Source organism: Simochromis diagramma, unplaced genomic scaffold (genome assembly GCF_900408965.1).
Source record: "Simochromis diagramma unplaced genomic scaffold, fSimDia1.1 OVJJ01000085.1, whole genome shotgun sequence".
NCBI lineage: Eukaryota > Metazoa > Chordata > Actinopteri > Cichliformes > Cichlidae > Simochromis > Simochromis diagramma.
In genome coordinates, this window is record NW_024387315.1 from 409716 (window position 1) to 480271 (window position 70556).

At 42.5% G+C, this 70556-nt stretch overlaps 5 protein-coding genes across 7 annotated transcripts in view; 3 read left to right on the forward strand and 2 right to left on the reverse strand.

Moving 5' to 3' along the window:
- Positions 1–1263: 1263 nt before the first annotated feature.
- spg21 (SPG21 abhydrolase domain containing, maspardin) lies at positions 1264–10693 on the reverse strand. Its single transcript, XM_040005134.1, has 9 exons — positions 10543–10693; positions 10340–10402; positions 7667–7828; positions 5374–5454; positions 2945–3090; positions 2759–2867; positions 2212–2319; positions 1981–2121; positions 1264–1774 (listed from the first exon to the last, which is right to left on the reverse strand). The coding sequence occupies exons 2-9, from the start codon at positions 10400–10402 to the stop codon at positions 1664–1666; spliced, it is 921 nt and encodes a 306-aa protein (XP_039861068.1). The 5' UTR covers positions 10543–10693; the 3' UTR covers positions 1264–1663.
- Positions 10694–10849: 156 nt separating this feature from the next.
- pdcd7 (programmed cell death 7) lies at positions 10850–20821 on the forward strand. 2 transcript variants are annotated; one of them, XM_040005132.1, is made up of 5 exons: positions 10850–13285; positions 13662–13800; positions 17717–17947; positions 18055–18142; positions 20391–20821. In XM_040005132.1, exons 1-5 carry the CDS (start codon positions 12422–12424, stop codon positions 20533–20535), a joined length of 1467 nt encoding a protein of 488 aa, XP_039861066.1. In that variant the 5' UTR covers positions 10850–12421; the 3' UTR covers positions 20536–20821. The 2 variants fall into 2 exon arrangements, with proteins under 2 accessions (XP_039861066.1, XP_039861067.1); XM_040005133.1 differs by lacking the exon at positions 20391–20821 and having other exon boundaries at positions 17717–17960; positions 17991–18099.
- Positions 20822–23638: 2817 nt separating this feature from the next.
- Positions 23639–29630, forward strand: ubap1lb (ubiquitin associated protein 1-like b). The gene is made up of 5 exons (XM_040005143.1): positions 23639–23746; positions 25058–25612; positions 26311–26517; positions 29016–29117; positions 29222–29630. Exons 1-5 carry the CDS (start codon positions 23639–23641, stop codon positions 29354–29356), a joined length of 1107 nt encoding a protein of 368 aa, XP_039861077.1. The 3' UTR covers positions 29357–29630.
- An 11-nt stretch (positions 29631–29641) lies between these two features.
- Positions 29642–31659, reverse strand: kbtbd13 (kelch repeat and BTB (POZ) domain containing 13). The gene has a single exon (XM_040005131.1). The coding sequence runs from the start codon at positions 31450–31452 to the stop codon at positions 29956–29958; it is 1497 nt and encodes a 498-aa protein (XP_039861065.1). The 5' UTR covers positions 31453–31659; the 3' UTR covers positions 29642–29955.
- A 32841-nt stretch (positions 31660–64500) lies between these two features.
- rasl12 (RAS-like, family 12) overlaps positions 64501–70556 on the forward strand; it is a 7031-nt gene continuing 975 nt past the window's right edge. Inside the window, exons 1-4 of one of the 2 annotated variants that reach the window (XM_040005121.1) lie at positions 64503–65128; positions 65550–65606; positions 67507–67580; positions 69667–69857. In XM_040005121.1, the coding sequence (XP_039861055.1) occupies positions 64954–65128; positions 65550–65606; positions 67507–67580; positions 69667–69857 (497 nt within the window). In that variant the 5' untranslated portion in view covers positions 64503–64953. Of the gene's footprint in view, positions 65129–65549; positions 65607–67506; positions 67581–69666; positions 69858–70556 lie in introns of both variants that reach the window. The other variant, XM_040005122.1, reaches the window with a different exon arrangement.

Sequence of the window (70556 nt, forward strand, 5' to 3'; positions counted from 1 at the left end):
TGGCAGATGAAGACAAGATCAATCTACCCGAGTGATGGCGTGGAAAACCTCATGATCCAGAACATGCCACAGCCCCTTTAAACACAGTTCAGGCAGTGTGATGGCTTGGGCATGCATGGTAGTGAGTGGCACTGGCACACTGGTGTTTATTGATAATGTGACAGAATTCTGAGGCGTCGATTGCCTGATCTTCACTTGTTGAAAGGAAACTTCAGACAGAAAGGCCCACAAAAGAAGAGCAACTGGAACTGCAGTAAAGGCCTGGCAGAGCACAAAAGAGGACACCCAGCATCTGCTGATGTCCATGAATCAAAAACTTCAAGGGTTTTCTACCAAGTATTAGAAATTTCAATTTTCTGTCATATAATTTGTCCGATTACTTTTGAGCGCCTAAAACGAAGCGATTGGGTTACAAAGAAATGTTTTAGCTCCACATTTTAAAATTCATCATGTACAGAACCCAAATTAGAAAAATGTCCGTCTAAATATTTCTGGACCCAACTGTATTTACAGCATCTAGACAGCTGACACTTTGACTTCACAGCCTCACCTTAAGTGGCTGTAGCTGCCATTGTCACTGAAACGTGCTTATTTCAAAGTGTAATCGTCTACAGGGATGCGTCTCCTGCTACAGTGACTGTAGCACCACTACTCCCAGCACTTACTGTGTTGCAGGCCTTTTAGAAGCAAATCCCGCCACGTCGCTTCATGACATTTTTCAGGCAGTTACTTTGAAAAAAAGATCGAAGTAGAGGTGGGGGGCAGGATAAACTTCAACCCTGACCAGTGGGACATGAAACTGGTCAGCCACCTGTCAGATCTGATAAAAACCAACTAAATGTGCTTTTCCCTGCAGGTCTACTTACAGCACCATGAGTGTTTGCACAGATTTCAGTGTAGAAGTATGTCTGGTTTATAAAAATGCTATAAGGCACTGTTAGGCAGAGGGCAGGCCTCAGGTTGCTCCACATCAGATGCTGCTGGACTTCACCACAGAGGACTGTTCAGACCTGCACGGGGATGGATTCCTGACTCGGCATGTGCCCAGGCTGAGAAGCACTGCGTCATCCTCGGGTGATTTCAGAGTCCACATGATAACGTTTTCATGGCTTGGGATGAGCTAGAAAAGCTCTGTGCATTAGTGACGCCTGAAGTTGTCCACAACATTTGTGTCACTTAAGAGTCCAACTGCTCACATTGTACAGAAACCATGTAAAGTGTATTTTCACGTCCATGAGACAAACAAACAAACAGCTGCACATGTGACAAAGACACTGGACAAAAACGTCATTTTATCTTAAGGAGTTAAACAAACATTTTCAGATATACACCATGAATCCTTCTGTTCATCTTCCTATTAACATGACACCAGTTTACTGCTGGTGGTGTTAACTTTATCCTCCGTCCCAAACAGGCGTGAACACAGTCCAGGCAGTACAAGTGACAGAATCATTCCACATAAGGCAGAGTGTTAGATGTTTTTTAAGCAAAGCGCAGTGCAAAAGTCCCATTTGTGTCCAGGTCTTCTTTAATCAAAATATTGCTTCATGTGTTCAATAAAAAATAATCTCAGGTTACGTGCTGGTTAGCTGTTGAACTCCACAGAAAATCTGCCAGCGTCCTGTGAAATCTGCTCAGAAAGACCCGAGCTGTGGATGCCAGCTCACTGGTAGTCTTCAGAGTCCTGGTTACTGCTCATCTCCAGCTCCTCAGCGCTCACCATGGCAGGGTTTATAGCAGCGTACCTTGTCCCGTGAAACTGGCGCATATGAATCTGTAGACAAGTTAAAACAATGTCAGCTGACAGCGTACGACACACAACGACATGATCAGTGAGCGAGCACAGCTCATCCAACATGAAAATCATCCTCCGTCATCTAAAGCTGCAACAGACTATCCTGCCTGCAGAAGACGAGTTCGGCTAGAATGTGTTTGTGGAGAAGTGCTACACAGGAAACAGACCTGGAAGAAACAGCCTACCTGTATGTAGAGGTTGACCTCAGCGCTCCTGCACAGGTACGGGAAGTTTCCTCCCGTTTTCAGGTGCGCTCTTCTGGCGTTAGGATACAGCTTATACATCTCCTCTTTGGCTTCCAGTGACAGAGCGCTCTGATCAAACACCTCAACATCCAGAAGAAACACCACATCAGGTGACAGGAGCAGCTGAATGGGTTCTGCTATACTTCATGACAACTCTGCTTTAACACTTACATCTATGATGGTCACAGCAACGTCCTTTATCTTGTGTGGCTCCACATACGAGTTCTGACAGTTGAGCGTTAGTCGCGATGCTAACTCACTTTGGTTCAAACTCTCCAGCTGCGGGACCAGGAGGGGAGACAGGAGAGAGGTGCACAAGATTACACTGCTGTGTTCACAGTGGGCAGTCGGAGGGTCACCCACCCACCTCTGGCTCTATTCAGACACGGCTGATGGAGCACAAGGATGTCACTGCACTGGTTTAAAGAAAGCTGTCGGCAGCAGTTCAGGCTGTGTCGATAAATAAAAGGTGCTCAAATCAAATATTGAGGTTTAAGAATTGTATACACTGCGTTTCAGCCTCATATACTGGGTTTCTGTATATATTTGTATAATTGTTGCACCTATTTTCCAATTTCTTAATAAAATGGTCCTGTTCTTCAGCCTGAAAGAACACTGTTTAGCAAAGTGAAATATCTCTGCCTTGGAAAAGCTGATCGAGCAGTAAGGTATTCTGTGGTAACAACACTGTACAAGTAACAGACATGCACACACTTACCCTGTCTACCATGAAATCAATTGCATCTGCCATTTTAGGGTCCACAGGTCCTTTTGCAAAGTTTCCCAGAACAATCTTCTTCAGCAGGAACGCTGGCATCAACCAGAAACTGAGGGACAACACAACACACATGAAATTGACCAAACACTTTGATCCATCCACCATCCATCCATCCATCAAAAGCACCTGTTTGCAGTCCATGTCTGGTTAAAGATGGAGGTGTCGCTGAATGAGTTGCAGAGGATGAGCGAGTGCACTCGGGGAGACTTGTGTGTATACTCAGCAAACTTCTGAGCCAAGAATCCTCCCAGAGATGCTCCAAACAGATGTACCTGAAGAGTCACAGCAACACCGTCACACACTCGAGGCACACCTCGAACCGGCCGTGAGCTCTGCACCTTAATACACGTTCAGTTAAAAACAACATGTGAACGGTAACCAGCAGGAATGAGTGAAAGCTGTCCTAGTTTTGGGTTAACATCTGTTCATACTGTGGCCATGATGGCGAGTGCCAGCGGTGTCCAACAGCAGGTTTCACGAGGTCGCAGTTCCAGCCATTCAGATGTAGCTCTGCATCCATATTCATGTCATGATTACATCCACACGCCTGCCACTGTCAGCAGTTCTGCTCTGGTGTGAATGGATTCCATTACACACACTTTCTATCACAGTATCTGCAGAGTGCTGGAACTGCTTTCCCCACAAGGGGGCACTGTGGTGGTTCCTGAAGCACACTGCTCATTAGCCTAACCTGTGTTTTAGACCCTGGCAGAGTTCTGCATGACCTCCGTTTCTGCTCTCAGCTCACGGTCAGGGTGGTCGCACTCATAAGCTGCGGTTCTAGTGCTTTGGCCAAATCCACTGAGCGGGATCAAAGCCGACTGAAGCCTGACTGACACCAGCATGTAGGGATTTCAAAACCCGACAGCCTTCCATAATATTGTTTGTGTGTAGGCATTTATGAGTTCTTACTGAGATAAGGTGACAGTGCAGTTTAAAAACAATGATTATTACAGAGCCCAGTGCAGTCAGAGCCCTCTCTTTCTTGACCACGGTTGAGGTAAAGTTGTCAGCAGGAGGTGGGAGGACTGTTTGATCACAACTAGGGCTGCCACGATTAGTCGACCAGTCACGATCACGTTGACTATCAAAATCGTCGACGACTAATTTAATAGTCGCTAAATTGAAGCTTTGTAAGATCCTGAAAGACGCAGGAATAAGTAGCAGGATTTAAGAGTGTAATAACGGACTGAAACAGGAGATGGCAGCACTGCATGTACAAGGATGCCAGCTGCCGTCTAATGCCAAAGAAGAAGAAGCAGTCTCCAGAAGCAGAAGAAGCAGTATTGTAGCTGTGTCCAAATTTAAGGGCCGCATCTTTTGGAGGCCGTTACGTTACAGCAGGGGTCTCCAATCCCAGTCCACGAGGGCCGATGTCCCTGCAGGTTTTAGATGTGTCCTTGATCCACCACAGCTGATTTAAATGGATAAATTACCTTCTCAACATGTCTTGAAGTTCTCCAGAGGCCTGGTAATGAACTAATCATGTGATTCAGGTGTGCTGACCCAGGGTGAGATCCAAAACCTGCAGGGACACCGGCCCTCGCGGACTGGGATTGGGGACCCCTGCGTTACAGTGACGTGACAAAGGCCATCCAAGTTCAAAGACTCATCCAAATGCGTCCTCCTTTCCCCCAGATTTGAAGGATGGCTCAGGTGTGTCCTTCGTGGCCCAACCTATCCCACAATTCATAGCACGGCCCAGCCAATTCCAGTTTCCCACAATGGTGGCAGCTACTTAGTTTTAATATTACTCTTTCTGGGTCATGAAATAAACTTTTAAGATATTTTGCAATATCTTAAATATCTTTCTAATATCTTAAATATGTAGCAGTGTAAAATTAAAATATCTGCCCGGTTTATCAAGACATCACATGTTTGCAAAAGCGCTCCGATGTTTTCGGAGACGTCTGTTACCCACCAGCTCGATAGCTAGCCGGGGTTCAAGGCTCCTTAGAGCCGGCAAGAACAGTGAACTCCCAGCACATCGTTTTCAGACTCTGCGCAGTCTTTAGCTACTCAGATTAAACTTGATACAGAAGTCATTTAGATAACTTAAAATGTTATTGTTTGGCTTTTTCAGTGTTTTATTTGTTCCTGAATAAATCGGTTTGGCTGAGATTAAAGTTTAAACACAGCTGAATAAACGTCTAACAGAAAACTGATTAAACTGAAGTGTGAGATGGTCGAGAGTTTACTTCAGTGTCCTGTTATATTTTAGATAGCAAGGAGCAGACGGCTGAGTTTATTAACCTCCAGAGAGACAATCTGCAAATTTCATTAAATAAAGACAAGATGATAATAAACTATCATCTTGTCTTTATTGTTAGTTAGCACAGACCTTACACACTTAAAGCTGTAAGCTAATGATAGTTATATAAGAGCAGATGCTGCTGGTGCAATAAGCTGTACGTCCAATGGATGATGATCTGATTAGTCGACTCATCGCAAAAATAATCAGTGACTAGTTGACTGTCAAAATAACCGTTTGTAGCATAATCACAACTCTGGTCTACATACAGATCAGTCACCGTCAACACAAAGTACGGCCTTACTTTATCCAGTTGCAGATGATCCAGAAGCTTCCTGAAGCCATCGCAGAACTCCATGAGATCCCAGTAGACCGGATACTGCAGCTGCAAATCACAGCACCAAAACAACGCCATCACATTCAGTTAGTGGTGTCAGGCATATTCCATTATCTGGTTATTAAGTTTGTACTTGGAACAAACTGTGTGGGGTTAGCAATGAACATTTCAAGCAGGTCCATCATGTCCCTGACTCAGCGGCAGACACTCCCACAGTTTCACAACTTCCTGACTCGGGCTGGGTATCGTCACTGATTTCTAGAATTGATTTGATCCCGATTCACAAGGTCCCGATTCGATCCACGACTCAATTAGATCCAATTTTAACTCAGACATTCAGAAATATGATTCTGATCATTTATCAGTACTGACACTTGTGAGACTTCATCAGAGGTGTGAGCATCACAGCAGAGGCCTTGTGTCAAAGTAACTGAGGATAAAACAGAAAAACATGAAGGAGATTTTCCTGGCCTGGCTTTTTATAACAGATAACCTTAAAAACATTCTGCTGTAGAACAAAAATGAAAGAAAACCATGAATCAACATCTGAATATTACCTGATGCTGCTGAAGTGAAGCAGAGCAAAGTTACAGAGGTTTGATTAGAAACACAGCTGAGCGTTTTGCAATTTGGCATAATTTTAAAAAGTTTGTATTTCTTCAGTATGACACAGCAGAAATGAGGCTTTGTTGTTGGAAGTCATTAAAAAAAATAACAAACAAAAACAAAAAAACAGCGGTGGACAGCGATGTTTGACTGGTGGGTAATTAGCAAGTAAATAATGCAGAAAACAGGAAACTGAGCTGTTCAGGGACTTTACCGTGGTGGCAGCAAAGCAGCAGAAGTCAGAGGGAATTCATGACGATGTTATCAAACATGAAGTGTAGTTTGAATCTTTTGGTTTAGTGAATGTTGGTCGGAAAGTGACAAAACCTGCAGCATCAGAATCTGTGAGCTGTCGGCTCACAGATGCACCTGATGCGTCAGGTCCACGCTTTGTGTTTGTGCTGAATCCGCTCACCTGCTCTCATTTACTGTTTTAGCTGTTTGCCGGTTGATGAAATGGTTTTGTGAGGTTTAACCTAGGGCTGGGCGATAGGACCTAAAATCCATTTCGAGGTATAATTTGAAGCATGTGCGGTAACGACTTACATCGTGATATATTCTGTTCTTCTGTATAACGTGTTTTCCACACTACAAGGGGCAAAAGCCTTTAATTTTCTCAAAGATCGACAGTGCGCCTCATGTATGAATTCTGGTTGTGCTCACTGACCTCGAACCGATTTTATGCGGTACCCGCTAGCTTCCACCTAAACATGACATAGCATGTTCTGACTGAGAGATTTCTGAAGCATTCAAACGTACAGCTCTGCTGTCACTTCCAACATAAATGAAGACAGGAAACTAAACAGCAGTGGCGTTTGTAGGGTTACTGAAGTTGGGCTACCTGGTATATAATGATGTGCTACGTGATCGCTAGCTACACAGCTATGTTAGCATAATATAAACAGTGAAGCTGGAGGATGAACGCTAACTTTTTTTTCCACTCGATAAAATTTAACGTGGGGGTCTGGTGGTCAGGGACAAATGCAATCGCATAGCAGGATGCTGTAAACGGACCAAACTTCAGCCAGGAGAACAACTGAGATGATCCATCCACAATACGAGGTTAGTCATTAATATACTGCAACAACATGGGAATAGAGAGGAGAATTCAGCATTAATGAATCGATGGTACGGAACTGGAGGAAGCGCAGTTTTTGGCTTTCCCCATATTTCAAAAGTGCTTCATCTCTTTGCTGTGACTGTCGCCCGCCATAATTTGCAGATGATACTGCTTGCAGCCGCTCCCATGCTTTCGTCCAAAACAGGCGCAGCTTAATGACACCATCAACATGCGTTATCGCGGTAGAGCTGTATAGTCAAAATCCGTGGGCCAGATTTATATAGTTTCTGCCGCCCACCCGTAGTTTAACCTGAGATTCTGGTGTTTCTGGCAAAATACATTTATATTTAAAAATCGATTCAGGATTGAATGAATCGATATTGCTTTATCCAAGGTAAAATTGATTTTAATCGGAAAATCAATTATCGAAACCCACTCCTAATCCCGACTGAGGCTTTGTGCTACTGTGGCAGAGCGTCTCATCTTCCAGTAGCAACTGGACTTAATATGTTATTCAAAGAACTGCCAAAGAAATTTGAGGCAGACTATCCTGTGCAGAGTTACTGCACACAATAGTCCACTGGGATCGCTCACCGAGATGACTCTGTAGCCCCAGCCCGTCAGAGCCAGCACCTGCTGAAAGAACACCTCTGCTGTGCCGCTGACTGGAGGGAGGAAGATGATGGGACAGCGGACACTCTTTGGCCCAGCGTCGTACAGTGACCACACCTTACTGTCATCGTCATCAACAATAATCTGAGGAGAGAAACACATGACAGAGACCAGCTGCCTATTTAAAACAACATGCCAACAGAAAGACTGCAGCTCTTAAAGGTTGTGATGGAGACCAAACATTTTACAGTTGCCGTTTCCTGAGCCCATTCAGTCACATCTCTGTTTTTCAAAAACATTCATTATATGTTCTGATTTTTGTACATTTTATATTCATTTCATCATTCACCGTGAATGTGATGCCAGGTTCTTTGTTGGCCATTCTACGTGCCGCCCATCTGTGACTAAATGCTCACTACATGTATCCATGTTGGAGTTTTATTACAGCGTTCACTAAATACAGAATGATGAGTGCTGCAGGCCTGGCTCATGTTACATATATGCTGCGGTAAACGGACTGCTTCTACTCTACCCAAGCATTTTTCTATGCATGTACTTTCTATCCAGCAGGATGCCTCAGTATATGCTGTTATTTTTGTGCCTCTATTCTGAGTGCGCCTACATAATTTTTGCAAATACAAATGTTGCATTTTGAGGAGAAAATTATTTTGAGTGAAGAAAATTCATTGCTGCTTGCAAGAAATGTATTTCAGTGTTTGCTATTATCCACACACATACACACACACACACAAATTCTGATTGGCTGTTTTGGTGTCCAATCAGCTCGCTAGCTACTGCATTCCAGAAACACTGTCCAAAGTGTAGCTGAATCCAGTGGAGTGCTTTGGTTTAAACTAGATTAAAACCCATTTTTGGGTAGTGTCTTTAATTATTTTATTTTAAAATATATAATTTTTAAGACCATCTTTTATCCTGTCTTTCTCTTCTCACCCCAACCAATCACAGCAGATGGCCCCGCCCCTCCCTGAGCCTGGTTCTACAGGAGGTTTCTTCCTGTTAAGAGGGAGTTTTTCCTTCCCACTGTCACCAAAGTGATTGCTTATGGGGGGGGGGGGTCATATGATTTTTGGAGTTTTCTCTGCATGTACTATTGTAGGGTCTACCTTATAATATAAAGCACCTTGAGGCAACTGTTGCTGTGATTTGGCACTGTGCAAATAAAATTGAATTGAAATTGAACACTTTTTACTCTCTACTGCACAAATATGGGCACTGCACAGCTGTGGATTAAATGAAGCTTGGAAACAAAAGATTTTTTATCGTCCATGCCGCCCTAGTTTAGCTGTCAGAGCACGTGATGCTGAAAGCAGCGGCCCTGTGACTACTGCACACAACATCAGTATAAATGTGACCATGTGACAGATGGCTGACTGACCAACATGTGTTAAGGACAGAAGCCTTCAGTGCTCACATGACAACAAAGCAGGAAGTCTGCAGTGGCAGAAAGCCTCATGCACACCAGATCTGAGGACAGCCAGGCATTCAGTAGCTCACAGACTAACCACTTGGAGCCTAACTATTTCCTGGCACGGCGACAGAGTGAACCCATGTTCAGACAGCACCACCAACAGCAGTGTGTTAGTGTGAGCAGAACTAAGCTGCTGTGACTCTCCCTGGAGGAGTGTCACTGGAACTAAAGAGAAGATGTCGTGATGAAGAGCAGCTCTAACACATGGACGGGGGAAACGTGGTACATACTAGTACATAGTAGTACTAATGTACTAAATGTACTAATGTAGTAAAACTAGTTTGTGGTGCAACTCAAATGCGGCTGCACCAAAATCCTGTGGATCATATGAGATGTTGTCATGTTCAGTGCCAAAGGTCACACCGAGCACACGACTGGTGATCTGACCACAAGAATGCTTGTGCATCCACGTGTAACCCTCCATGTATTCATGTGCACTGTCACAATCACTATGACATTTCAAAATGAAATACACTGCCATGTCAGAAACACACGTATAACAACATAAACAACTCCAGCTCCAAACAACGTTTTTAGAGCGTTTCCTGCTCAGTCATCTCTGAAAACTCAGACATGGATGATGATGATTCTGAAATTATACCTTCATATATCACATACATTTACTTTTAAAGTCCTATCCACCCACCTTTCCCCACTTTAAAGTCCGTGGTCAATTTGAACATGAGCATTTAAAAACTATTAAAGAAAAAAGTCTAAATTGTCTTACATCAAAAGCAGGGTCTGTAATTTAGGACAGACGTTAAAAAAACCTCAAAGTTGTGTTTCTAATGCCACTTCCTGTAAACTCTCCCCGACTCCTCCAGGGTATGCTCGCAAAAATATTTAACAATCATTTTGTAATTAGTCGAACTACATGTGCAAACTCTAGACTGCCTACTGACATTTTTGTTTTCATGCTGCTCAATCCAGCACGAAAGTTAAATAAAAATGGCTTTTTCTTCATGTTGTGGTTCAGTGGAGCAGAAGGCCTCGGTGAGCTCGGATCATAGTTTCGGTTCCAGCCCGCCTCCGCCATGCACCTGTACTAAACAGTAACCTGGCTTCTAACTGCATGAGAGTTTGTTTTTCCTCGCAGGCACAGAGAGGACATAACAAGTGTGTACTTCCTTAATGACGCAGTGGGCCGAGCAGCTCTGTGTACTCACTCTCTTCAGTGGCACCGTGCTTCTGAACCAGTTGTAGTCCGGAGACACTTTAATCTCGTCCATCTGTGGACACACAAAGTAGCAGTCACAGGATGGCGGCGTGCTTCGGCCGGGGGAGGTTCGGGGAGAAAACACCACCCGCCGCGGCTACCTGCTTTTAGCTCCGCGGCTAACTGCACGAGAGCACCGGCTAAATGACTTACCACAGATGTTCACCGCGGCCCGAGACGCCGTGACGCTGCTGTTCCCGTGCTACCCGTGGACGTCAGTCACCGTATTCGAGACTCCAGGTCCATGTCGGGGTACTGTTTCTTAAGCGGCCGCCTACTCATGTGACTCTGCTTTCACACACTTCCGTAAAAGCTCCTGGCTGCCGCGTTCACCTCCGCGCCACTTCTTCTATTGGTTTAATGAAGAATGAATCGAAAGCTTCCAGCGCAGCGCCCCCTGCTGTTTCCTTTTAAGCTAATAATCTAATTTATCTAACGCAAACATGGCGTAACTGCTCCAGGTTTGTATTATCTGCAGTGATGAGGATAAAACACAGAAAAACATGAAGGAGATTGTCTTGGCCTGTTTTTTATAGCAGCCAACCGCCTTAAAAGTATTCTGCAGTAGACCGATAAATAAGCAAATCATGCAGAAAACAGATTTTTGATGGTAAACTGTTCTTGGAGCACAACGAGAGAGAGAGAGAGAGAGAGAGAGAGAAAGCTGTGCAGGAAGCGTGATATTATTGCGGTGGAAGCAAAACAGCAAGAGTGAATCTGTGACGATGTTTTTCAAACATGAAGTGTAGTGTCGTCTCCCAATTCAGGGGGCGAATCTTTCGGACCGATTTGAAAGCTGATTATGTCACAGCGAGGCAACGAAGGCTGCTGCAGAAGCAGATGAAGAATATCGAAAAACTAAATGTTAACCCTTTGCACATTTCATGTAATTTTGCTCGGCAGTTTACTTATTTTTACTGTTTGTCCTTTTCTGTACTTCTTTATTTCATCTGCACTTGTCTGTTTGTGACGTCTGCACTGCGCCGTGTTTTTGTTATTCAATAAATGCATTGCAAAAAAACAACAACAAAAACAAATGTGTCCTCCTATTCCCCGGATTTGAAGATGGGTCGGGTGTATCCTTCGTTGTCCACGCTATCCCAGGATTCATAGCACGGCAGAAAAGTAAGCTTTTAATAGTAAGTACTCAGTTTTATGTCACTCATTTATGCGGCGAAACAAATGTTTTAAGAAGAACATTAAACCATTACTATTGGCCACATGTAGGCAAAGTTATCTGACATTAGTGATGTTAGTAACTTAACGCGGTTCAGGTTCTACTTGATTTTAAAGCCTTTCAAAAGTTGACTTTAATCTTACAGAGATTGTAAAGATTTTATGGATATTTAAAGTCAGTAATATATCAAACAGAACAAGCTGACATATAGGTTTTCAGCCCTGAATATCACGGCACAAGCAGGATTTATTGCACTGTTAATGTAAGCTTGATTATTTTCCTGCCTCTGTTTGGTGGAGTCGCGCCAAACGGACTTTAGCATTTGTCTTAATGAGCTGACAGTTCACTTGTTAACAGACCAAACTTCAGTCAGGAGAACAACTGTGATAATCCATCAACAATACGAGGTTAGTCATTAATATACTACTGCATGGGCTGTTACATATTTGAGGTTTTAAAAGGATAAGGTTTTAAAAACTGAGCCACTAAAACCGAGAGAGGCCGACAGTGATCACTGGCTTTTTATGGACTAGTTCAGATTAAATACAACAAGATACAAACATGTTAAAAACACAACAGCCTTAATAAACTCAGAGTAGTTTGGACCGGGATGCAGGGTTCAAACGCCATCATTTAACAACCTCGCACTTCCGGCCTGCGAAGGCCATGTACGTCGAAGGATGCGGCCCCTGAGTGGCTGAGTCCCACATTTCCGCCTGTAGGTGGCGATGATGCAGCCGCAAGTTGGTTACCACACAAACATCAAGAACTAAAGAAGAAAATCGCCGCGCACTGTTCTGTTTCAGCGGTGTGGTTCCGAGTTTTCTTCAAGGATACGGTGACTGTTACCGGGCCATGGATAGCTCGTACCGCTCAGACACTTCGGGCTATAACAGCCGCTATGTGCACTCGCAGTACAGTCACCCCGGGCTTCACGAAGCGCGGGAGCCGGACCTCACGGCTCCACCGTGGACGCCTCCGCCGGCTTACGACGCTCGTCCCTTCGGTGTGGGTTTCACGGGACCACCTTTTGCCCAGCCTTATGGATTTGACCCCTCTGTGCCCCCGCCTGGTTTCGGCTGCCCACCCCCCGGACACCTCCTGAACGTGCCACTCCCAAGCATCCGCGGAGCCCCACAGGAACTCCAAACACGGCCTCACGCTCCTCGCTGTGACCGTGAGCTAGCGTCAAATCGCAGCCACACGGAGCACCGCGGCCCGGTAGCGACACGGGATCCGGACGATGATGTGACCCGGCAGAGGAAGCAGGACACGAAATGGGTCAGACAGTTCTTACAGGCCACAGGGAAGAAGAGCTGCGGGAGGCTACAGAGCCAGCACTCGCCGCAACTGAGCTCCATCTCCTCCCTCAGACAGGCTCTGTACGGGGCAGCTCAGCTCATTTCACGGCTGGAAGACCTTTGTCACACTCTGACTCACTCTCTGCACGGTGACGGTCAGTGGACGCACTCATACTTAAGGGCTTTAGACATCAAGGCAGAGCTGGCGGACAAAGCCAGACTTCTCGCCGACACCTCACGGTTAGGTGAGCTGAAGGCTCAAGTGTCCCGGGCTGCTTGCAGGAGGCTCCGCAGACTCAGAGCCAGGAGAGAAGCAAAGACGGAGGAGAAAGACGCGGAAGAGCGCAGGTCTCTCAAAGAGACCGCTGTAGACAAATGGAGGATGAAACTGATGCAGGAAGTGGAGGAGAAGAAAAAGGTATGAACGATTTTGTCAGCCACGTGTTTAAAGAGTTAACTGTTACACTTCCCGTGGCTGTAATCATGGCCAGGGTTTCATATTATGACGCCAACTGCATGTTTGGGACAGTTTGTTCCACTTTTGGCTCAGATCATAGTGCTGCAAAGACTGTGTTTATGAGCGGCAGCCAATCAGACTGCAGCAAGCTTAAAGAGCGGTTGGTACTGAAACAAGAGGTGCTCCAAAGCGCTTGTGTCAGGGCTGCATCAAGTATGGAGGCCCAGAATGAAACGCTCTGAAGAGGGCTCATTATGGCCACAGCTTGTTCCTGTCATAGCGCCTGTCGTCCTGTGTGGTGTTGTTCCAAATGCTAACATCAGTGTTTGTGTTGCAGGAGAAGGAACTGAAGATGGCTGCAGACTCTGTCCTTTGTGAAGTTAGGAAGAAGCAGGCGGATGTGAAGAGGATGCAGGACATCCTGAGATCCCTGGAGAAGCTGCGTAGGCTACGGAGAGAAGCGGTATCCAAGAAAGGTGGGAGTAGGTGTTGTTTCGAGCTGGATGCACTCTCAGAGTGGACTCTCCCCCTGTCTATCAGGTTGCAGCAAACCTGAATCTTTCTTATTAATTTATGCTGGAGTCTTTAATGCTTTAGTATTGAATGGGCTTTGCAGACTTCACCATGGTTACAGTTGGACAATTTTTCCATGCCTTAAAAACATTTGACAGACCCCCAAAAGTCGTTGGTGGCGTTTGAATGTGTTCTTACTTAAAGACATGTTATTTGCTATAATGATTAGGGGTGACATACATTTTTTTTCCTGAGATGACACAAAAATGGGTGTCTGGTGGGATGCTACGAAAGAATATTTGAGGACGAGGATTATTTCCTTAGCTTCCTTTTATGAAGAAGACAGCTAATGAAAATATCACCACACAGGAATCTCAGCTAAAAGGAGGCTTTACATTCTTATACTAAGAACAGGGCTATGAAAGATAGCCTTTGATTGTGTTGAATGGGATTATTTGTTTAAGACATTAGAAAAAATTGGCTTTGGCCTTCGTTTTGACACATGGGTTTATATTGGACGCATTTTATTCACAAAGATCCATGAGACAAGGTTGCCCCCTCAGCCCTGGGTTGTTCACAACTGCCATAGAACCTTTGGCACAAAAGTTGAGAAACAACATGAAAGTTGCTGTGGACAGTAATCATCATAAACTTATTTTATATGCAAATTCATAACATGACATGGGCAGAATAATGCCCATGTTAGGACAGTCCCCTTATACTTTATTCAAACAGTGGCAATTTTGGTGGTCCTCAAATGGTCTCAGATACTCCTGTATACAAATTGCCTCCGACTATACTGATATGGTTAAAGCAAACATGAGACCAATGCTGGAAAAAATTGGTAGATTGTTTAGAATAAACCTTACACAATGATGACTCCACATGTGATTTATTATATAATATCTAGTATCCCACTTATATATTCAAGATTCTTACTTTAAAGAACTGGATAGTTTGATTCAGCAGTTTCTCTGAGGCAGGTCAAGTCAAGTGGCCTTGTTGTCAGAAAGTTCCTCCGAGACCTGGTGCTACATATTACATATAACAGGCAATCAACAAAAGACTATATAAAGTACAAGTGTGCCAAAATTGCAAAACAAACAGTGCAACACCAGACAACAGAACGATACAGACACAGGACAGTGCAGTCACAACACTGCAACAGTGACAGTGGGTTGTGCAAAAAGTGTGTGTATGAGGAAAAAAAGTGCTTATGGTAGGTGTGTGTCAGTCCACTCATTCAGTGTTCAGGAGTTTGATGGCTTGGGGTTTGGTTTGGTTCCCAAACTTTTTTTTTTTGCTGGGCCCCCCTTTGTTTTGCAAGACAAATGTCCGCCCCCCCCCCCCCCCCCCCCCCCGCGCGCGCGCGCGCACACACACACACACACACACACACACACACACACACACACACACACACACACACACACACGCCCATATTTTGCTCCATTGTGGTTTATTTCACACCTCAAACATTTAGTAAACAGTTAAGCAAATACAAGTAATCTGCAATAAATTACAGGTAATAATAAAATGAACTACTAACTCTTTTACGCTGCGTCCGCACCTACACGGGTGATTTTGAAAACGCAGCTGTTTCGTCCACGTAAACGGCGTTTCGAATCAAAACTGAGATTTTTTTAAACTCCTGTTTTGCGTTTCCGTGTGGACGAGGAATACAGAGTTCGTCACGCAACGTCAAAGTTATGCGCCTTTATTCACGTCACGCTGTGGCCACGTTATTGTTTACATGAGATGAATTGCAGAATGGCAGATAGAGACAAAATACTGTTAATCTGACTGTCTGCAGGTTTTACACACAGTTGCTGTCCCTCCATTTACAAAGGCAGAGGCGTCACGGTGGGATTATTTTACATGTAGTTGTTGTTTCCTGTGTAATAATATTCAACATTGCATCAATACATTTCTCAAAAAATGCCTCTCTGTGCAAAATGGGTTCAAAAACATGAACAGCTGTGGGATCCTGTTTGTCTGTGATTTAAACAGCCCAGCGCTGCTCCTGATGCAGGGGAAACCAACCCTGCAGGGAGACCTACCTCAGCACCTGTGCAGGTGAAGCCAAAGGGAAGATTTGCTTCAGCATATTTTCTAGTCTTTGTCTTAGAATGAAGTTGGTTTGGAAACATATTCAGCGATGCTTCATCTCCTGCTTTGCGTTTGTGTGGGCGCCCCGTGGTAGCAGTGTCCAAGCGTTTTGTTTTTGTTTTTTTTCCCCTTTTCATACTGCGCCCCCCCTGCAATGGCTCTGCGCCCCCCCCCTAGGGGGCGGGCCCCACACTTTGGGAAAGTCTGGCTTGGGGGAAGAAAGTGTTTCACAGTCTGGCAGTGAGGGCCCCAGTGCTCTGGTACCTCTTGCCAGAAGGCAGCATGGTGAAGAGTGTGTGTGAGGGGTGTGTGGGGTCCTCCACGATGCTGGTGGCTTTGCAGATGCAGCGGGTACAAAAAGTGTCTGTAATGCAGGGAAGAGAGGCTCCAATGATCTTCTCAGCTGTTCTCACTATCCATTGTATGGTATTGTGATCCAGTATGGTGCAGTTACCATACCAGAGTGTGCAGCTGCTCAGGACGCTCTTGATAATTGGACCTCCATAGAAGGTGGTGAGAATGCATGGAGGGAGATGGGCTTTTCTCAGCTTCCGCAGGAATTAGAGATGCTCTTGGGCCTTTTTAGTTATGGAGCTGGTGCTGAGGGACCAGGAGAAATTCTCCACCAATGAATTTGATGGTCTCGACGACCTCCACAGAGGATCCCTGTTAAGTGGACAGTGATCTCCTTTGTTTTTTCCACGTTTAGAGACAGCTTGTTGACTCTACACCAGTCCGTTAGCTGTTGCGCCTCTTCTCTCTATGCTGACTCATCCCTCTTCCTGATGAGACCCACAACAGTCGTTTCCTCGGTGAACTTGATGATGTAGTTTGAACTGTGCATTGCTGCACAGTCGTGAACAGCAGTGGGCTGAGCACACAGCTCTGAGGGGCTCAGGTCCTCAGTGTGGTTGTGTTGGAGATGCTGTTACTGATCCGGACTGTCTGAGGTGTCTCTGTCAGAAGGTCCAGGATCCAGCTGCAGAGGGAGGTGTTCAGGCCCAGTAGGCTCAGTTTTCCAATGAGGTGCTGAGGAATGATTGTGTTGAATAATGAACTGAAGTCTATGAACAGCATTTGCACATACATGTGTTTATTGTTGAAGTAGGTGAGAGGTGCCAGAGCTGACAGGAGTTCAGTTAATTTGGGTCTGTTGTGTTGGTCATTGATCAGTGATGACTGATCCAACAAACAAGAGATCAACTGCAGGGATTATGGACACTTGGAACAGTCTGAGGGTTGTTAGAGTGCAGGTGGGGGAACCTGACCTGATGTAGGTGAGGTTTCAGGGCACATGTACCCATGCATTCATAGGTGCGTCATGAGCCTCACATCCACTGGCCTCCACAAGTGTCCTGGAATCTGAGAGAGTCCGTGCAGGCGTCCCAGCGTGAAGTTTAAACTCACACATAGATTCAGACATGAGACATGTGACTCCATTTATGCCAGGTGTCGTGGAAGTTTAACACTGAAAAGCACAGCACTTCTTTAAATACAGGTCATCCTTGACCCCTCAGAGAAAGAGATAGTGTCACCTAAAGACTGCTTCCTGCCTCATCCCACCACTTCCTGAGAGATATTGGAACAAAAATCTCCACCTGTCGAATCCCCCCACACGGCCCCTGGGTGTCTCCAATGTCCTCACGAAGCCTAGTTGAGCGTGCAATAAAGTTGAAACTAAATGCTGTCCCGCATGAATTCAACTGAGTGACACAGAAGCGATATTACTGAAACATGTGATAAATAATAAAATACATTTCCATCACACAGGCATTGTGACTGAGTTGCAAAACGATGAGGTGTTCAGCAGCACCCTGGAGCAGCTGAGAATGGTGATAAAGAGGAGGACTGTAGTTTACTCGGCAGAGGAGAAGGCCCTGATGGTGATGCTGGAAGGAGAGCAAGAGGAGGAGAGGAGGAGAGAGCGGGAGCGCCGAGTGAGGAAGGAGAGAGAGCGACAACTGCAGAGGAAGCACAGAGTGGACTCCATGCTGTTTGGAGGTATGGCTGTGCACGTGTGTGCACGTGTGTGTGCGTGTGTGTGCGTGTGTGTGCGTGCACAGGGTATGACTGCGTTGTCATCCACTCCTGTTGTGTTTGTTTGATAGAAGAGTTCCCAGGCAGCTGTGCCCTGCAGCCCTTCAGAGACTATTACAGCCAGGCGGAGCACTCGCTGCCTGCGCTCATCCACGTCAGGTCAGTCTGCTCGTCACACATCTTTGTACACTTTGCTTTCTCTGTTGGGCTCTTTGTGAGGAAAGTGTAGAAAATATGAATAATAATATAATAATACATTTTATTTATAAGCGCCTTTCAGACCCTCAAGGTCACTTCACAGTAGCACGTAAACAATACCATAAAAAACATAAGAAAAATGTACATATAGCAAACATGGTAGATAAAATTTAGACATAAACAGTCATAAAAGTATAAAAGCAAATATAAAAACTGAGCAGGTAAAAATGGCCTAAGACAGATCAGGTGTATGCAGTTCTAAACAGATGGGTTTTGAGTAGTGATTTAAAAGTGGTGAGACAGTGTGTGGTCCGGAGAGCAACTGGAAGTGCATCCAAAGTCTCGGGGCAGAACAACTAAAGGCTCTGAGTCCAATGGTAGTCAGGCGAGCAGGTGGAACTGACAGAAGGGAAGCTGAGGAAGAGCGGAGTGTACGAAGGGGCGAGGGTGTGTGGAGAAGATCGGATAGATATGGAGGAGCGAGGTTATGAAGCGCTTTGAAAGTGAGAAGCAGGATCTTGACACGGAGGTGAACTGGGAGCCAATGGAGCTGTTTAAGAACAGCTGTTATATGTTCAGTGGATCTAGTTCTGGAAATAATACGAGCAGCTGTATTTTGAACCAACTGCAATTTATGGATGATTTATGAGGTAAACCATAGAGAACAGAATCACAATAATCCTGACGAGATGTGACAAGAGCATTGACAAGTATGGCGGTACTGTGTGGTGTGAGTGAGGGACGAAGACGGTTAATATTACGGAGATGAAAGTAGGAAGACCGAGTGATATTATTTATATGTGCTGTGAAGGACAGAGTGCTATCGAGGATGACACCAAGACTCTTAACCTGAGGGGAGGGTGTGACATCAGAGTTATCAATGGATAACGAAAGACTGGTTGGAACTGGAGTCAGTTTTGATCTGGAGCCTATTAAAATTCTGTTTTATTGCCATTAAGTTTAAGAAAGTTGTGAGAAAACCAGAGCTTGATTTCACTTAAACAGTCAGAAATGGATGTGGGTGGGAGAGTAGCTGTGGGTTTGGAGGACAGGTAGAGCTGGGTGTCATCTGCGTAGCAGTGAAACTGGATGTTATGCTTCCTAAAAATATTACCTCGGGGTAGGAGATAGATGATAAAAAGTAAAGGACCCAGGACAGAGCCTTGGGGTTCACCGGAATTAACTGGAGTAGATACTGATCTGTGACGGAGTAATTGAACAAACTGTGAGCGGCCAGAGAGATAAGAAGTAAACCAGGCGAGTGCTGAACCATTGATGCCAACAGATGCTAATCTGTGAAGGAGGATGCAGTGGGAGATGAGTCCAGAGTCAGCTGCAAGCAGAAGATCATTGGAGATTTTTACCAGAGATGTTTCTGTGCTGTGACATGAACTGAAGCCAGACTGAAACTGTTCGTACAGGTTATTTCCAATGACGCGATGATGAACCTGTGCAGCCACTATCACTATGAAGGGAGAGAAATGCCAGCGTTTGTCCTTCAGTCCATCTGTGAAGGATGGCTGACAGTGGTTAAACTGGCATCTTATGAAAACATGGTTCGTGGTCTATTAGATAAATATTATCAGTATAACTGTATTTGGTCTTCTTTCACCAGTTGGCTCTTTGCCACTTGATGTACATGTAGGTAAGTGCGTAGTGGTTGGTGTGTGCAGAACAGAGTACAACAGTGTCCCAGCCTGAGTTGGCTGGGACGTCCACGCTTCCCCAGAGTGGACGTCCAGCCTGAGTTGGCTGGACGTCCACTCTGGGGAAGCGTGGCAGCGGTGTTGAATGTGGATGATCCTTCTCGCTGCAGAATGAAGGGCTTGGGAATGACAGCAGCTGCTGACATCCTCTTCCTCGGCACCGTGTTTAACATACCTGAGTGCTGCAGACCTGCAAACCGGCCAAACTTCTGCTTTCCTCGAGGTGTTCACACTGATGATGATGAGCTAACTAAGTGTGTGTTACTCCCACTCTTCATTCCAGTGGCAGCAGCAAGGCTCGTGTGGGGACGTAACAGCTGCAGTTGCGTCTGGTGTTTGCATTTATCATAGTTTTGAATGTTCCCACATGTATAATGTTAGAAGTGACAGAGAGAGGACTCGTATGGCAAAAACAGCTGTTCAATAAGAGAACGAGCTATGATTCATATACCAGCAGTTTGACTAATAACATGAGTTCTGCCACCCACGTATTTGTGTTTCAGAAAAGAATGGGACACATGTTTGGTGGCAGTAGATCATCCTGGTAGTTCATCCGTTCCTCAGAGCTGGGTCCTGCCGAACCCCCCATCAGACCAGGCCTGGGCCTCCGCCCTGCAGACGAGTGACACGGACTGTGAGAACCTCTGACTGGTCCTCGGCTGCACAGTGCAACAACCAGGTGACGGTGACAAAGATGGCCGCAGCTTACCTGGAGCTTTCAACGCGCTTCCATCGACGCTTAGACGAGAGGAGCAGCAGTCTCTGCATTTGAAACGGATGTAAGCCTTCTTGGGACAACAGGAAGTGTTTTATCTGTGAGGTGCAGCGTGGAACAGCCCACAGTATGGACTTATGCCTGTTTTCTTTACTCAGTAACAGTTTGTATTTTACTCTGATGAATTTTCTAAAGACAAAATAAAATGAACAATATGAAGTTGTCACGCAGTTTATTATCCACAGCAACATATTACTCATGGTTCAGTGCCCATGTGTTTAGGAGAAAGTGTCACCTGTAGCCCGACTCACATGAGAGGGGTAAACGCTGCTCGATCACAGAGGAGTGGGCACAGCAGGACGGTGTCTGCGTCCTCTGATCCTGCGTTTTCTCAGCTCTGTGGTCTGCAGCAGCTTCATTTCTATTCAAAGACTTTACACTATATTGTTAGCTACAAATACTACAGCTCTAGAGCCCCCCCTTTAAGACGTCTGGTCTTCTGATTAGCTGCCTGTATAAACATCGGAGCCAAGAGCTGAAAAGGTGTTGATCTCACAGGGATCACGTGTACTTTCTTTGACCTCTTCGGTCATGTTACCATGTTTAATGATTGTCCTCCACTGTGAAAACACGTAATGCACCTAATAAAGTGACCGGGAGGTAAGTGTGGCCACTATGTTGTTAGGTATAATTAGTGTGTGTTAAGTCCTTATTGACTTCAGAACAGCCTTAGTTGTCACGCTCAAGAACCCAGTCTGACATTATTTGGGCTTTACCTCACGACGGCTTATCCTAAAGAAGATGCCTGCACATCAGCAACAAGACTTGGGTAGACTGGCGTTCAACAGTGCTGAGGAGGCACTAAGGAGCTCTTCTGCAGACAGTTTAAAGCAGTCTGGTCGTTCTCCCCTTATTGCTGCCACAGCTGCTGCCACCAGAAAGCTGCTCACTGAATATTTTTATCAGAGGTGTGTGTGTGTGTGTGTGTGTGTGTGTGTGTGTGTGTGTGTGTGTGTGTTAAAGATGCCATCAGATCATCAGTTTCTGAAATACTCAGGTCAGCCTGGCACCAAGTCCCTTCAATCACCTTTTTTCTTTGTGCATTCTGATATTTAAACTTCAGTAGTGCGTCTTGGTTGGGTCTACATAGCTAAAGGGATTAAGTTGCTGCCGTGTCATTGGCTGATTATATACTTGAACAAATAGTCAGTTGTACACCTAATAAAATGGTCTGTGTATATACACATTTGTGTGACATTTGTCTAACATTTGTGTGACTTTACACAAATATTAGGGACATGTGGGTGTCCTCGCGACTGCAGGCACCATCTGATGTCCTTACTTGCTTCTCTTGAGCTGTCAACTGTGTACACAGTAAGTCAGCTGATGAGGGTTACTGGAGATCAGTGGATTAGTGTCCCAGGTGGTTCTCTAAGTGATGAGTGATACATCACAAACTAAGTGACTGCAGCTCTGACCACACAAAGACACAAGGGTAAGCTTTTTTTCTATTTTCAACAGTGTATTTCATTAGATCTCTCCCTGTGGGTATATACATGTGTGTGTGTGTGTGTGTGTGTGTGTGTGTATAGGGAGAGTGGGGGATTTAGAGCACATTTTATTGTATTTATGAAAGGCACATAGTCTGCTATGTGACTTAAAGAGTAGTGAGTGTGCAGCATCAGATAATTATACTTGTCTTAACAAGTCTTGCACAGCTTTTGAACTTAGAAATAGTCATATACACATTTGTTCTTATTTGTTCAGCAGCAGAAAGCGTCAGAGGTGACACACAGAGCCTCCAGCATCTGTGGTCTTTGGTGTTGCGAGTCCTCGGCCATCTGTCTGCTGGCTGTGTCTTCATGCTGCACAAACCTGATTAGTGCTGAGTGCACAGAGTTGTCTGTACCATATCTCTCGCACACACATTAACACCTAGAGACGAACTGTAGGTTTGTTTGTTTGTGAAAGAGGCCGTCCATTCTCTAATCTGAGCTCGAGATGACAGAAAGGAAAAGCTCATGATGACGGTTTTCTAGGAAAATCCTTTCTCGCTGCTTCATGCTCTGTTTATGAATGTGATAAACACTTCAGCAGAGCTCCTCTTCGTCCTTGTTTTCCGGATAGGAGTAGTTTCTATGAGCCTAGAGGAGGATAACAGAGGCTGCATCATTCCTACTGATGCAGAGTAATGATGGTGTCGTGGTATCTGTGTGCTGATGACTGAGAAATGGATTGAGCGTTGTTGGCAGTCTGACATCTTTATTCAAGCCTGACTGAGCATGGAGAACACAACCGTACCTTACAACAAAAATGTTACTGTTTGACAAAAAGAGTAGTTGAAGGAAGATTTATGGATTGATTGTGCTGATGAGGACAACCTGTACTCACTGAACCGCTTCGACGTCTGATGTGCATCACCTTTATGAAGATGAAAATCGCCTGCCGAAGTTGAGTGGAATCCCCTCTGAGGAGGACAAGACTGGACTTGGACTTTGTAGCACAGACTTATTACTGTAGAATCTAAACATTCGACAGTTGTTGATCCAAAGTAACACTCAAAGCAGTGATGCTCTTACCTTTCTTCACATGCTGGAAAAAGTAAATACAAAAAACATTAAAAGAAATTATAATAACCCAGTTATCACATAATGTTAATTGTTTTTATAACTTTATTGAATATATTAGCGATAACAATAATGTTTGACAGATTACAGAGAGAAAAAAGAGACGGTGTTTTATTTGACCTAATGGAAATCTTCAGGCTTCTCGTGGGAGGAATCATCAGGGACTCTAATATAAAAGCAGAAAATATCGAAAGGCCAGCAGAAGTGGAGTGCACACTTCTGCAGTTAGAGCGGAGGGGTTAGAACAGGGCCACTGCCTGAACGCTGCAGCTCTCAGCTTGTGGAAATACAGATTGTTGTGTTTCCTTTCAGGGAGCACGGCGGTCCACATTACAGATCCACAACTGGAGGGATTGTGTGAGTTGTTCTATGGCTGACTTATCTTTGTTTTCTCAGTGGACTGAGCAGTATGGATGGTGTACCTCTGAGGGTGCCTCAGAGTGCTTCCTTTCAGGAACTAAAATATTCTGTCAGTACGACTGTCCCTGACTACTTCAACATCCTGCAGGAGACAGAGGTGAGTGTGTTTCTCTCTCTTGTGTTTCCCTGTTTGTTCCTCCTCCTTGCTGTTCTGTCTGTTGTGCAGTGTACCTTCTTTGCTGCACTGCTTTGAGCTGTCACCATTATTTCACTCCTTTAAAGGGTTAAAAACACCAAAACAAACAAACCCTATCACACTGACAGGTGATAAGTTACAGGAAGAACCTTGGCTCAATATCTGACTTTTTATGTTTTTTGTATGTATGTGATTAGTACACACTTACTAGCACTGTCAAATAAAAGACAACATTGCTCTTTACAGCTTTATGAGTATATGAAAGATGAAGGTAGATCTCGGACAAGAATGTTACAGCTGATCAGATTCCATACACAACATCACAGGTCTCTGTGCAGAAGAGTGCAGTCCTAGGATCAGCTGAGATACTGCACAGAACCCTCAAACTCGCAGGTAGAGGGCCTTGCACATACCACTAAAGGATGTATGCTTTAACAGGTAGCACTGGTATGGATCTGTCTTAGATTCAACCAGGTGCTGGAAACATTTCGTAGATTTTGGTCCATATTGACATGATGTCAGAACCCTGCACAGGAGGGTAAGCCACAGAAGATCACAGAAAAGGCTGGATGCTTGCTGAGTGCTACATCTAATCACTTTAATAGAAAGTAGATTAAATGGGAATGGGATAGAAAAGGTGGTCGTGACAATACAGAACATAGTCTGTCTGTTATTTTTATTTATTTATTTTTTTCATTTATTTGTATACCACTTTGGTCTACCAGGTGTGTTTTTAAAGTGCTGTACAATACAAATTTAAATATAATAGTAAAATAGCAAAAACCAGACATTGCAAAAAAAAAAAAAAGTCAGTCACCCACAGAGTTAAAGGCCAGGATGGAAGATAAGAAACATCTGACCTCAAAATAAAAACTGTCATCAAAGCAACCTGGGCTTCAAATCACCTCCAAAGGGCTACGAGGGGATTGTCTCCATGCCACATTAATGCAATAATTAATGGGAGAGCATCCCTATCAAAGTATTTTTCATCCTCATTACTGAGTACAAATCAACATACTTTCCAGATGTTAGACATTTCTGTATTGTAAATGGTTTTTAGAGTAGTCATTGGTAATAATGTGAGATGCTAGATGCTATGTTTCACAAGCCTTACATTAGCCAGTCAAGTGTTGTTTACACTCAACTGGCTAATGTTAGCAAGCCAAAAGACTAAACAATAAAATAATGAAAAGCCTGTCATCATTGAGTTGAATTTAAAAATGTAGCTTCAGACCTACAGAAGGACTTACACGATGTTTGCATGTTTGACAGTATGGATTCAGTCTGGAGAACTGGGTGCTAACTGGGCTGCAAAGTGGCTTTGCCACCCAGCACCAGCTTAACCCCTCTTCCTCTTCATCAAGCCTGCTGTCATCTTGTCCACCATACTGGATGCTGTTTAGCAGCCCTCGACAGAGCCTGGACTTCTGCGAGCCCAGCCCTTGGCAGCGGTCCCACAGCCTCAACTCCTCCATCCTGCGTACCAAGGCTACCATCTCACCTTCAGATGACGAAGAGGGCACTACACAGAAAGCCAGGACGAGTTCCATAGTGACAGTGAGTCCGGGGGAACAGCGTCCTTCTGCAAACTGTCAGCGTGGTCAGAGGAAAGCACACAAGGCCTTTGTCCCTGACCTGCTGAACCCCCCGGCCTGTCTGAGCAGCCTGCCCCACCAGCGCAGAAAGAACCTGCGTCAGTGTTCACTGTCAGTGCTCGACACGCCCACACAACAAGATCCCAACACAGAGACTTATCCCCAGAGCACTTCATCACACACAGCCTCGGACACGAGGATCCCTCCCAGCAGAACCAGCATAGCCAGCATGGTAAGAGGAACATGTGAGCTGTGTGTTTATGTGTGCGTGTGCTTTTGAAACTTTTACTGCAGAATGTAATACACAGTACAATACAGCTGATGACTGTGATACAGCATCACTGTCCAGGGAAAAAACACTAAATTCATACAGCCGTCTTCCAGCTTTACTTTGTGTTTATTGTCATAATTTCAGTATGTGGCTGTTCATTCACGAGGCCATGTGAGTTGGCAGTGTGGCGAAGTCTCAGTAGTCTAGACTATTGATAGTTCTATTTCCTGTCTAAATATAGCTTGAAGCTCATGGCAGTACCATCACCTGAGCTGCACGGTCAATCTCGAGTATAACTAGAACCAGACAGGCTCAGCATGATAACAGGTTCACTCTGTTTATAGTCAGGGTTGTGACTATTGAGATGTGTCAGATATTCTCATGGGATTACATTTCTTTTAATGTCAGCACTATTAACTATGAAAGGAAATAAGGTTTTCCTATCCAGCTTTTCTCCATTTTGCATTTTCAAAATGTTTTTCATGGATTTGCACTCTAAAAATAATCTGCGTAAAGTATGCTCTCTGAATGCAGCCAAGGTGCAAGAGCTTCACGAGGATTAGCTAGTGTGAATTCTCACTAAAGCTGCATGTCAGGTCTACCATGCCCTGTTCTTTCTCAGCCACTCGCTACATTCACTGCAGTCTGCCATTTCTTAGATATTCAGACCAGACACCTGTAGAAACCCCCCTGTCATGTCAGGCCCCAGGGGTTTGTCCTCCTCTGCTTTGGACTCTACAGCAGAACTCCTGTCAGCTCTAAACCCAGCGGAGAGAGAGTTGTTGGAGGCCATCACTGCAAGGGGCTACTCTCTTCATACTGCCATCACTGCCCTTCAGAGGACAGGACAGCAGACCCCAGATGAGGTCAGTGTTATATCCAACAACAAGGCAGTGCTGCTCGAAAACACTTGGTCAACTTTTGGCTCCAGCTGTCGGGATCATGCAGTCTGTTCTATAAACACTGATGCAGTACAAATACAGCTACTATAAGTCACTGTGAAAATAGTGGTCACACTTGGACCTACAGCATTATGGGTCCATGAACCAAACAGAATAAATCTGAAAGGACAAGAAAGGATAGGTGAGAAACCAGGATCAGCCTTAACTGTGCATGGATTAAATAGCTTTAAAGAAACAAACTTAGTCCTTCGGCAACATTTGTTAGTTCTGATACTGGAAGATTAAAGACTAGTGTATTTCATGATTTCACAGAGTTCACACTCTGATCTGAACTCTGTGCCTCAGTCAGTATGAGGTTCTCTATCATTGGCTTCGTCTGCTCACCCCTAACTTGTCGTGGCAGATGGTTGCCTTCCCCAGCCTGGTTCTGCTGGAGGCTCTTCCTGTTAAAAGGGAGTTTATATTTCCCACTTTCACCAAATTTCTTGCTCATAGAGGGTCACATGATTGTTGGGTTTTTTTCTGTTTTCTCTGTATTAATGATTGGTCTTTACTAGAGATGGCACGATACCATTTTTTTTTATGTCCGATACCGATATCATAAATTTGGATATCTGCCGATACCGATATGAATCCAATATAGTGTGTTTTTTAATCAATATTTTAATATTTTAATATTTTAATATTTTAATCAATCAATTTTAATATCTTGCTGCTTTTTGTGTAAGTTCATACTCTGTTATACCTGTATGCAAAAAATACACTGCACCCAAAATATTTCATAGTTCAGCAAAACTGATCAATCTAATAAACTTAAACCTGCAGCATCCTCCCTATTCTGGTATTTTAAAGAGTAAGCAACCCAACTAATAGGGTTGCAAACTCCCAGCAAAAAAAAAAAAAAAAAAAAAAAAAAAAATAGGGAACCACCCTCCACCTCATGATGCTTAATCAACGTAATCAACTTTAATTTGATGCAGTGTGAAAAAAATGCACAGAAATAAATTATTTTCCAAGAAATATTAAATAGATTCAACATCTTTCCTGCAGACTGCACAGATGGTACCTTCCCAAAGGAAAAAGTACTATAGCTTACTAGGGTATATTAGACTTAACAGTTACTATATACAGTAATGGACTTCTATGTATTTTACATAAGATTAAAACTTTGGGTGTCAGATTCAGATAATTATTTATTAAAAGCTCGACATTTTAAATGAGAATAAGAAAGAAAAGTATGTCTTTGTGCCCCCTTTTCCCTGTTCATGCCCTATTGGCCCCCTTGGCTAAACTTTGCTAGATCCGCCCCTGCACAGTTACCAGCCGTCAGCTGCGTAGAAAAAGATCCTGGTGTAGAAAGTAAAATTAAATAAATTCTAACAGCAGCTTATCAAGCTTAAACGTGCTGCTGTTGTGCTGCTCTATTACATTTTTTATTTCTCTCCGATATCCGATCCAGTAATTTACATCAGTATCGGACCGATACCGATACGTAATATCGGATCGGTCCATCTCTAGTCTTTACATAACAATATAAAGCACCTCAGGGTGGCTGTTGTTCTGATTTTGCACTATAAATGAAATTGAATTAAATTGTTATCTTCTTAATCACAGTAATAAGAAATGACTGCCTTACAGAGCATATTATTGTGTTCCTGTTTGGTCTGGACACTGTGCTTTGTGTATGTTAGAGCAGAAACAGGTTGAAGTAATGTGTGGATGGTGGATTAGTGTTAGTCAGAGCATCACTAAAGTTTATATACTTTGTAGAGGAACATCCACAGTTTCAAAGGCCTGTAACAGAAAAGATGACACATACGTTTTAACAAAATGGTTGGTTTGGAAAGTAAGTTGTTGAGAAAGTTCTACAGGAAAGTAAATTTTTTTTCCCCAAATCACTTTAAACTTACTCTCAACTTCACTGAATATTGAAAACAACAACTGGCCCTAATATAATCCTCATCTGTCGCACTCATGCACCAGGGTTGTGTTTTTGCTTTTATTTATCACCCATCTGTAAACAAATGGAAAATATAAAATTACATTTTACAAATTAAACTACACATATCCATACTACTTTTTAATTTATTACATAAACCTTACCCAATGAATCAATCAACTGACTAACAAAAAATTATTTGGCAGTTATTTTGGTTAATAATGGAGTTCCACCGGGTTCTGTGCTAGGACTAGTTCTTTTTACATTAGGCATTATCCCTAGAAAGCATAGCATACCCAGATACCCAACTTTATCTATCCGTAAACCCAGATAATGCGCAACAATTAGTTAAACTGCAGGAATGTCTTAAAGATGTAAACATATGGACTACCCAAAATTTCTTGTTTCTAAATGCAGATAAAACTGAGGTTATTGTATTCAGCCACTGCATTAATTGATTGGAAACAGTCAATAACTTTTTCCATGTGACAGCTCTTCTCTTGTATGAATGAATATTTGGCAGATCTTGAGTTATCTGGTGGCGTGTGACCACTTGTGTCAGCTGGGTTATGACATGTCCCAGGTGGAAGAGGCCTTGGAGATGTTTCAAAACTGTGAAACAAAGGTAAGTCTTTAAAGTTATCGGAGACAACAAAGCTTGGCACTTTTCGTCTGATGAAGTCAGTTCGATTAGAAACTTTAAAGAAAGTAAATGTTTTCTTTCTCGAGGCAAAGGAGTTCCTACACCTGCTGAATCAGTTCAATGAGATGGGCTTTCAGAAGAATGCCATCAAAGAAGTGCTGCTGGTTCATGAAAACCACCGAGATCGGGCCCTGGAGGAGCTTATGATGCGTGTGTCCTGATAAAACACACACACTTTTCACATTGATATCTTGCAGACAATCATCTGTATTCTAAAAATTGCAGTCATATCTGACCTTGTGCTGGTATGAAACAACTGCACACATATAGTTGATGCTGACACTGCATTGTTAGATGATCTATTCATATTTCTGAATTAACCCATATCTTCTTTACCACTTTTTTAGATTCGTTTTGGAACAAAAATACTCTGATTAAAGTCCTGCTGTGTCTAAATTTTGAAGTGACGTAAATATTTGTAGTAATTGTGAACAAACTTATTAAAAGTGTGAAATTAATTTACACCATGACCATCTGTTTTCTTCAAGGACTGTGCAATAAAAAGTGTATATTACAGGGTGGGTCCCACAAACAAACACGATAAAAAGCTGCAAAGCAACATTAGTGCTAGCTTTGCAGCTTCATCCATCAATCCTGCTTTGATTCCTCCGTAGACAGTCTGAACAGTAAACAGTCTGAAATAATAGTTTGGGCAGACTAAACCAATTCTTTAGAGGTGCGATTGAAACAGCTGCAGTGTGGGCTGTAATCCTTTGCCACATATTATTAGAATAGAAATCAGAATGATGATCACCAGCTTTTAAATGTGCTGAGAGCATCCCAGGGGACATCTGTGACAGACATCAGTGTCTCTCAGGTTCTGGCTTGGGCAATTTCCTAAAAGGGAGGGAGTGGGTTTAGGAAGCCTCATCAAAAATGTATATATGGATCCAATCCTGCCAAAACCTTTCATCTCACGCCGGAGCCTCCATTTGTTCTCCTCTATGGTGTACTCTGTGGTCACGTGTCTGCTGAGCGTGAACACAGAATCTCCTCTGACCGCTGCCGTGAACAGAGAGCTCTTGCTGTTCCCGTACTGACCGGACATCACTGTCCACTGATCTGAAGTCAGGTTGTAACAGTCCATCACACATTGTAAGAAGTCTTCACATGGTCCATTCCGCATCACATAGAGGTTATCCCTGTGGGCCACCATATGAAGACCATAACTGTGCTGGCGGATGAGTGTAGTGACCAGATTCCACCGATTGTGTTCAGGTACGTACTCATGGATGTCTGTGGCCCCTTTCCCTTTCCAAAGACAGATATAGATCCTCTTCATGGCTACAGTGGACACCACTGAGGCTGCAGGGCACGGGAGGGAGGAAACAAAACTCCAGTTCTGATCAGACAGCCCATATCTCTCCACTGATGACAGAGCCTTCTTGTTATACTCCCCTCCTATAGCATAGAGACATCCCTCATGACCTATCAGAGAGAAGTTGTAGCGTAGCTGCTGAGGTCCACAAATCACTGACCATGAATTGGCCACGGGATCGTAGCAGAATCCAGTCTCCACTACCTTCTTGCTTAAATCGTACAATCCTCCGATTATGTACAGTTTGTTGTCGAGGACTGCCACGCCTGCCATGATGGTGCTGGTGCTCATAGGAAGATGTGTGAGGATTCGCCACTCTTTTTGCTCTTCATCCAGATGACACACTGTCCTCTGGGCATCCTGGAGCAGCTCAGTGGATGGAGAGTGACTGCACACTGCCATGTAGCTACTTGGGAGAAGAGACTCAATGTACTCCAGCAGCTTACTGGGTAAGCTACGAACCTCCTCCCCTAGGTCAGCGTACATGTCTCTGATGAATAAAGCTGCTCTGTGGAACAACTCCCACTCTCCGTAGGTTGCAGCTGTATGAAACATGAGCAAGCAGTTTTGGGAATTTATAATATTGATCAAATGCTTGGTGAGAGCTGGCACCTGGAGAAAAGCCGTACACTCTATTGCTTCGACGATCTCGTCACTGTTGAGGATGGGTCGCTTCCCATCCAGCACCTGCAGCAGAACTTGAAATCCCAGATTCCCCACACATTTCAGCTGGACCTCCTCCTGTTTAGACTCTCTCATTCCTGACTGGAACAATGCTCTGAAGTACTCACAGTTTTTGACTACAGTGGGTTTATCCACAGTGAAAACACAGTCTTTAATGCTGACTCGCAGGCTGTCTGCTCCCTTATATTGTCCTGACTGTTGGCTCAAGTGTGGGCAGCTGCTGGACTCCATGACATCTGTTCCATAAATCTTCATTTCATCTCCGGTGGAACTGGAAACGACGAGAAAAGTTTGAATCACGCCAAACTACAGCACGTAGACTGCGTCGTACCACAAGCTTGAGCGAATCCCTCTGATCCAGACCAAGGGTATCTGACACTGTATAAACTATTTGTTTGCAGAGCTCTGACAACAGACTCTATACATAGCAGCTAGAGGTGTGTCACAGTTCAAGTACATTATGAGGACATGCAGCCAGAGCAGAAAGAGGAGCTGGATAGTAGCTGTCAGTGTGCTGATGATTCACCCTTCATTTGTGGCTGACAGTTCTGGAACAGCTGAAGCTTTGTCCTTGATCGACATAAGCAAGCAAACTAAAACAATGGGCTTTTCCCCAGGGGCAGGGAAAGAAAGAGTGCAGGACCTCCACTGGTATCTTTATCTTATGTTTATTGTGTCTTTTTCCAACGTGTTTCCAACACTACAGTCGACATAAAGGCAAATGTACAGGTCTACACAGGTTATAGTAAGATTCTGCTCATAATTTCAAAATTAGAGTGAAGTTACTCACCCCGGTTCTGTTAGCCTTCAGGGCTGGGGGGCTGGGAGGAGGTGCTGGCCGTCAGACTGGGGTCTGGGATGCGGGGCCTCCCTGCTACTGCAGATAAGGAGGTGGTCCGCTTGCCTCCACCCCAGAGAGAAGGGTTACATCTCTGAGGGCGGGGGTACCTGGACCTGGGATATAGAGTATGTTTGGGGAGTGCGACTGTCTGTGCAGTGTCTATTTGTGTCTGTCTACACGTTGGGTGAGTGCCGAGTATTTGGTGGTGCATATGGGGTGGGAATGCACGTCTGTGTCCGCGTGTGCCTGTTCGTCCGTGTCTATATGTCAGGTTGGGTCTTAGACTCAACCTCTCTGGGTACATCGCAGGTCCTCTAAAGTACGGAGGCCTATCTCCCCTCACCACACTCCCTGCCGGTGGCTGATGCCCTCAGACGTTGGTGTGTTGGTGGTCCTTGTCGTCTGGGGCTGGGCGCTCATGTATGTACCGGCTCACTCCTGGTGGCCGATTGGCGGGGCCGGGCGCCTGTGGCCCGGCTGGGCTCCTTCCGGGGGGTGGGATGCCCTCAGGCCTCTGGCCTCTGGGCCTGAAGCTTGGTCCTCTCTGGCACAGCTGGCTGCCGGCAGAGCCCGAGGGCACGCCACTGCAACCCCCTCTGGCCTCTCCTCCGTAGCTGCGGGGTGGCCTCTCCTTTGGGGCTCTACTCAGCTCTTCCCAGGAGGGTGGCACGGTTCCCCCCCTTTGGTGGTCCTCCTCGGGTCCTCGTACTCTGGGGCCTCTGGATATCTGGGGCCTGGATCTTCTCCATACCTGCTTCACACCCTGGAGGACGGGGCTATGGCTCCCCACACCTCCTAGCAGATCGTTACATGGAGAAACCTTTGGAATACAAGCATGCTGATCCACACAGGTATGCACACAGGTGTACACACGGGTATTCACAGACGCGGACTACACCTTTCTTGGCTGCTGCCTCAAAGCACATTGTGCGCTGTCTATCTTGCGTGCTGCACAATATCGTTTATTATTTAATATCCACTGTTATCTACTGCTAGCTAGTCTATTGTGATGGTGTTTTTTTTATTATGTTGCTCTTTGTTGTTTGCTTTCTCTTCTGTTTTTTTTCTCCATACAGGTGATCCAGGTGTTTTGTTTGTTTTTCTTTCTTTTTTCTCCCCTTTCTCCCCTTTCTCACCGTCTCTTCTCCCCTTTGGTTTTCTTTCTTTCCCTCTCTTTCTTTCATTCTTTCTCCCTGTCCTATCCCCCAGTCATGTCTGTCCCGTTTGTAGCAACCGAAAATAAAATAAATTCATAATTATAATAAAGGTCAATCAAATGGACCAATATGGCAAGGCCATGATGATCCACTTGGTAAAATAAATCCGCTTGGCATCTTTCTTGGCCTTAAGACAACAATTCTGATGGCTAAAGATCCAAACGGGACACAAAAAACCCTCAAAAAAACAAAAACAAAATTAGAGTGAAGTATAAATATCTTGATCTCACTTTGGAGCCTACTTTAAAGGTTAAACACGATCATGCTAAAACTTGTTTAGCTTTCTAAAATTTATCCTACAGATTTTTAAGTAAATTAGGCCTTTCCTAACAGGAAGGAAGCTAGAGTACCTAGGGAGAACCCACAAGGACAACATACAACCTCCACACAGAAAGGTGCAACTGCAATCACTACTGTGATGCCTGTGTGTTAATGTTTGTACAGTAAATGTCTAAGTGTGTAAATTGCTGCTGAGAGGTCCTGAAGCAGTGTCTTGGTGATATAATTTAGCCTAGTCAGGGCTCTAGACTAACTTTTTGCCATGGGCGTACCGGTACGCCTAACTTTAAAAAGTTAGGCGTACCGGCACAAAAGTTAGGCGTACACAAATTTTATAATAATTGATATAATATAATGTGTTTTTCTGGATACACTGTGCTTTTTCAGCATTCAAAGATTGATGACACCGTGTCAGAGCACTGGCTATGAATTTCAGAAGGATCAGGCCTTAACTTAACAGAAAAGTTAGCAATAGTTCTTTTCCTATCACAGCTACATCCACTTCTGTCGTGCCTAGGCTGCTCACTAGGGCTGGGTATCATCACTGATTTCTATAATCCATTCGATTCCGGTTTTCAAAGTCCCGATTCGATTCAACTTAGCCTCAGACAGTCAGAAATATTCTAATTCTGATCATTTATCAGCACTGACTTCATCAGAATTGTGAACATCACAGCAGATGCCTTTCTGTGAAAGTAACTGAGAATAAAACACAGAAAAACATGAAGGAGATTTTCCTGGTCTGGCTTTTTATAGCAGATAACCTTAAAAATATTCTACAATGTTCTGCATATAAAGTTTAAATTTCTTCAGTATTGAACAACAGAAAAAATAGGCTTTCTTGTCCGAGGCAAGGCAAGTTTATTTGTATAGCACAATTCAACAACAAGGTGATTCAAAGTGCTTTACAGAGACATTAGAAACAAAAACAAATAAAAAGCATGATTTAAAATTGATTAAAACAAGCAAACAAACAAACAAACAAAACAGTATATAAAATCAAAATAGATAAAATCAGTAGTTAAAATGTTAGTTTTGAAATTTAAGCTTAAAAGTGTGGATTTGGTGCTTTATTCAAATGCAGCTGAGAACAGGTGAGTCTTCAACCTGGATTTAAATAAACTGAGTGTTTCAGCTGATCTGAGGCTTTCTGGGAGTTTGTTCCAGATATAAGGAGCATAAAAGCTGAATGCAGCTTCTCCGTGTCTGGTTCTGACTCTGGGAACTGATAAAAGACCGGATCCAGATGACCTGAGGGATCTGGAAGGTTCATACTGGGTCAGGAGGTCACTGATGTATTTTGGTCCTAAACCATTCAGAGCTTTATAGACCAGCATCAGGACTTTAAAGTCTATCCTCTGACGGACAGGCAGCCAGTGTAAAGACCTCAGAGCTGGACTGATGTGGTCCACTTTTTTGGTCTTAGTGAGGACTCGAGCAGCAGAGTTCTGAATGAGCTGTAGTTGTCTGACTGATTTTTTAGGCAGACCTGTAAAGATGCTGTTACAGTAATCAAGCCTACTAAAGATGAATGCATGGACTAGTTTTTCCAGGTCCTGTTGAGACATCAGATCTTTTATCCTTGAAATATTCTTGAGGTGATAGTAAGCTGATTTTGTTATTGTCTTAATGTGTTTTTCTAAGTTTAGGTCTGCATCCATCACTACACCCAAACTTCTCGCCTGGTTTGTGGTTTTTAGATGTATAGACTGAAGTTCTCTGGTGACCCGTAATCGTTTTTCTTTGGCTCCAAAGACTATTACCTCAGTTTTGTTTTTGTTTAGCTGGAGAAAATTGTGGCACAACCAGTCATTAATTTCCTTAATGCATTTACCAAGAGCCTGTACAGGGCCTCGGTCTCCTGGTGACATTGTCATATATATTTGTGTGTCATCTGCATAGCTGTGATAGTTTATTTTGTTGTTCTTTATAATCTGTGCCAGTGGGAGCATGTAAATGTTAAACAGAGGGGGTCCCAAGATGGAACCTTGGGGAACTCCACATGTGATGCTTGTCTGCTCAGATGTGAAGTTACCTATTGATACAAAGTATTTCCTGTTTTCTAAGTATGTTTTGAACCAGTTTAGTACAGTTCCTGAAAGACCTGTCCAGTTCTCCAGTCATTTGAGTAATATGTTGTGGTCGACTGTATCAAATGCTGCACTGAGATCCAGTAAAACTAGGACTGACATTTTTCCACTGTCTGTATTCAGACATATGTCATTAAACACTTTGGTCAGAGCGGTTTCAGTGCTGTGGTTCTGTCTAAAACCTGACTGGAAGGCATCGTAGCAATTATTCTGTTTTAAGAAGTAATTGAGCTGTTGAGAAACTGCTTTTTCAATGATCTTACTTAAAAATGGGACATTTGAGATCGGCCTGTAGTTGTTCATTTGTGTCTTGTCAAGATTGTCCTTTTTCAGTATAGGTTTGATTACAGCAGTTTTTAGTGGTTCTGGAAACACACCTGATATTAAAGAGAAGTTGACGATCTGTAACAGGTCTGACTCTAAAGTCTTTGAGACTTTGAAAAGACTTGTTGACAGGACATCTAAACAGCAGGAGGAGGAGTTCAGTTGACCTAAGATGTCCTCCAGGTCTTTGCTGTTAATAGGGTGAAACTGTTTCATGGTGTTTAAACAGTTTTTTGGTGGACACAGTACATATCCTGGATCTGCTGTTGATGTACCAATTGCTTGTCTAATTTTTTGGATTTTGTCTGTGAAGAATTTGGCAAAGTCATTGCAGGCCATGGTTGAATGAAGTTCAGCTGCCACTGACACAGGGGGGTTTGTTAGCCTGTCAACTGTAGAAAATAAGACCCGAGCATTATGGCTGTTTTTAGTGATGATGTCAGAGAAGTAGGACCTCCTTGCACTCCTCAGTTGTAAATTATAATTGTGAAGTTTCTCTTTATAGATGTCATAATGAACCTGGAGGTTTGTTTTTCTCCATCTGCGCTCAGCTTTCCTACACTCTCTTTTTTCATTTTTCACTAGTGTGGAGTTTCTCCATGGAGACTTTTTCCTTCCAGAGATAACCTTCACCTTAATGGGAGCAATAGTGTCCATTACATTGAACATGTTAGCATTGAAGCTATTGACGAGCTCATTGACTGAACCTCTGGACAGGTCAGGTGTTAATGGGAAGACCTGGTTAAAAATCGCACTACTGTCTTCAGTTATACACCGTTTTGTGATCACTGCTGTTGATATATTTGTGTGGGCTGAGATTTTACTTTCAAAGAAAACACAGTAATGATCAGACAGGCCCACATCAGACACAGTGACCTTTGAAATGCTCAGGCCCTTGGATATCAGTAGGTCAAGAGTGTGTCCTCTATTATGTGTGGCCTCTGTTACATGCTGAGTCAGCCCAAAGTTGCCCAGAGTGTTACTCAGGTCTTTAGTCCCTTTGTCCTGAGGGTTGTCCACATGGATGTTAAAATCCCCAACAATAATTACACAGTTGAAATCATTTAAGGTCATTTAAGTGAAAAAAAGAAAAAGAAAAGAAAAAGACAGCAGCCGACAGCGCTGTAAACAACGGTAGACTGGTGGGTAATAAGCGAATGAATAATACAGAAAACAGAGATTGGAGACGGGAAACTGTTCTTGAAGTACAGAGAGAGAGAGAGAGAGAGCTAGCGGTGCATGGAGTGTGATTTTAATAGTCGTGGAAGCAAAACAGCAAAATTCATGACGACATTGCTCAAATGTGAAGCGCAGTTTGCTGCTTCTTTTGCTGCTGGCTCGGTGGATTTTGGTTGGAGAGACAAAACCTGCAGCTCAGAATCAGCGTAAAAAGACGTAAACACAGCGCGGACTGGACGCATCAGGATCGCTAAGCTCCGACAGCGTGTCCGTCTACGGGCCGTCGGGTGAGAAAGCCGAGAAAGACAAAGCTGATTCTGATGCGTCTGTGTTTACGTCTTTGTGTGGAATCCGTGTACCTGCTCTCATTTGCTGTTTGGTTGTTGTTGAAATGGTTTTGTGAGCTTTAATCTGAGAATCTGGCGTTTCTGGCAAAACACAGTTATATTTAAAAGTCGATTCAGGATTTAATGAATTGATATCGCTTTATTCAAGCTACTCACCTCCCACTTCCACCTGCACTTTCAACTGGACCACGGCCAATCAGAGAGGTCCCGCCCCTGACTATCTCTGATTGGTTTAGTCCACGATAGGGGCAAAATGTGTGTCTGTTGTTGACCACAGGGAAGGTTGCAGATTTTTTTTTTTTTGCTACCCGAACAGTTGGTCGCACAGGTGCAACCAAATATTTTTTTTAGTCGCACCACTGAAAAATTTGGTCACATTTGCGACCAAATTGGTCGCACTCTAGAGCCCTGCTAGTATGTATTTAAAGTAACCAACTTTAGGAGTTAGAAACTAAGTAAGAAATAAAAGATCCCAAAACAAGATTCATAATCTTATACTTCCTGCTCTTGCTTGGTATATCACTTTACAAACAAGATCAAAAAGACTTTTTGGCTGGATATAAGATTGTAAGAGTTGGTTAGACGGCCAGTTTTTGCAGTCCAGGTATTGAATAATCACACCCCATCTTATCTTAATGACCTTATAGTTCCTTATCACCCCAATAGAGTACTTCACTCTTTCCTAGAGTATTTAAAAGTAGAAGGTGAGGCAGAGTCTTCAGTTCTCAGGCCCCTCTTCTGTGAAACCAACTCCCAGTTTGATTTCAGGAGACAGACACCCTCTGTACTTTTAAGATCAGGCTTAAAACATTTCCTTTTGATAAAGCATATAGTTAGTGCTGGATCAGGTGACCCTAAATCCTACCTTAGTTATGCTGCAATAAGTGTGGGCTGTTGGGGATTCCTATGATGGACTGTGTCTTTCTCCTTCTCTCACCCCTTTTTACTCACCATATGCTTATTCAGCTCTCTGCATTTAGTCATTAGTTATTATTAATCTCTAGTTCTCTTAGTCCTATGTTCCTTCCCTCACCCCAAAACAGTTGTGGCAGATCCCAAACAGTTTAATCTGTTCATCTGGACATGGCGTTTTCAGTGGGAGAAATGTTTGGTCACTCACCCAAGTGTCTCAGCTGACTGCAGGTTTCCCCAACCTTTCTTTTCTTCCCATGCACTGGATTCCTCTGTTTGACTGAAACACCCGGTGAGTTAAGCGTCTTTTCTGAACTGCTGAACTGCTGGCTGTGCTTATTTTAGCACTCCGAGAGCTACTGGCCGTGGCGGGGGGTTAGCTGTTGTTTTCAAAGCACACTTTGAGTTTAAGCAACTATCCTCATGGACACGCCAAACAAGCTTTGAACTTTGCCTGTGTGAACTTGGCCACTCGCCTTCATTGCTGTGTGCAATAGTTTATCGGCCTCCTAAATATAACAAGGAGTTTTTATCTGAGTTTTCGGAGTTTCTCGCTGACTGTGCATCCCGGTGTTCCAGATCTACTGCCGTTTAGATCAACTGCTGTTGGTCGAACAGATGTGTGGCAGTCTTGCGTTTCAGGAGTTGCTACCGACAAACCAGCATGCAAATAAACCTTTGAAATGAATGAAATGACACTAATATTTCACTAGTGTTGTAACATCACATGTCGTTAGAGTAGTCTGCCTGTTTCTTTTCTCTGCGAACAAACATTTTAGAGTTGGTAGTTATATACAGTCTGTATAAGTGTGGTTAATCTAATAAACATTTGTAAGGAGATGGCAGTTACTGTGAATTCACAGCAGTTACACAGTGATTAGTAATAAACAGAGTGAGTGGATTTAAGAAAGTCAGTGACTCAGGTGTGGCGATTGGTTGCCTCAGGGCTGTGTTTTAAGCCCCCTGCTGTACTCACTGTACACATTGCAGTTATCCTTCTATGTTCTAGTTTCCCTCAGCATGTATCACCTGGACAGTCACGCCAGTGAAGCTTAAGACCCTTAATGAACCAAACATCAACTCAAAATAAGCACAGATATGCAATGTGTATAAAATATTTCTAACCGTACCTGTAATAAAAGTTAACATAATGGAAGGATCCTCAAATGGACATCTTCAATAAACAACTGTAATGCAGTATCAATACTGTGAGAAACATTATTAGATGAAATAATGCTGTAAAGAATGTTATTAATGCAATTATAATGATGCAGATTATAAGGTAGCAATAAAATAATTTCTGTATCTCCACACTGTGTAGCCACATCAGACACCACCTCCATTGTCAAGTTTGCTGACGACACTGTTGTTGTGGGCCTGATCTCCGACAACATCGAGACGGCCAACCTGGAGGAGATTAGGAACCTGGAGACCTGGTGCCAGGAGAATAACCTCCTCCTAAACATCAGCAAGACTAAGGAGCTGATCGTGGACTTCACTACAAAGCAGGCAAGGAATTACAAGCCCCTCATCATCAGTGGAGAGAGTGGACAGTTTCCGATACCTGGGTGTCCACATCACTCAGGACCTGTCATGGTCCTGTCACATCAACACCCTGGTTAAGAAAGCCCGTCAGCGTCTGTTCTTCCTCAGAAGACCTAGAGACTTCCATCTGCCACTGAAGGTGCTCAAGAACTTCTAAATGGTAAATGGCCTGCATTTGCATAGGGCTTTTCTAGTCCCTAAGGACCCCAAAGCACTTTACACATTGTTACGAAATCAGTTTTACCCCGGTTCTTTTTATTCCGCGAGCATCCAGAGATGGCACCGGACTCAGTAGTCATTTTCACAAAACTTTATTCATCTTTACTCATCTTCATTTATCCTCATTTAAGCATGCATCTTCTAGAAGGGAAGACTTGCCAGGCCGGTGCACCTCTGCAAAATCTTCACTCCTTTGTCTGTGAAACACAGTTTTGTAGGGGCGACCCTATCATAAAACCCCCACGGTGTGCTGCAAACTCTGTGTCTGTGTCTATGTGCACGAGCACATGAATGCCTACATGTGCGCGTTCCCGCGTGTCTATGTGAGTGCTCGTGTGTGACTGTGTACGCATACCTGTGTGTATGTGTGAGTGCACATGAGTGAGTGTGCGTGTGGATGTGTGTGTGCACATGAGTGAGTGTGCGTGACAGTTAAACACTGTGGGTGTAGGTGACTCTCTAGAGGTCATAAAACCCATCTCCCTTCCAGACCACAGTTATCCAGTTACAAATGTTGAGACCCCACCCAAACATTCTCTGGGGAATTTCCACTCAGCATTAACTCCTCTCTGTTTTACTTTCACAGTTCAAGTGGGGGAGGGGTCTCCTACAATCTACTCCTAAGTTCACAACACAGTGAGGCCTTTATTATATTGAGGGCAGTGTCAGTGTCTCTACAATAGTTCTACATTCTATGTTAACACATTTCTAAACTCTAAAATCAGCTAAACATTCTGCAACATCCAGTCATTCCCATTCACTAGCAGCTACATTGTAGCCACAGCCACCCTGGGGCACACTGACTGACCACCACCAGTAGTAGGCAAACATAGTATCTTGCCCAAGGATATTTGGCATGCAGCCAGGAGGCAGCCAGGAGGCAGCCTGGGATCGAACCACCAACCTTCTGATTAGTGGCTGACTTGCTCTGCCACCTGAGCTACAGCCACCCACTTCTACTCCTGCACCATCGAGAGCGTCCTGACGGCAAACATCTGCACCTGGTTTGGGAACAGCACCAAGCAGGACAGGCGAGATCTGCAAAGAGTGGTGCGCTCGGCCGAACGCATCATTCAATCAGAGCTCCCTGACCTGCTGTCCATCTACACCAAGCGGTGCAAGTCCAAAGCTAGGAAGATTATGATGGATCTCTCCCATCCCAACAATGGACTCTTCTCACTGTTGAGGTCTGGGAAGCGCTTCCGCTCCCTTAAGGCCAAAACAGAGAGAATGAGGAGGAGCTTCTTCCCCCAGGCTATTCGGGCCCTGAACCAGGTGTAGGACTGGACTCTCCCACACACGTCACTATAAGACTGGACTCTCACACACATCACATCACCACACGCACCACCACACATTTCCTATAATCCTATAATTCCTATAATTTATAATCTTTATAATCTTTATAATCTCTTCTGCTATTTGCACATTCTTTACTGTAAATTCCTAAGTTCATTTGTAAATTTTGTAGTAAACTGTAAATTGTAAATATTGTAAAACTATTCTTCTGTCATTTAATGGTCGGGCATTGTACAGCTACAAGCATTTCACCCCCATGTCATACTGTGTATGGTTGTGTGTGTGTGACAAATAAAATTTGAATTTGAATTTGAAAATTTGATTTGGTTTGTCATCTGTTTTTGAGACTGGAGGAGACGTAGAAATCTTTTGTTTTAAATCGTAGTTAGGAAGAGTCCTGTTTGAAAACAAGCACTTTTTGTGAGAAATGCAAGAAGTACATCTGCAGAAAGCACACAGTTATATTCTGTCCATCATGTGGACAAAATTGAAAATGTTGAGCATTGAAAAACTGAGAACATTGGGCAAGTTCAAAAGAAATGTGTTTGTAAGAACGAAAAACCAAATGGTTCCTACAATAGTTATGGAAAGTCTAACTGTTGTATGTCTGTGTTCTACATGTTTATCTGATGGGAAATAAAGTTGCTATTGTTTTATTGCAGTTTTTGGACAATTCTGAGTGGATTTACACAGTACGGGTCACAATGACCCACAACAAAATCAATGTCATTTTTTTGTTTTTCAACATAATACAAGGGTTCATTTCCAAAACTTGCTTATGATCTTCAGTTTGTAGCAGATCCACTATCACACAGCAGCTGGAGCAGTTTCAAATGGAGGTCAGTCCACTGCTGCCACCTGTGGCCAAGTACCATAGCCTACTACTAGATTAACTTGTGACACATCTGCACCTGCTGCTATGATCACATTGAGTAGAGGCTGAGTGGCTGCACTTACCCCTGGTACATCCAAATCTACCCACAAACATGTTGAAAGATGCAATGCCAGCAATGTGGATTGTCAACATCAGTAAGCAAAGACAACAGGGATCAATTTTGTCTGTTTATTTGGCACCCACAACATTTGTAGTCGCCTTCTGCACAGGGGAAGTCCACACACACTGTGTGGTACCACTTTCCACAGAAGGTGCATTCAGTCTGCAAGACTGAATGAGATTGTCAGGGTCATTGTCTGACTGTTTATTACTAATCACCTGCTGTACATTCACAGTAACTGCCATCTCCTTACAAATGTTTATTAGATTAACCACACTTATACAGACTGTATATAACTACCAACTCTAAAATGTTTGTTTGCAGAGAAAAGACACAGGCAGACTACTCTAACGGCATGTGATGTTACAACACTAGTGAAATATTAGTGTCATTTCATTCATTTCAAAGGTTTATTTGCATGACGCACAAACAGACAAATTTGAAAGGTACAAATGTGTTGTGCATGAAACGAATTCAAACGTGGTGCAGATGTGTGTCACAGGTTGATCTGGCTGTAGGCTGGGGCACTTGGCCAGAGGTGGCGCTGGTTGACTCGACTCCATGTTAGTGCACAAAGTAAACTGCTTGCTTTAGTTGTGAAGCAAAAACGCTGAAACCGGAGAAATAAAACGTAGGAGAGGAACGATAACGACGACAAGAGTCTCCCGATCGTTTACTCTTGCTGTCCTGTGAACAACATCGGCGTGGGGTTAATTGTTTGCTGTTTTCGCGATCACAGCGCGCATGAGGATATCACCAGGTAAACTCGCCACATTTTTAAACATTTTGTTGTTCAACAGCATCAAGACTGACGGAGTGTGTTTGAGATAACCTCACAAGTGTCACAGGTGACCAGTGTTGGTCAAGTTACTTGAAAAAAGTAATCAGTAACTAATTACTGATTACTTCCCCAAAAAAGTAATCCCGTTACTTTACTGATTACTTATTTTCAAAAGTAATTAATTACTTAGTTACTTAGTTACTTTTTAAAACACAATTTACAACCTGAAGAGGTGATAAAGCGATAGATCTTTCAGCCCAATTCTACTTTTTCTACATAATCCATCATACAAAATGTAATCAAATGGAAAAGTCTCTTTTTAAAACTTGTTTTATCAGTTTTAATCTTTTAACTTTATGCATCAAGCAAAAGTTTAATTATATGCAACATTCTCTGACTTGAATAAATTAGTTTAACATTTAAACCTATTTTCTGCACATTCCAGCACATAAAATAAAATATTTTTTGTGTTTACACTCAGTCTTTCAAATAGATGCAAGTAAAACACAGCAGAAAATAAATAAAGTCACAGACTCAGCGGTCCTGTTGCTCTATTTTCACCTGTAAAGCAGGAGTGGGGTAGGCGGAGGGTTACCCTGGTGCAGGTGTGCCGCGGTCAGTGGAAGAATCCGCGAGTTTCTCTGTGAGTTTCCCATTACGTCGTAGCTACTCGGTGCTTGTTTGGAAGTTTAGGGGTTTTTTTCGCTGTAAAAAGAAGTTTTCTTCCCACGCACAACGGACACTAATGTTTTTGTCACTTTTTATGGAATCAAACTCAAAGTAAGGTCAGCACTTCCACGCTTTAAACGCTGCACGCTCATACTCTCTCCCACAATCAATATGTGATCCATTGTTGATCTGCACACAGCTGTTGTCACTAACGGCGCACTCGCTTACGTCACTGTCGTGAGACATTCTCGCAAAAAATCACGGTTTTAGTAACGCAGTAACGCAGCGTTCCTACGGGAAAGTAACGGTAATCTAATTATCGTTTTTGCAATAGTAATCCCTTACTTTACTCGTTACTTGAAAAAAGTAATCAGATTACAGTAACGCGTTACTGTCCATCTCTGCAGGTGACACATTTGGCGTTTTTTTTTGCTGGTTTGTCGGTAGCAGCTCCTGAAACGCTACACATCTGTTCAACCAACGCCAGTAGATCTAAACGCCAGTAGATCTGGAACACCGGGATGACCAGGTCCTGCTACTCTGTGATTTTAATATACACGTCTGTTGCCCATGAAGCCCCTGGCTAAGGAATTCGTGGACCTGGTGAACTCTTTTAATCTTGTTCAGTCTGTTAAAGGTGCCACTCAAGAACGTGGTCACACATTGGACTTGGTGTTATCATATGGGTTATCTGTCTGTAACTTACATGTGGAGGATGCTGTATTCTCTGACCATATGCCCATTGTATTTGAGGTTGTTGCTCTTAGTCCTGTTGTTAAACGGGCTGCACCTATGCGATGCTATCGAGCCTTCGGCTCAGATACTCCCGAGCGTTTTTCAACACTATTTGAACAACTTGTGTCCAGTCCCTCTGAGTCGTCCTCCGTAGATGGATTACTATCTCATCTGGACTCTGTAAATCTGCCCTTGATGTTGTTGCACCTCTAAGACTCAGGCAGTGTAAACCCAAGGCCAGTCCTTGGCTAACCGATTTTACTCGAGCCATTAGAAGAGACTGTAGGAGATGTGAAAGGCGATGGAAAAAGGACAGACTGTACGTCTCTCTGGAAGCTCTTAAGACGAGCTGGAAAGCTTATCAGAGGGCAGTAAAGACTGCCAAAAACTCCTATTTTTCTCAACTTATTGCTGTTAATTCACATAACCCTCATGTTTTGTATAATATGACAAATTCTGTACTGAATGCAGAGGATCATGTTCTTTTGCAGTCTTCTGAGGTTATGTGTAATAAGTTTCTTAATTTCTTTGTGGATAAGGTTGCCAGTTTGAGACCCTTCACTGTTGACCCGGCTGAACCTAATTAATACCAGCCTCTTGTCAGGTCAAGTACCAAGCGAGTTTAAGCATGCAGTTATTCATCCCTAACTTAAGAAGCCAGGCTCAGATATTTCAGTTCAGTCAAACTGTAGACCCATCTCTAAACTTTCTTTTTCTGAGTAAGACCTTGGAAAAGGTTGTTCACACTCAGCTGATGGATTATCTAAACAACTCTCAAATGTTTGAAGTTTTTCAGTCCGACTTTAAGCCGTTTCATAGCACAGAGACAGCTCTCATAAAGGTTATGAACAATATCCTGGTAGCGACGGACTGTGGTAAACATGTAGTGCTTATACTAGATATGACTGCTGCATTTGACACAGTGGATCACGACCTGCTGATCTCTCGATTACAGCTTTGTGTGGGCATTTCTGGCTTGGCACTCCTGTGGATAAAATCATATCTGTCAAACAGGAGCTTCTGTGTTAAGTTGGGTTCGTCATCGTCCTCTGTGGCCCCTCTGCCATGGGGTGTACCACAGGGATCTATTCTTGGGCCATTACTGTTTTCATCTCCTGCCACTGGGTGCGATCTTTCGTAAACACAAAGTCTCATTTCATCTATATGCTGATGACTGCCAACTTTATTTTCCTTTCAGTCGTTCTGATAGCTCCCAAATTAGTCTCCTGCTTGATTGCCTCAGTGATGTTAAGTCATGGATGCTCTAAACTTTTTACATTTCAATGAACGTAAAACGGAAGTAATTCTGTTCGGCCTGAATCGTTCTTCTGATATCCCTGATGTTGACCTTGCTGCTCTGACCCCTCACCTGAAGAGCTCGATTACCAATCTTGGGTTAAAAATCGACTCTGCACTTACCTTTGATGGCCACGTGAATGCGGTGGTGAAATCGTCATTCTATCACCTCGGGCGTCTGTCGAAGGTTAAACCTTTTCTTTCAAGGTGGGACTTGGAGACTGTTATCCACGCTTTTATAACGTCACGCTTGGATTATCGCAACTCCCTTTTAATAGGGGTTGGACTGGGCACTCTGACACGCCTGCGGCACGGTTTTTATCTGGTAAAAGGAAATTTGAGCGCATTACTCCGGTTCTGGCCTACCTGCACTGGCTTCCAATTGAATTTAGGATTCCAGGGCTCGCAAAATCGCTAGTCGGGTTATCATATAGCCCGATGGGCGGGGCTGAGATAGATTTTGGTCACCCGACTGGAGATATCGCTAGCTCCGGGGACGTCGGGCTAGTGATTTTGCGAGCCCTGGATTCATTTTAAAGTTCTTTTATTGGTTTTTAAATCCTTAAATGGTCTGGCACCTGCGTATCTGTCTGATTTGCTGAATCCTTTTGTCCCCACTCGTTCGCTCCGGTCAGCTGAGCAGCTGTTGCTCTCAGTCCCCAAATCAGGGCTGAAACTGAGGAGACCGAGCGTTCTCCATCGTGGCTCCTGAGCTTTGGAATAATCTTCCTCTTCACATTAGGCGATCGACATCAGTGCTGGTTTTTAAATCCAGATTGAAAACACATTTTTATTCACTTGCTTTTGATTCAGTGGTTGACTGACTTGTATTTACTTATATTTTATTATTTTTGCTATGTTTATTATTTTATCGTGTTTATTATTCTTATGGTATCTATTATGTTTCTATTGTTCAGCACTTTGGTCGGCCTTGTGTGTTTTTAAAGTGCTATATAAATAAACGATGATGATGATGATGATACTGTCTTCAAGAAAGGGCACAGTCGGTTGTTCCTATTAAGGCGGCTCAGGTCTTTCAACGTATGTAGGAAAATACTGACCATGTTTATCACTCTGTGGTTGAGAATCCTGTGTTCTTTGCAGCTGTGTGCTGGGGCAGTGGGGTGAAGAGAGCTGATGCTGAACAAGCTGATTAAAAAAGCTGGTTCTGGTCAGACTGGAGAACCTGGTGGAGGTGTCTGAGAGGAGAATGCTAAAAAAGCTTCTCTGTATCATGGACAACTCCTCTCACCCCATGCATGCCTCCATGATGGGCCATGTTATTGAATGTTTGTTTCACCCCCCCATCATACGCTGCTACCCTCTTTTTATTCATTGCACAATACTATGTCACTTTTTTATAATCACCTGCACTGATAGGTATTTATTTAACCAGATATTGTTATGTTGTTACTTGTTAGAGTTATTTTGATGTTATATTTGAACTATCCTACACTCTAAAAACTATTGTTTAAGCTCAACAACAAAAAAATTAACGCAACAGTTTCCATTACTCTTTTTGAGTTACGATAACTTATGTTGAAATTAGATTGAACCAACAAACTATACTGAATTAGGGGAATTAACTTTTCCCCCACAAAGGGGATTTTAATTACCACTTATGTAATATTTGGTAGCTTAAAAACATATTTTTAAGTTGTTTACTCATAAAAATAATCTTCCTCCAATTACTTTTTCCACGGTCACTGATGATGGCAGTTTTCATCACCTGCCTTTCAAGGTTGGCCTTAAATTCTTCTCTGTCCTTGTAAAGCAAATTTTAAAAAATAGGTTAGTGAATTATAGATTAGACTTTTATACTTACTGAATCTTAATGAATTCAGATGATCAATGGAACGAACACACACACACACACACACACACACACAATGCTGGATTACTTACACCAAACTCCATGAAAAGGTCCTCTTCCTTCTCTCCAAGGAATGTGATAAGGCAGCAGATGGCTACTTCTCTGCGTGTTTCAATTGTCTTGTGCTATTTGAGAAAAAATAAAGTATGAGTATAAACTACATGGGTGACTGCCAACAAAGTGCATTTCAAAGCTACCCAAAGTCTAAATAGTTGTCCTACCTCAAGAAGCATGTCCTTGATCTGCCTGATTCTCTCTCCCTTAGCTCCACTCCTTGATAAAATGACATCCATCAGTTTTGGGGTGCAATGGTCAAGTGTAGCCATTCAAGGCTTGCAGTGGTTATTCTCTTGAACTCCTCCTTTATCTGTAGACCACACAAACAGAAGAATTAAACCTTGCAGACTATTAGCTATACTGCATTAATGAATGCTCTAATACATTACATACAATACATACAGAGGATAGATGTGATCTAAGTTTTGAGGGAATAAAAACAATCTTGGTGAAGACAAGGGAGACTTCCCCACCATAACCGTGGTGTAATCTCTTATGTTTTAGCAACCCTGTTTTTGCAGAGGTTAGAATTTACACATTGTTCACTCCCAGCCCATTTTGTAAAAAATGTGTCCCAACTTAGCAAAGCACTAATGACCCTAGATTATCACACTATACTAACTGCTTACACAAAGTCTTAATGTTAAGTAGATTCACGCAGTGGCGTGTCTAGAAAATTTTTGTTGGGGGGGCCAGGTAGGGGCACAGATTTGGAGAAGGGTGGCAGATGTAATTGGCAGATAATGTTAAAAAACAAACAAACTACCAACCGTTAACCATAATTCAATAATCCTATAAACCTAATAACCGAATGCGCTTTTAACTCTTATTAGAATGAGATTTTAACCACTACGGTGCAAAGTTTTTAGATACTGCGTTGATAAAGTACAAGAGATACAATCAGTGCTTTGTCAGTGTTTACTCAGCATTCAAGGACATCAATATTTGCATAGTATTTTTACTGACATATAGTGCACATATGTTTTGGGCAAAAACATTTTTTAATATTAAAATACGAACATTTGTAACAAACAATTGACAAATTAGCCAATGCCAATGCAAAACTTTATCTGCCTGTTAAAAAAAGAAGATAATCTTCTCACAAACTGGTGTTTGATTTTGAAACAGGAAAAAAGTGGGGAAACAAATGAAAAGACTAACATTTGAATAAAACCTGAAAGTAAGTAAATACTTTCTATGCTGCCTTATGGTAAACTTTGGTAATATTGATGTATAAAGAGCAACACTGGATGATGATGAAATCCAGTCAGCTGGCAGTCAGCCGATCAGCTGATCATTGATCAGTTTCATGATTGAAGTAGCAACAGGAGAGAGAGAGGAGAGAATGAGAGAAGAAGAGGCAGCTGTGCAGCAAAGACACAGAATAACTCCAGCTTTGTGTCTTTTTCATTGTAGCTGAAGTCCGGGACAAACTGCGTCTCTTCTCAGCTCAATGCAAAACACGTAATATTTTCTCTGAATGAGGGACCATTCCATTTTTAAGGAGCCGTTGGAAACTCTACTAACTAACCTTATGAATAAAGTTCACTATCAGTAACATCATAGCACCACCCAGCTGTATAGAAACTCCGTCATGCTAGCTCACGCAGTACGAGTTATTGTAACTGACTGTAAAAAGTCAGCACAACGAAAATAAACTCCACCTAAACTTGGTTTATATCTGACCCAGATAGACTGCAGGTCATAACTTCTTACCTGAAGTTCAGTTCACCTGACACTCGGACTGGCGGCCGCCTCGGGGCTCTCCTCCTGCCTCCCCTTCCCTCATACGCCAGCTGGCCTCTGTGGAAGCCCCGCCATAGCCACCACCAAACAACTGAATTATTTTTACACATCAACCAGCATCTGCCCAGTCCACCACCTCTCATTGTTCATGCCGTTACAAAAAATTTTTAAAAAAGTCATCAGCCCACCGGGCTGCCCGATGGTCAGTCCAGCTATGTTAACCTGCAACCAAATCTGCAGCTCCATACAGCAATGTTACGACTTGGATTATATCTTATAACTCATAACTCTTATGTTAGCTCCCCCCAGTAGCCTACTGTCTGATATATTCGACGGTTGCAATAATTCTTTAAGTGTTATTTTTTCCTTGGTATTCTAATTTCACCAAAGTTTACTAAACTCAACAAACTTAATATTACTTACCGAGACATTTATTCTCTCCTCATTTTCTTTCGCCGAAAATTGTTTTCTGCGGTGCCGTTGTTCTGACAAACCATCCTACTTTGGCAAAACGTCCTACCGTAAGTAGTTTATGCACATTTCTGCTGTCACAGAGTAATTCCAGCACCAATTTAAGTAGGTATGACGGTTTGCCACCTAACTTTGCCCATCAGAGTATACTTGTAGCTCATATTCATACAGCCAGGATGGTTTGCCACTTCGTTTTACCCGTTAAAGTATGCTTGTAGGTAACATTCACAAAGGTAGCATGGTTTGGCACTTAATTTTACCCGTCAGAGTATGTGTCTAGCTGTTATTAACAAAGGTAGGATGATTTGCCACTGAATTTTAGCTGTTAAAGTATGCTTGAAGCTCATATTCACAAAGGTAGGATGGTTCGCCACTTAAATGTAGCTATTAAAGTATGCTTCTAGCTCAGATTAACAAAAGTAGGACGATTTGCCACTAAATTTTAGCCGTTTAAGTATGCTTGTAGGTGACATTCACAAAGGTAGGATGGTTTGGCAGTTAATTTTACCCGTCAGAGTATTTTTCTAGCTAATATTTACAAAGGTAGGACGGTTTGCCACTGAATTTCGTGTTGTGCGCATGCGCAGAAACAACGGGTAGGATGGTTTGCCAGGTAGGATGGATTCCCAGAACACCGTCTTTCGTGCTTGGCTCTCCTACCTTTGCTAAGGTGATGCTCATAGTGCAGAAGGCGATGCTGCATTCACTTACACTCGGATATCTGAGCTTCACTGTGAAAACATGATCGTACATTTGATATTTGATTGAATTTTATTGTTTTAGCTTCGGGGTGGCACCTGGGGTGGCCAGTCTGGTTGGGGGGGGGGGTGCCCTGTGCCCCCCCAGGCCACCCCGCTGGACACGCCACTGAACTTCACACAATGGTGTTAAATCAGTCAGTCTTGTCAGCTTTTGTCAGCTTTAACCAGTCAGTCAGTTCCCCATTGTTTTTTAAATTCTCACACACCAGAAACTCACAATCAGCTCACTCATTTAGGCCACAGACACATTTTATTCAGTTTTCCTTCTTTCCCCTTCATCATAAAACATGTGACATGTTGTCATGCACTTCACAAAACAAGTTTGTTCTTATGTGTTCAGTATTGTGTATCTGGGTGCAGGGTTCACTCGCACATCAAAACAGGAAACTCAGTGTTTTAGAGTCTCCAACACATCCCATTCACTTGTGCTAAAATTCAGTCACCTTTCCTTAATCTAATTATGATCAGCTAATTTGCATATCAGCTACCATCCCACCAAGTTGACAGGACAACAGAAATGCATGTTCAAAATATTATCACAAAAATAGAATTTCCCTCATACAGTAAATTACTTGTGCTGCATCAATCAGACAGAAAGCATCTCCCAATTTACTATATTAACAACTAAATTTATTGTCTGATCACTGGTTGTTCAAACCAGAATCTTTTTCCCCACAAAAGTTAAACTGTTGTCCTGCAACCTAGAGAGTTAATTTGTCAGCATTGGATAAATTCAGCATTTGGTAACAAGCTGATTTTCATTGCATGTGTGTGTGTTATTAGGCAGGTTTAATCGATGTCTGAGGAGCTGCATCTCCAGCCGAACATGTTGTTAAAGCTGCCTTTCCTACACACTTGTTTGCTATTATTTGATCTTTTTTTTTTAAAACTAATTTGCTATTAGTCCAATGGTCTTTGCATCACTTTTCATCACACTAAGTGACTTGGACAAGATGACAAACAGAATCTCATGCTTAAGATGCTGTCTGGTCTTCATGAGTATCATTGTATGTGTATATGCATGTAGGGTTAGTATGGTTAATCCATTTTCTGTATGTTTTTGTGTTCCTCTGTCATCAAATTTTCATTATTCTCATCACTGCTTAAAACAACACACATCTCTCTCTCTCTGTTTTTTTTTAAACTGTCCTTTTCTCCAAAACAGAAAGTAGCATTACAGTTGTTTCAGACTGAGAAACACCAAACACTCTTCATGTTATCATTCATACTTCATCCACACAAATATTTTATTTCTTTTTGTCCACTGGGCAGGTGACCTGCAGAATCATGTCTGCCCCAGCTGGATACCTTTTCACACACACCGTGACGTCAGACACACTCACTTCTGCTTAGCGCACAATTTCACTTCATTCGTCAACGATCCACACACCATGTACTGCCCAATAAATACTTTGCAGTGTATTTCACCCTTGGACTTCTTTTACGTTTGCAGCAGGAAACGCGACTTACCCCAAAACCCAGATCGACTTACGACTTACACAACAGATCACAGAATTCTAGTTTCTAGGTATGTGTATGCATGTGAGTGTGTGCATGTGCATGTGTCTGTGTGTGTGTGTATGCGTGTGCATGTGTGTGTGTGTTTGGGGGTGCGTTTGTGTGACCTCCTGCTCACCAAAAGGGTCATAAAGGCAGGACGTTTACTAAACAAGAAAACAGAACCCTCACATAGGCTGTGCCTATAATAAAAGACTACAGCCTCCCCCACCATTCAACAGGCTGGGGAGGGGGTCACAAACAAAGGAATGTCCTTGACCATATAGTTTGAACCAAGACTTACAAGTTTAAGTACAATGATGGCAACATTTAACATTTGACTCCAACACTTTCCACTACCCCTGATCACCTCCTGTGTGCTTTAGTCTGTGTTTTCATTCGTTCCTTATCTGGTCGTCTGTTGTTTCACACCATGTTTCCAGGTCGCATGTATTCATGTCCAGGTTTGTTCATGTTCATGTCAGGGTTCTTCATGTTGTGTTTTAGTTCACCCAGTTTAGGTTAAAGTTTAGTTTTGCATCAGTTTGCCTTGCCCCTTTCTTTGTACCCTTCTATCAGCCTTATTGAACTGCTGGAGTGATGATGTCCTATGACATCATCACTCCATAAGCCAATGAGATTATCACATGACATTTTTGAATGGGGATATTTCTTTTGAACTGTTTTCAATTTAACGTAATATTTAAGTGTTTCTTAGTTTCAGACTAGTTGGTTAGTCTATTTCAACGTTTTAAACCATATCCCAGGGTTTTTACTTCACCATTGATGGGGTTTTAACAAGCAAATAAAAGACAGAGCTTAATTCTGTAAAGATTAGATGAAAAATACTCAAAGGATAAATTCAATTGGTTTATTATTTTGTTACATAAGTTGAAAAAAGTAAAACAAGTAACTACAGAAACAACAAAAGAAAAGTTAAACAAGCAAATAAGTAAATGAAGGGGGGAAAGGAGGAGGGGAGAAAACCCCAACAACCCCCTCTGAGCAAGCACGAGGCGACAGTGGGGAGGAAAAACTGCCTTTTAACAGGCAGAAACCTCCAGCAGAACCAGGCTCAGGAGGGGACAGTCAACTGCTGGGACTGGTTGGGGGGGAGGGTGAAAAAAGAAAAAAGATGAAGAAGGTGGAGAATATGTGTTGGGGGGACAGGAGAGGTGCAAAGTAAGATGGATCACAGGTGGAGGAGGACGAGGCTAAATCATCTGAATAAGCGGCAGAACCAGCCTTTTTTCTTCTTTTTCAGGTGTTTTTCCATGAGCTCGTTCTCCAGGATAAGGGTTCTCAACTGATCGTTTGTTTCTGCATTCTGCTGCTCGAGTTGCTGGCATCTTTGCTCCATTTCTTTTAAGGTTGCTTGTTTTTTTCTAAGCTTTTCTTTCAGGTCTTTGTATGTTGGCTCCTCCATTAGATTTGCCTTGCACATGTCTGCATTTCTCTCCTGCTTTTTGTTGTGCATCTCTTCTAACAGCTCATTTTTTCTCTGGATTTCTTGACTCGTACGCTGCAGGTCTTCATGTATTTTCTCTTGTTGTTGCTTTTGTGCCTGCATTTCAATTATTTGGCTCTTCAAGTCATTGGACTTCAACAACATCTCATTAATGACCTTTGAGTATTTTCTCTTCATTCTATCAATCCTACGCTGCATCTTTGAACATCGTTTTTCCAGTATTTCCTTTTCTCTTTGCAGTTCAGGTGTTTCATCACAAAATTCTAGCAATTCTAGATTCCTTCTCTCAAAGTCCTGGATAATACGTTTTTCTTCTTCCTGTTGCTTTCTTTCTTCAAGAAGCTCTTTATTCTTGCGCTTTATTTGACCAAACCTGACTATCAGATTGTTGTACAATTTCCGTGTGGCTTTGAGTTTGTCCTTCATTTGTATTTCCTTTTCTCTTTTCAGTTGAAGTGTTTCCTCATTTTTTTTATTACAAAATTCTTGCAATTCTAGATGCCTTCTCTCAAAGTCCTGGATAATACGTTTTTCTTCTTCCTGTTGATTTTTTTCTTCAAGAAGCTCTTTATTTTTGCGCTTTATTTGACCACACTTGACTTTCAGATCGTTGTACAATTTCTGCATGGCTTTGAGTTTGTCCTGCATTTGTATTTCCTGTTCAGTCTTCTGTTGGTGGATTTTTTCAATTGTTTTCTCCGCTTCATTGAGCTTTCCTTGAAGCACCAGATTCTGTTTCTCAATGTTTTGGAGATCCCACTGTATCTCCTCAATAGTAGCTTTCTTTCCTTGAAGCTGGGCAGATGTTTCTTTTAATTCAGCACTCTGTGTTCCTGATGAAAGAAAACGAGAAAAAATCTTCTCTCGTCCTTCCCCAAACTTCACTCCCGAGCCCTCGTTGATCATTTTTATATCAGGCTGGCGTTGCTGTTTTTCTTCCAGGTCTTTATTTCGTGCTTCCAGTTGTCTGCACTTCTCCTCTAGTTGAAGCTTCTCTTCTTCAATTTGTTTAATTTTGTAATGTAGGTCAGATTTTTCCTTCTGACTTTCCTGTAATGCTCTTAGGACTGATAAGACACCATCCGTGGTAATTTCTCCTGGAGAGATTGGCCGCACAATTTCTCCTGGATAGATTGGCCGGCCAGAACACAAAGGACAGGCAGCATATTCTTTTTGTCTTTGTTGGCCTTTTCGTGGAGGCATGTTGGAGCCCGTGCACAGTGACTTTGAAAAGGCTTAGAAATATTTCCAAATGGATCTCTGGTCGAACGTTTGAAGGCTGTGAACAAACTGACTTTAAACTTGCTGCTTCCCTATTTAAGGACTTCAGATCAAAGGCAACAAAGTCCTTGTGACATCATCACTCCGTAAGCCAATCAGATTGTCACATGACATTTTAGAATGGGGATGTTTTTTTTTTTAATTGTTTTCAAATGTAACTTTAGTGTTTCTTAGTTTAAGACCAGTTGGGCTAACACCCCCGCCCCATTTAGTTGATTCACATATTAATTGCTACAAACATGTGTCAATAATAAATTTTATGATAAATGTTTTTTCATTATCCTACTTTTATAAAAGGAAACATTATTTAAAACAGCGGTCCCCAACCTTTTTTGCGCCACGGACCGGTTTATACCCAACAATATTTTCAAGGACCGGCCTTTAAGGTGTCGCGGATAAATACAACAAAATAAAACCAGTACCGGTACCGAAAAAAAGATTTATTCATAACACACGTGAAAAGACCCAGGAAAACCGAGTTAACGATAAAAACGATAACAAAATAACGCTGGAAACCGATAAAAACCCTGAAAACCACACATTTCACACCTGAGCCTCAACTCTCGTGGCCCGGTACCAAACGACCGAGCCCCGGGGGTTGGGGACCGCTGATTTAAAGAATAAGTATTTAATGTTAAAACAAATCTATTCGTCTAAAGGGTAGCTGGGAGGAAGGAAGGGAGGATAGGAAGCTGTGTCCGAATATAGTACTGAACCAATAAGAATGTAATATCTAAAAGGTCCGTGCTCATCTGAGGCTTATAGCTAACTAAATTAACAGTAAATTAGTACAGCTGAGACATGCAGTATTTCACTTTTTCACTTTTATTTGAGTAAAGAGGTTGAATCAGTACGTTTTTTAGCACTAGTGTCTGTAACACCACATTGACTTGTGTTTTTTTACACAATCTCAGAAGAGGAGAGACACTGAGGGGCTGCCTTCCGCCCTCCGACGCCTCCACTGTGACCTCCACTTCTGAGAGGAATTGCCTGCAGATTGAATAAGGACTGTGGCTGAGTGGACATACAGGCATGAAAAAGACAGCAGAAAAAACCTGGACTGGGCCGCCTGGCCCAGTGGCGTGTCTAGAAAATTTTTGTTGGGGGGGCCAGGTAGGGGCACAGATTTGGAGAAGGGTGGCAGATGTAATTGGCAGATAATGTTAGAAAAAAAAAATCTGCCAACCATTAACCATAATTCAATAACCCTATAAACCTAATAACCGAATGCGCTTTTAACTCTTATTAGAATGAGATTTTAACCACTATGGTGCAAAGTTTTTAGATACTGCGTTGATAAAGTACAAGAGATACAATCAGTGCTCTGTCAGTGTTTATTATTATGTTAACTTTATCTGCCTATTTAAAAAAGGCAGATTAAAAAAAGAAGATAATCTTCTCACAAACTGGTGTTTGATTTTGAAACAGGAAAAAAAGTGGGGAAACAAATGAAAAGACTAACATTTGAATGAAACCTGAAAGCAAGTAAATACTTTCTCTGCTGCCTTATGGTAAACTTTGGTAATATTGATGTATAAAGAGCAACACTGGCTGATGATGAAATCCAGTCAGCTGGCATGGTGACACTGCCAGTATTAACCTGCAGGGCTGGACTGGGACAGAAAATCGGGCATTTTGACTAGAGACCGGCCCACCAGGTATTAAAGCCATAAAGCCTTTGAATGAAAACAAATGCTGTTGTGACAGTGATGTACAGTCTTTTTGTATTTGTATGATTTCTATACATTTTACATCAGATAAAAACTTTGTTTGCAAGATTCAGATAATTATTTAACCCTTTAAGACCTACCATAGAACCAAGGCCCCCAGAGCTTACTTTATATTTTTATATGCTGTAGTGCCATTTTTGGGAGCATTTCAAGTTGCTATACATCAATACAACTGATATAGCCCATATTTTAATAATATGTATGCATTAAGTCCATAGTAACTACCTTCATTGCAAAAAAGTGCAATAAACTACAAAAAAATTGAAAATCGTTTTTAGTTTTTTTTTAACATATATTTCTACTTGGAGAAATTTAAGAGGTTTATCCCTCAAAACTTTAAATATAAAAAAGTTGCAAAAAATAGTTTACAACAACAGGAAATTTATTTTGAGTGTCTTCATAGTTTTATTTTTGAAATACACCAATTTTTATATACTGCAGGAAAAAGGAAAAACAATCCTATGATGCGAATTTGCAAAGAAAACAGCATGTGCATCAAAATAAACTATTTCCAGCAGTGCAATTCAAGTTCTAAGCATCCCAGAAACTATTCAGAAAAGCATAAAGTCAAACATGACTTATAAAAACACCAGTATAGGCTTTTGAAGCCTACAAGTAAAAAACGACATTTTCCGCGAAAGTGACGTCACTTCCGGTTTAGGGCAGGAAATGGCGGACATGCGATCGTTTGCACTGACGTCTGTTTCACTGTGGGAAGTGTTACGAACAGCTGATCAGATCGGCAAAGCCTGTTTCTGGAATATTATGTTTTTGTTCCTGCAAGAGCTTTTTATGCAATTTTTGCAAAGCTTTATGTGGAAGGAAACCGTGACCGAGGACAAGCTGATGGCATAAGATGTAAGTACAACTCCTCCGGTTTCATATGCAAAAAAAATTATTGCGCTAGCTTATGTGGTTCCGGTTCTACAGGGATTTACAAAATAGTTACGCAAAACGGAGCGTGCCCGCTCCGACCGGCTTTAAAGGGTTAATAAAAGCTAGATATTTTAAATGAGAATAAGAAAGTATTTCTTTGTGCCCCCCTTTCCCTGTTAATGCCCTACCTGGCCCCCTGGCAAAACTTTGCTAGACCCGCCCCTGCACAGTTACCAGCTGTCAGCTGCTTAGAAAAGGATCCTGGCGTTATTTATCTCTCAGAAACAGCTCATAACTTCAACTCATTCATGTCACCTAAAAGGTAAACCTGTTTCTCCATCACCTGTTCAGCTCTGATGGTTCAGTAAGGACATCTCCTGGTTTCATCTTCATGTTTCCCTCTCACCACATATCCAAACCGATATCATGACCAGCAGCTTTACAGCTGTGGCTCCAGCAAACATCAGCTGATACTAGAAATTAATATTAAATAAATTCTAACAACAGCTGATCAAGCTTAAACGTGCTGCTGTTGTTTAGCGCGACATCCGCTGGTTTCTTCTTTCTAGCGCAAAGTGGGCGATCAACAAACGAGAGAGAAAAGCCGATCAGCTGATCATTGATCAGTTTCATGATTGAAGTAGCAACAGGAGAGAGAGGGGAGAGAATGAGAGAAGAAGAGGCAGCTGTGCAGCAAAGACACAGAATAACTCCAGCTTTGTGTCTTTTTCATTGTAGCTGAAGTCCGGGACAAACTGCGTCTCTTCTCAGCTCAATGCAAAACACGTAATATTTTCTCTGAATGAGGGACCATTCCATTTTTAAGGAGCCGTTGGAAACTCTACTAACTAACCTTATGAATAAAGTTCACTATCAGTAACATCATAGCACCACCCAGCTGTATAGAAACTCCGTCATGCTAGCTCACGCAGTACGAGTTATTGTAACTGACTGTAAAAAGTCAGCACAACGAAAATAAACTCCAGCTAAACTTGGTTTATATCTGACCCAGATAGACTGCAGGTCATAACTTCTTACCTGAAGTTCAGTTCACCTGACACTCGGACTGGCGGCCGCCTCGGGTCTCTCCTCCTGCCTTCTCTTCCCTCATACACCAGCTGGCCTCTGTGGAAGCTCTGCCATAGCCACCACCAAAAAACTGAATTATTTTTACACATCAACCAGCATCTGCCCAGTCCACCACCTCTCATTGTTCATGCCGTTACAAAATTTTTTTTTAAAAAAGTCATCAGCCCACCGGGCTGCCCGATGGTCAGTCCAGCTATGTTAACCTGCAACCAAATCTGCAGCTCCATACAGCAATGTTACGACTTGGATTATATCTTATAACTCATAACTCTTATGTTAGCTCCCCCCAGTAGCCTACTGTCTGATATATTCGACGGTTGCAATAATTCTTTAAGTGTTATTTTTTCCTTGGTATTCTAATTTCACCGAAGTTTACTAAACTCAACAAACTTAATATTACTTACCGGGACATTTATTCTCTCCTCATTTTCTTTCACTGAAAAATTGTTTCCTGCGGTGCTGTCTTTCTCCTACCTTTGCTAACGTGATGCCAGTGTTGCCAACTCCTCAGTAAGGAAAATCGCTATTGGTTGTCCTAAAAGTCGCTAGAAGTCGTTAAATGACGTCATCGCCTAATTTGCATAATTGGTCATGCTAATCTAATTGTAACCTATGTTGTTGGAGAGAGAAATAACATCGTGGAAGAGACATAAAGTGAGTAAAAAACGTCCTAAATGCATTTAGAGTTTATTTAGAACTACAAATTTAATTTCTTTTAGCAATTATCGTTTTTTTCTAACCAAGATGGCGCCGGTGTACTTGGCTTGCCGTCCGTCTCGCTGCTTTTTACCCTCCCTTTTTCCCTTACCTTCCCCTATGGACCTTGGCACTGTGTTTTTTATCTTTATTTTTCTAGTCTTATGTTTATCTAGTGGTTGTGGACTGATTACATATGACAGGCAAACACTTTTAAATCTTCGTTCTTTTCATTCGTTTCGGGCCGACCCCTGCTGGAGTGTGGGCAGCGCTAACTTACCACAACTGGATTCGTCCTGCGGCTTCTCCTACCTACCGCTTCCTAGTCTCCACAAGAAACGCTACAGGAAGCGGGGAAGAAGGAGTGGCCGTCACGTCCGTCTCAGGGCCTTTCTCAGAGCCAGAATTATGGACCATGTACATGCTCACCTGGACACGCCATCATTTTCTCCCTCCTCCCTGGATTGCCCGGACACTAAACTGCTTACTCGTCGCTGGATTTACCCGGCTGATCGCCAAGCATCTGCCCGCTCTGCGACACGCTTTCCTACTCGGATTTGGATAACATCGCGCCGACGGGGAGTTTGTCGAAGCAATCTATGCACTCTGCCTCGTGCCTCTAGAGGTGACTTAGTACCCTGGCCACGGATGGCACTGCTTAATGTCAGGTTGCTGGTAAATAAGACCTTTGTTTTAAATGACTTATTCTCTACTAGTGGCCTTGATGTTTTATTCCTTACAGAAACCTGGATTCGCCCTGGTGAGCTCATTCCTTTCTCTGAACTTCTTCTTTTGGACTGTGCCTTTTTTAGTTCACCGATGCTTTCTGGTAGGGGAGGTGGTTTAGCCTCGGTTTTTAAAAACGTATATAATGTTCGGCAACTTTCCTCGCCTAACTTTGCTAGTTTTGAAGTCCAGTTATTGGAGATGACTGCTTCCACGACCACTTTATGTGTGTTGGTCTATCGACCGCCCAAATATAACAAGTGTTTTATTTCGGACTTTGCCGACTTCTTGGGTTCCGTTCTTTTTAAATACGATTCTGTTCTTATTCTTGGTGATTTTAACACACATCTGTTGTAAGGATGACCTGCTTGCTAAAGACTTCTTGCTTTAATGGACTCTTTTAACCTCCTTCAATGGGTAAATGAACCAACCCACGCTAAAGGCCATATTTTGGACTTGGTCTTTACGTATGGCCTGGATATCTGTATTAAGGATATAAATGACGCGAGGATTTCAGATCATTTTCTAATTTCCTTTGATATTGGCTTATCTGCCGCTGGACTGCAGCCTGGAGCTCTTTCTCGTCCTCTACGCGTACTCAGCTCTGAAGCTTTGTCAAAGTTTGCTGTGTCTTTTTTAGATTTGGCGCCTATAATTCCTGACTGCTGCTCAGTTTGCTCATCTGATGGTTATGCTGATACTTTGCTATCATTATTTTCATCCACCTCTGATTTGACTGTACCTGACGACTGTTCTCTCTGTTCGGTTGATGGTTGTGCTAATATCCTGTTATCTGTTTGTTCTTTTATTCTTGACTTTGTTGCTCCCATCAAAATGAGGCGCCCTAGAACCTACTCTCATTGCTGGCTAAACGATACTACACGTGCCTTACGACGTGTCTGTCGCCATGATGAGAGGAGGTGGAAAAAAGATAAACTTCAGGTTTCTTATGATATGTTACGGACCAGCCGCTCACAGTTTCAAACTGCTGCTAGAATGGCTAAGGCATCTTTTCTTTCCAAAGTCATTTTGGCTAATGGTCACAACCCCCGTATGCTATTTAAAATTTTTAATTCTGTTGTTAATCCCTGTCCTGATATGCCTTTACTGTATTCACAAGCTCTTTGTGAGCGTTTTCAAATTCTTTTTTTAGATAAGGTTTCATCCCTTAAGCTTTCCTTTTCGTCTGCCTCTTATCCTGTCTTTTCCTCTGAGTGTAATTCAACTTTTCATCAATTTGAGCCCGTGTCGCTTTCGACTCTGAAGCAGCTGGTTGATCAACTGAAAAACACCAATGCTGTGTTTGATATTCTCCCATCACGCATTGTTAAGGGCTGCTTTGATATAATTGGACCGAGCATTCTGTTCTTAATGAATTTTTCTCTACTCTCTGGATCTGTCCCACTGGCCTTTAAGCATGCTGTAGTCCAGCCTATTCTCAAAAAGAAGAATCTTGATTGTTATGATCTTTTGAACTATCGACCAATCTCTAAGCTTCAGTTTCTGTCCAAGATCCTGGACCGACTAGTTCTCTCTCAGCTTCAGGCGTACTTAGACGCGAACAACATTGCAGAGAAATTTCAGTCTGCCTTTAAGCCACGGCACAGCACTGAAACGGCCTTGCTTAGAGTTCTCAATGACCTATTTGTAAGCACTGACTCTGGACGCTCTGTGGTCCTGGTTTTATTGGACCTTTCCTCTGCTTTTGATATGGTTGATCATAACATTCTTCTACTAAGACTTGAGCATACTGTGGGTAAAAGAGGCACTGCCCTCAACTGGTTTAAATCTTATCTTGCTGACAGGTCTTTTTCGGTTAATTTGGGCAACTTCTCATCTTCCTCGGTACCTGTACGCTGTGGTGTGCCTCAAGGATCTGTATTAGGCCCTATTCTCTTTTCGCTATTATCTGCTCCCTCTTGGAGCAATTTTTGAGAAGTATAATATTGCCTTTCATTGCTATGCTGATGATATACAGATTTATTTTGAGATTACTGACGATCTTGCTATGTCTTTTCTCTATTTTCATGAATGCATGCGTGAGGTTAAAGGTTGGTTCAAGAGTAATTCTCTTGTCCTGAACGAAAAGAAAACGGAGATCGTGGTGTTTGATAGTAAAATACCCCGCGACCAACTGTGCACTGCTCTGATGCCTTTTGCTAGCTCTCCTTCTGATAATGCCAGTAATTTGGGCATACTACTGGATAGCTCGCTTAAATTTGACAAGCAAGTGTCTGCTGTTGTGAGGTCTAGTTTTAATCAGCTGCGCCTCATTTCCAAGGCTAAGCGCTATATTCCGCACACTGACTTGGAAAAACTCATTCACGCATTCGTGACTTCCAGGTTGGACTACTGCAACTCTCTTTACATTGGCCTTTCCTCCACCCTTCTCGTTAGATTGCAGACTGTCCAGAATGCGGCGGCACGCCTTTTGACAGGTAGCAGGAAGTTTTCTTCCATCACTCCTGTTCTCGCTGGCTTGCACTGGCTTCCAATTAAATACCGCATTCAATTTAAAATGTTACTTTTCACCTACAAAACCATTAATAACTTGGCGCCGAGCTACCTCAATGAGCTTCTCAGGTTACACACTCCTGTCAGAGCACTTAGATCTGCTACCCAAATTCTTCTGGAGCAACCTCGTTCTCGGCTGAAGTCTCGCGGTGACCGCGCGTTTGCTGTAGCTGCCCCGGTCTTATGGAACAACCTTCCTGTCGCTATCCGGGCGTCTGATTCTATGCCACTGTTTAAATCACGGCTGAAGACTTATTTCTTTAATCTTGCCTTTCCACCTAGTTAACACTTGGTGTGCGTTGGTAAATTTTTATCCGTTATGCTTGTGAACTATTTTTATATCTTATGATTGTCAAGGTTTTTATAATTGATACGTGCCTGGTCCTTCCTCTTTTCCCTCCCATCTCCCTTTTCCTATTTTATTTTTGTCAAGCACCTTGGTATACCCTTGGTTTGTTAGTGTGCTTTATAAATAAAGTTTATTATTATTATTTATTATTTTTAATGTCATAATTCCAACCCTGCTCCTTTACCCGGGCTTGGACCGGCAAAAGTGACCCGAAATAGGCACTCTGGTGGAGTTACTTTGTGTGTGTGTGTTTATAAGTAGTTTTAAACCTTGTGATCCACAAAACAGCATAAGAGTAAAAGAAGAACTGACTGCGTTACAGCACCCACTGCTTGTTGAGAGTAAAAGCGATACCCACTTTTACGTCTTTTTTTAGCGACTCTTTTTAGAAAAAAAGTCGCTAAGGGGTCTGAAAACTCGCTAAATATAGCGACAAAGTCGCTAAGTTGGCAACACTGCGTGATGCACATAGTGCAGAAGCCGATGCTGCATTCACTTACACTCGGATATCTGAGCTTCACAGTGAAAACGTAATCGTACATTTGATATTTGATTACATTTTATTGTTTTAGCTTTGGAGTGGCACCTGGGGTGGCCAGTCTGGTTGGGGGGATGGCCTGTGCCCCCCCAGGCCACCCCGCTGGACACGCCACTGGATTCACGTAGCCTATGCCACAATAATGCTATTGGAATGACATTAACAATATTTCACACAATCTGATTTTTTTTTTTAAGAAACAAAGACAGCTACAGCTCTTAAGATCAAGAACAATACTTACTTTAAGCTGTATCACAATAGTAACCAAAATCATTTACAATGTAATATTACGTATAGGTCATGCAAATTTTATAAAGACATAAAATAGGTGAGCCAGACGGAAAAAAGAAGCCTCTAGGTCAGCGGTCTCCAACCTTTTTTGCACCACGGACCAGTTTATACCCAACAATATTTTCACGGACTGGCCTTTAAGGTGTCGCGGATAAATACAACAAAATAAAACCAGTACTGGTACCGAAAAAAAGAAGATTTATTCATAACACACATGAAAAGACCCAGGAAAACAGAGTTAACGATAAAAAGGATAACAAAATAACGCTGAAAACCGATACAAACCCCTGAAAACCAAACATTTCACACCTGAGCCTCAACTCTCGCGGCCCGGTACCAAACGACTCACGGACCGGTACCGGTCCGAGGCCCGGGGGTTGGGGACCGCTGCTCTAGGTTATCCTCTGACAAAACTATTCACAGCTTAAAGGCTTCTAATTTTGGTAAAAAGAAAAACATCCCTCAGGATAAATAAAATTCATCTTATCTTTAAACAATTTTATGTAGGTTGTCCTAATAATTTGGCTGCTGTAACAGTGCTCTCCAAACATTTGCATCGATAAGGTTTGTCTTGTTAAAAGGAAGCTGCTAATATGATCACAAATGTGCTTTCTTTTAATGGGAGATTTGAACTTGAAATGGGAATGAAGACGTGCTACACAAATATCCTTTGGCACCCAGAAAAGCTTGGACTGTCCCTGTACAGAGGTAAGAGAAACACAGTTACAAATATATGGTTTATTTATGAAAGGATGGACTTCTGAGCCCTCTCTTGAGTGAAATCAGACAATTTGCTCCACTAGCATGGGGACAGCATCAGCTTAGTAAACCTGGTGGTGCTTCCATCCAGTTCAGTTTAGCTTTTTCAGGCTCCGTTTGAAATCTTTTTCCTAAAATGGAGAGGTCAGTGCATCATTTGCACACGACACCGTTTCTGCTTTCCCCGGAGCAGTAGAGGCACACTGTGATCACAGCACACATCTGGATCTTATCGTCTTTTTATTTTCAGTATTTTCATCTGAGAGAAGAGAAAACAAGCATATTTCTCAGATTCAGCATGTTTGGATGTCTATTTTCTGCCTGTTAGCATCATTTGAAAGCAGGGGCATCTGTCAGGAAAAAGTCTGTGTAACGGTCTGTCTGAAGATATTCCTGTCGATGATGTTTGGGAAGGTGAAGACGTGTAATCCTGCTGAATGTAACCTGGTGATTCTTGGTGTGATGGGCTGCGGGAAGTCAGGTCTTTTAATCTTTCACTTCAACAGATGTTTAATTTTTTTAATCTTCCTTTTTAAACTGAGGGCTGACTGATTTGCTAGATTGTTTTTACTTGTAACCAAATAACTGTTTTAGCAATTCATGTTTAAGAATCACAAAGTTACAACTTCAGTGAGCCTGCATGAACACCAGATCCACCAGGAAATAAAGTAAAAGATTTTCAGTAGTAAGTAGAAACAAAACATTTCAACTTTCCAGAGGAAGTTGTTTCATGAGATGGACAGTTCCATAATTCCCTGGGTGGTTTTTATTTAGCATTTTCCCTCAAACGTTCAATGTGTTTTTGTAGCAGTGGTTTTCTCATGCCCCTCACTAACCCTGGTCTCTTGAGGCTCCACGGTCACTCCCATAGATTCTCTTCTGTCTTTGTTCTTGTTTTACAGCACTGACAGTAAAATTTCTCACAAAGCGCTTCATCACTGAATATGACCCTAACCTAGGTAAGAAAACAAACAGCATTGCTGGTCGATGGTGATGAAAGTGCTGTATTTAAAGTGAAATTTCCACCCAGTATATTTCCCCTTCATGCTCAAGTATTTGTATTGTGTCTTGGAAGCCAGTTTCACCATATTGTTGTTTGTGTTTTACAGTTGTAATTGTCTTCAGCCTGTTGTGTTTCCTTTTAATGTGACTTTTGTTATGTTTCTGAGGGACACATTTTCACTCTTGAGTGCATCACCCCACCCCCATGCTGTTCTGGAGCCGATTACGTTCAGAGTTTCAAATGAAAATGGACTGAATACGTTTCATTTTCATTGATTCTTTTACTCGCAGTATGCTGTAAGTGATATTTAGCATCTCTGCTGAAGAGAGTCATATGTACAACCTGTGGAGCCTTAACGTTCTCACTGGGATTTGTATGCGCAGATGAAACATTATGAATGAGAAATGACTTCGATTTGTAGATTTGTTTAAAAACAAACTTTCACATTTTAGACATTTTGTACACAGTCCCAATTTTCAGAGGCTCAGAAGTAACTGCAGAGTCAATGGTTTTGTTGTCAGGAGAGTGGCCTGGCTCCAGTCAGTGAATCAGAGAGCAGCCTGGGGTTCAGTATCTTGCCCAGCGGTACATTGGCATGCAGACTGGAGCAGCCATGTATCGATCCCTAGTGGATTACCTGCTCTACCTTTTGATCTACAGCTGCCCCTAGAGAGGCATGTTCCTCTGTTTTTCTGTGACAAACTGAGTAAATAAATGATCTAGAGTTTATAAAATACGTTGTGTTGAGCTTCTGTTTGGTGGCTATTCACCGAAAGTCTTAGTAGGAGTTCCAAAGAGATGCTGGTGAGTAAAAGCGGCTGCACTTTAATCACATCTTGATGAATTGAGTTAAAATCCTCTGTGATGGTGTACAGAGGCAGAATTACAAACTGTATCATGGTCTAGAAGCACTTATTATTCTCTTTGACCTGGTGACAAACAAAAGCGATTTCTATATCTCCTCTTTTCTCGTGTAAGGGACAAAGTCAGACCTGAAAACAGTGACTGACATGTAATGTTTAAGCGTATGCACTTTAACGTTTTAGACCTTTAACCCTCAGCTGTGATGGAACAGACTCATTTATTTCAATGAACATAATTATTTTTCTATTCTTTGTGATGAATTCATGAATTTCTGCACTTTGTTTTATCTGCAGTAGCATTGTTGCCTTTTACAACATTTTAAGGTTCTTTATAGCTCTCTAGCATTCATTCCTCTGATGATGCCAATGGCTGCAGTCAGTCGATCCCTTTTAAAGTAAAATGATGCATCAAATGCCCCTTAATATGAGTGCACTTAGAGACTGAAACAGAATGCCCGAATTAACAAAGAAGCTTGATAACCTTTATCTGGAGGTACCTGTTTATCTGGAGTTTTGTCAGATTAGATAAAGCAAAGAAAGCCTGGCTATGTTGAATTTCCTTCTTTGTATAGCCCTAAGGTGCATCTGAATATGCAGATAATCCTAGAACCTTCATGCAGTGGGCTTCTTTCTTTCTTAACCTTCATTCAGACTGAAAACAACCACTGAACATGATCAACGTTTTTTCAAAAAGCTGCAAGAAGCCTTTTCACCCCTGTACTGTGCAAGCTGCATTTCCCACAAGCTACACAAGATTATAAAAGTTAAATTAAAGGACATATTATATTTTACACAGACAAGGAGCACACAGGCCAATGGAGCAGAGCTATTGTTATAATTAAAATCAGAAACATTACACTGATAATATTCGGGTTCTTCTTATTTTTATTCACTGCTCCGTTACTGTGTTTACTGGAATTGTTTACTTCCTGCACAGCTATAGAAAGCCTTTGAAAAGTTAAACATGGCTGTTCTGTGTCCTTGCATATACAGAAGACGTCTACTCGTCTGAGGAGGTGGTGGACCAGCAGCCGGTTACACTGAGAGTGATGGACACCTGTGAACAGGTATGAGCCAAAATTTGGTTTTCATACAGGAAATTATTCTGTGGCCTATGTCTGGTTTTCAAAATAAAAGCCCCAGAATGGTTTGCACTTTTCCTAAATAGCTTGCAATTACTTACTGGTTCATATTAAGACGTGTCAGTGGGGTAACATTTTCAAAATAAAATCTTTTAGTTAATTTTAGAAAATTTACATGATACCTAGGACTGTGTCTGACTTGTTTTTCTTTCCTTTTTTCGATTGTCTTGTCCTGCACTATCAGAATTATTGTCTGAATTCCAAGAAAAATGCCCAACAGATGTGTCTGTGAAGGTTCTCAGTCATCCAGGTGATTGTAGTCTAAGGAGCTTGGAAAGAAAAGCCTTTGGACAACTTTAAGTTTCTTGAAGATGTTTCACTTCTCATCCGAGAAGCTTCTTCAGTTCTAGGAGCAAATGGTAGAGAAGCTTGTCTGTTAAGCCCTATGGGGAGTGCCCCTAAGAGGGTCATGGACCCCCTACTAATCCTCTACCTAATTGCACGAGCCAAGGTGTGAAAACAGGTGTGTGTCACAATCAGCCAGGGTTTCGAGTGAACCCATTGTGAAACCTGGCCCCACCCTATCATGTGACTTACTGAGGTTAGATGGCCCAGGATGTGAGTGGGCCTTAAGGCATCTGAGAAGGATCTCAAAACTGGATTATAGATGGCAGACAGTTGGTGTCGTAAACCACCGCTTCTGTTCAAAGATGGTCGCTCACAGTGGACATAGATGCTTCTTTCACTCCTCTTTCAAACCATCTGTCCTCTCTGTCCAAAATGTGAACATTGGCATCCTCATAAAAAGTGACCTTTGACCTTTCAGTGTAGATGGACAGCCGAGTCTTGTCTCGTTGAGGTGGCTCTTCTATGTTGTGCCATGTGTTTATACCAATCCTCGCTGCTCTGTACAGCATACACTACGTTGTCAAGTTTGGGTTTAGGAGTTCTGTGTTTGGGATGAACCAGTTTGTGTCTGAGTGTGTGGCTGGGTCTAAAGTACACTGGGATGTTGTGCTTGGAAAAGACTCCTGAGTTTCTCTGATAAACCTGCTACATAGGAGATGAGAATATCGTTCCGTTTGTCTTTCTGATCCTCCCTAGTTGGTGTCTGATCTTCTTTTCTGTGCATCTTTGCTGATTTGGTGAAAGCCCAATTAGGATAACCACATGTTATAAGAGCTTCCATGTTACATGTGTGTGTTCCCTCTTTTTCCCTTCTGGCTTAGTGGGAACATTTTCTGCACGGTCTTGTAAGCTGCTTGTTTAAGTGAAAATACATTGATGGGTTTGTTTGTTTTGCACTAATAAAGTTGAGGAGTTGTAAAGTATTTTGTCTCGTGTCAATTATATCGTCAATTATATCGTTATCGCAAATTTTCAAATGTATATCGTGATAAATATTTTTGGTCATGTCGCCCTGCTCTACTTCAGATATCCAGCACCAAAACTCTGAACTGGTGGAAAGAACCAAAAGAGCCTGGATGTAATTGTCAGGTGTATTGCCGTGACAGTGTGAGCAGTTGTTAGATGACGTAAAGGCCATCTTGAACATCTGTTGACCTGTATAGTGCATGCTACGTAGTATTTTGTATTGTATTAATAGTAGAGTGGGATTTCTAATCAATTTAAAGGTTTTTCAGCATATCTGACACCAGAAGTTTTGGTCTAAGCTGACTGATAGATGCACTTCCATTTTGCAAGGGAAAAGATATCGATTCATCTATTTTTGAGAGTGTCCTGTAGATATCTGACTTTCAAAATAAAAGCTTGTCTGCATACCCAAGGTATCAAAATGCCCCCCACCCGCACGTTTTTTACTTTTTATTTATTTATTTATTCATTTACTCTGCTAAATCTGCTCAGCTTTTTATCCAACTTTTTTCCATCCAAGCTTTTGGCAGCAAAACACTGGTCAGCTCCATTAGCAGCAACATTGGACATTCATTTCTCTAGAAATTGAGATAATTAGTGCACTGTGCTGATAGCAAAATCTTTTAGTCTAGAATCTAATGACAGCTCACACAGTAATTTACAGAAAATGAAATTGAGTATGTGTGTGTGTTTGTAGGAAGGTCCAGTGAACAGTGAACGTTATCTGTCATGGGCAAACGTCTTCCTGGTGGTCTACAGCATTGATAACATGGAGAGCTTTAATGGCTGTCAGCTGTACCTGCAGACACTTGCCTCACACAACAAAACCTTCAGGCCACAAACTCCCATCATTCTTCTGGGCAACAAGAAGGACATGGACAGATACAGGCTGGTATCTGTGTGTGTGTGTGTGTGTGTGTGTGTGTGTGTGTGTGTGTGTGTGTGTGTGTGTGTGTGGCAGCATGTAAATTAGTCTGTAGACCTTTTCACTGAAATTAGCCACATGAAGAAAGCTTTGTCTCAGACGTCCCTGGAGAAATGAAAAAGACACCAAAGTCCTCATTTGTAAATTTGACTACCTTTAGAACACCTTTTTGATATACACTCATTAGACACTTAATTAGGTACAATTTGCTGGTACTTTGGTTGAACCCACTGATCATGAGACACAAACAATTAACATATGTTTAACTTCAATCTTTAATGCAGTGGACTCAACAAACCATTGTGTTGACGGTTAGATACTCAAAATAATTGGACAAACTAGTATAATTTAAAATAAAATTTTGGATTAAAATGCTTTGCAGTCAATGACTGCCTAAAGTCTTGACACCACGATCATCACCAGGTGCTGAGCTCATTTACAGCAGTCACTGTTTTTTCTCTCTCTGCCTTTAGTTTCGGCTTTAGCAACTGAAAAGCTCTGTTGTGCTGAGAACGAGTGACTGAGCTGAACATTGAAAAATATGTTATTTCTTTGTCTGCACAAACTCTTGGGTTGGTGTTGGAGTGTCCTTTGGGTCATTATCCAATTGTACTGTGTGCTGTCTGATCCGTATTGCAGCATTTCTGTGAATCTGAGCATGT

Excerpts from the sequence above, each read along its gene's own strand:
- spg21 (XM_040005134.1), bottom strand. The coding sequence starts at position 10,402 with ATGGACGAGATTAAAGTGTCTCCGGACTACAACTGGTTCAGAAGCACG. Across the intron at positions 2,868-2,944 it reads CAGACATGGACTGCAAACAG|TTTCTGGTTGATGCCAGCGT; the intron begins GTGCTTTTGATG and ends GTTGTCCCTCAG. Across the intron at positions 1,775-1,980 it reads AGGTCAACCTCTACATACAG|ATTCATATGCGCCAGTTTCA; the intron begins GTAGGCTGTTTC and ends ACTTGTCTACAG.
- pdcd7 (XM_040005132.1), top strand. The coding sequence starts at position 12,422 with ATGGATAGCTCGTACCGCTCAGACACTTCGGGCTATAACAGCCGCTAT. Across the intron at positions 13,286-13,661 it reads AAGTGGAGGAGAAGAAAAAG|GAGAAGGAACTGAAGATGGC; the intron begins GTATGAACGATT and ends TTTGTGTTGCAG. Across the intron at positions 13,801-17,716 it reads AGAAGCGGTATCCAAGAAAG|GCATTGTGACTGAGTTGCAA; the intron begins GTGGGAGTAGGT and ends TCCATCACACAG.
- ubap1lb (XM_040005143.1), top strand. The coding sequence starts at position 23,639 with ATGGATGGTGTACCTCTGAGGGTGCCTCAGAGTGCTTCCTTTCAGGAA. Across the intron at positions 25,613-26,310 it reads GAACCAGCATAGCCAGCATG|ATATTCAGACCAGACACCTG; the intron begins GTAAGAGGAACA and ends GCCATTTCTTAG. Across the intron at positions 29,118-29,221 it reads TTCAAAACTGTGAAACAAAG|GCAAAGGAGTTCCTACACCT; the intron begins GTAAGTCTTTAA and ends TTCTTTCTCGAG.
- kbtbd13 (XM_040005131.1), bottom strand. The coding sequence starts at position 31,452 with ATGAAGATTTATGGAACAGATGTCATGGAGTCCAGCAGCTGCCCACAC.